This window comes from Impatiens glandulifera, chromosome 3, assembly GCF_907164915.1.
Source record: "Impatiens glandulifera chromosome 3, dImpGla2.1, whole genome shotgun sequence".
Lineage (NCBI taxonomy): Eukaryota > Viridiplantae > Streptophyta > Magnoliopsida > Ericales > Balsaminaceae > Impatiens > Impatiens glandulifera.
Window position 1 is genome coordinate 20737829 of NC_061864.1, and position 52285 is coordinate 20790113.

Sequence of the window (52285 nt, forward strand, 5' to 3'; positions counted from 1 at the left end):
TCGGTTTCTGCATGTCATCCTCAATTAATTGAATTCATATTTAATAAACGGAAATATAAAATCCATGTTATTTTCGTCTTCACATAAACGGGTAAGTGTCTTTACATGGTAGTCAAACGGTCTTTACATGTGTGGGTAGGGGGGATTTACATGGGGTTTTTATTAAAATTAATTGAAGCAAATATATCTTCGCTCCAGCGAGTCTCGAGGCAAAAAAAAATTAAATAAAAAAAGTAAATAAAAAATCCAAGAAAATAAAAGATTGAATTACTTGAAGCGAATATTATATCGCTGCCTGTGTTATTTAATAAATTAAATTAATATTTAATAAACGTAAATATAATATGACTGTCAATTCGGTCTTTACATGGACGTGTAAGTGTATTTTCATGAACGGCAGACGGTCTTCTCATGGGTGGGTATGGGGGGTTTACATGAGGGTCATTTCAATGGGCGTGTAGATCAGAGCGAAGATATCTTATCTGGGTATTATCTGAATATTATATTATTTCCTGGCGTTAACGGGCGCTTCCGTTAACGGCGTCTTGTGTGAACCCGGGCCTAAACCCGGATTCCGGATTCTCCCTCCCTCCGTCTCCTGCCCAGATTGATTTATTATTAAATTAATAATGCTGCAATCTGATTGGTGCGCCACAGGGGAACACGGCAATCGGTAGCAGAAGATCTGATCTGGTAGTTAAAAGGCCAGATTGTTAAGTTTCTCTTATATATTTGTAACCTTGTATTTAGTTTTAAGCTAATAGCAAGAAAATGCATGCAAACCGTCACCTAATATATTGTTTACTAGAACCAATAACTTCATTATTAGATTAGCAATCAAATATCATTTCTCGTCTCTATAAGTTATCGAGTTCACAAAAACAAACTGCAAAGGATAAGGGGATCTAAGCTTAATTTAACCAAAGCCCACTTAGAAGCACAGTGTAGTGATTGTTAAAACTTCAATTATTAGATGCACAACCAAGTATCGTTTCTCGTCGAGTTTACAAAAACAATACGCAAAGGATAAGGGAATCTAAGCTTAAATTAACCAAAGCCCACTCTTAGAAGCAGCGTGTAGTGATTGTGTTGGAAAGAATTGGCAGTTAGAACCGCAACTGAACTTATTTCCCAATTAGGATATTTCGTGAGGCATTCGAGAGGATATTGATGGTTCTGATATTATTTTTTTGCTAAGAAGTGATATTATAAAACTAATCGTCCCCAAAAGTTGTCCAATGAATGAACTATAACTTGGTTTGCATTTGCTGGGAAATGATCGCTGAAAGCCCACACTGTCTATTGATCCTCCACCTCTAAGAAATCTTCTTTATGGAATCATGGCAATTCAAAGGCTCGTTTTGGTTTCCCAACAGCAGATGAAGCAGTTTATGTTATTTCTTCAAGTACTTGTCTGTAAACACCTAAAAAGTAAAAAATGAAGCAAATGTTACCTTTAGTATAGATGATAGCACAAATGAACCAAAATTAAGCACTTTGGAGGGCTTAACATACATCAAAATGCATCTCTAACCGACAAGAAAGATACAACCATTTAGAAAATATCCAAAAGATCAACTCTATAGGACTTTTAAGAAGATCTTTTCCCTTGAACAAAATGATTCTTGCTTCAGTTAACGTATCATCGAAGTAATGGAACTTTTACCATTTTAAAAGATCCTGGTTTAATCAGAACCGCGAAAAACATAATAAAATAATGAGATTTCAAGCAGTAAAAAGCAACCCATAGCCTTAGATTCAGCTATTAAAGGAAAGAAAACCAAGGAACTACAAAAAATTATTTCATTTTTGTTAGAGTAACTGTAAGAGTTACTACTACAGTGAATGACATTACAATCTTAGCATATTAATTATGTTATTACTATCTAGACTGAAACAAATGATGACTCAAAGAAGTTAAATACTGTCAATTGCTAATAGAAAGCCTAACAAGTTAGGAGAAGGCAACTATTTGATTCTATAACTGAACTTGTCTTAGCAAATCCTTTGCCTTTTTTGGAATGGGCTTTAAAAATCCTTTATCAATCTCCATTGACTAATGACATTCTTCCTAACTACTAGAGATGTACTTAAATATGTTGTTCATTGTCGCATGTGAATTCATTGTACATTCAAGCTATTACTTCATCTCAATGCACCCGTTAGAGGCCTCCTTACAACGACTGAATTATATCAACCATGTTTCTCATTTTTTGATCATTAATGTTTACTACATATAGATGTTTGTTAGGTGAAAGGTACAGTTGTATGGTAATATACTCCTTATGGGGTTAAATTGTATAAAGTTCAAGAGAAAGATCATAGTGTACGACAAAAGCATTAATGTTTACTAAGTGCTTGTTTGGTGAAAGGTATAGTTGTATGGTTGATATCAACCCTACAGGGTTAAGTTGTATAAAGTTCAAGTGAAAGACCGTAGTGTACGACAAAATCATTAATGTTGACTACATATAGATGCTTGCTTGGTGAAAGGTATAGTAACTATAGTTGTATGGTTGATATTAACCCTATGGGGTTAAGTTGTATAATGTTCAAAGGAAAGACCGTAGTGTACGACAAAAGCATTAATGTTTACTAAGTATAGATGCGTGTTTGGTGAAAGGTATAGTTGTATGGTTGATAATAACCCTATGGGGTTAAGTTGTATAAAGTTCAAAGGAAAGACCATAATGTACGACAAAATCATTAATGTTTACTAAGTATAGATGCTTGTTTGGTGAAAGGTATAGTTGTATGATTGATATTAACCTTATGGGGTTAAGTTGTATAAAGTTCAAGGGAAAGACCGTAGTGCACGACAAAATCATTAATGTTTACTACATATAGATGCTTGTTTGGTGAAAGGTAGAGTTGTATGGTTGATATTAACCCTATGGGGTTAAGTTGTATAATGTTCAAAGGAAAGACCGTAGTGTACGACAAAATCATTAATGTTTACTAACTAATGTTTGTTTGGTGAAAGGTAGAGTTGTATGGTTGATATTAACCCTATGGAGTTAAGCTGTATAATGTTCAAGAGAAAGACAGTAGTGTACGACAAGCTAGTTTGATTGAAAGAGTAGCAAGGTATATATATTAGTTCTATTGTAAAAGTTGAAGCTCTATTTGCATGCACCCTAGCATGAGAATTTTTAATGAAAAATCCAAGGAACAAAGATGAATTTCTTCAAGTTCACATCCAAACTTAGTATGTGGATGGATTTCTGCAAATTTCAATTGTTCAAGGGTTCTTTTGGTTCCTCTTTTTTTAAGAGTTAAAAAATTGTATAAATAAGCAAGTATTATCATGATAACTTGTAAGTTTTCCTTTTGTTCTTTTGACTTATATAGTCTTTACCTCCCTCCATCCTAGGAAGTTTGCCTATTTAAGAGACACGTTTCAGTAGTTACTAGTACTTAGTGAAATTGCATCTTGCGATATTTCAAAATAACACAAACTTTTAAAAAAAATATATTTTATTAATATTATATTCATTAAGATTAGTAAGTAAAGTTTAATGAAATTAAAAGTGTTTCCAAATTGGACAAATATAACATTTATAATCTTGTACGTATGCACAAACTTATACCACATAAAGATCAATCTAACACCACTTATAAAATAATGTTGGAACAATATACAAGCGGTTAACATCTATGACTATATATGAACTATTTCTTCTTAACTCTTTTTCTTAAAATTCTTATTTCCACTACTCTAGGACTAGGTCAAATTATTAGAGAAGAGACTTCAAATTAGAACTAAGCATGCTTCAAATGTCTTCAGAGAATTAACTTCTAAAATGACAGTATTTGGTATAATATTGAACTTTTATATGTTTACGTACGTTAAGAGTTTTAATTTGAATTTGAATTTAGACTTGAGATAATATAGACCACAATGTTGATATATGTGAGAGCTTTACATCATATTTGGTTTAATAACAAGACAAATGAAGATATATTGTCTCTAGCTTCAAAACAAGGAAAGTTTAAATTTCGTAAACAATGATCAAATGATGTTGTTACCGATAGCTCTTTAAATGACTTGCTATTTAGGTTATGGTACAAGAGATTCAGTAGAGCAATAACAGTTCAGGAAAATAGATGTCTACCTTAGTAAGAGAAGCAAGATCACTTTTGAGCTTTAAGACCTTGGCTAATTTCCTTCGGATTGAGCTAACATCCATTACGGTCGCAATTCGAATCAAAGAAACTCCGTTCCAGAACCGTGCGTGAGGTTTTCATTTGATGATTTATTCAACTGACAAAGTAAGATAGCAAACAAAAATGGTGTTACTGATCCAAAATCAAGTCTTATACATGTAGAGGTCAGATTAAAAAAATGGAATTATGGAAGATTGACACACCCTATAAAATATACAACAGTCAATTCAACATAACATGAGGGTAGAGTTGTTCATTAAAAATTATTCAGATAGTGTGTTAAGACTTGGTATGGAAGTCGCCTTCGCGACAACTCTGTTAATATTTAATACAAACTTTAGCATTTCAAAAATAAAATAAAATATACAAAAGAAGATTGCCATGTGCAAATGATAAGAATGTAGAATCTGAATCGAAAAGAAAGAAAAAAAATAAGAATGTAGAAAAATGAAGAACACATTATAAATTAGGAAGAAGCATGGTCACTTACTTGAACAAAATGCTCATTCATTTGACAGGCAGCAGTCACTTGGCAGAACCCTTGAATCTCTGATCGAGTGAACATTCCAATCAATCAAAAGATTAACAAGCAGCATATTGAGTTCCTCAGGTATTACTGCAAAATGCAAACACATTGAATCAACTAAGTATGAAATATTTGAGATAACTACACTTCAATGCTTAATACATCAATAAACAGCATACACAATAGACTGGAAAAGACCTTAAGAATTTCTGGCTATAAATCATGGGAAAATATGCAACTAGTTGGCTCAAAACTATCAACAATCATTAAGTATGACCCCAAATAAGAAAGTGAAAAAATGATAAGAACAAATGAAAAGCCATATCGAGGGCCATCAACCAGCAGCACAAATCAGTATGAACCGAATTGGGATCAAACCAGTAGGCAGCAAGAATCTAGACTCCATATATCAAGAACTAGAAAGAAAACAAGTGCACCATGAAAGAACTGAAGTGAACATATAAAATACATGTAAAACAAGAGAAAGGAAGTGCAAAAATACTAGTAACACAGGAAGGAAGCAGGGACAAACAGAACAACCAAAGTAGAGAATATGATGCAGTAGGAGAATCAGAAAGGAAGGAAAACAGATATTAGGCTACGCACCAGTGATGAATGAAGATGGCAATCACCAGAGAAAATGGAAGAATACTATCTTCCATACCTAATAATACTTGATATCAGGTCCGAGTTTAAAGGGAAAATTGATGTGCATGTTAATCTAATCTATGTTGACCCTAACCTGAAATAAATTATAGACCATACATAAAAAGAAAAATTTAAGCATAAAGAGATCATGTTGGGCCAAAGCAGCTCCATATCTTCTAATTGATACCCCACATCATTTTACCAATAAAAGATCTCTATGACCCCCATTTGAGTGTTCTCCTATATGTTAAGATAGCACAAGCACTGATCTGACCAACTATTTTCTAAGAAATTAAGCAAAATAGTATTTATGGACAATAAATTCAATATCAAATTGGTTAGAAACCATATCAGGATAAATGATGCTTGGTTAAAACAAATACTTATCAACGTTTTCAAAAAAGAGATCCACATACAACCAACAATGTTAAATGTATCACACGTCACACCAGAGATTATCATTGCAAACACTTAAACAGAAAAGCATGCCTGAGCTTAAACAAAGGATTTGCTAAAATCCAGTTAGCTCCTTCTGCACTATAGTCTAAAACATATAAATCGCGTTCCTTTATGTTCTTTAGTAGAAAACCTCCTCAAAACTTCATTTGAGCATGAAAAACAATTTTATTTGTTCACTTTTGTATGTACCATTTTTTAACTGAAGAGTAAATACGAGATCTGTAAGAACTTAGAAATTGCAAAAATTAAGGCAATTCAGAACAAAAGAAAATGTTGATCATGCATGACTAAGAAACAGAAAACAGAATACCAGACACCTTACTATTGAACAGAGAGTTCTACTGACATTCAGGAGTCTTTATATGAGAAGCTTCTGAAAGTGGGGAGAATTTAGCTTTCTTATCAATACCACATCCGCAAGCCAGTGACGAGACACGTTTTTTTATGCAAGATATTACTAAGGTGTGAGATTTTAGAGGTTGGGGATTTTCCATATCCTATTTCACTGATAAAGATTTTATTTATTTTTAAATAAGTTCAATTTCAAAACAAAAAAGAAGGCGCAAATAAGGGAACAAAGGGACAATACAATCAAAGCAAAGTAAAGAAACAAAAAGACAGGAACAAAAACTCAAACCGTAAACCAAATCATTGTCTAAGGCTCTCAATCAAGTCAATAATATCCCAAACATATAAGATTGCATTAGAAAAAAGCAATGAGGAAGAATGAGCACAACATCTAAATGAAATACATAAACACACCAAGAATGTAAAATTGTAAAGAGTCACTAACCTTTTTCTCATAAAGAGCAAAGAGTCAATAAACTCTGCCCATAACTGGAACTCTTCACTGTTTATGGAGCTCATCACTATATGGGAATTCACATGATAATTAGCATGTTTGCCATATAGAATTCATCCCTTCCTGAAAATATCGCTTTACAGAAGAGAGTCAACATTTTACATTTGTGCCATTCATCCTAGAACCGTGCCCTAATGCAAAAGGAGCACTTCAGGATCTTAAATACTCCCAAGATTAAAACATCCAGTGACATGTCCCATCTCAAAATACAATCCCAAATCAGGGAGGATCCATGCATGAAGACACATGTGAGAAAGATCCAAGGAAGCTCATGTGAAACAGTTAAAGAATTCAACTCTGATACATATGAAAACTCATGTTTTTTTTTCTAAACTCTCAACCACCATTGAATATGTTTGAGGACTAAGCTGACAACCATTTTCCTCCATGATTTTCACCAATTCAAAGCATCTTTCATGAAGCCCCCTCTTTAGTAACCCATCAATCAGAAGCTTCCACACTACTTCATCATGATTGTACCCATAATTGAGGAGACAAACAAACGCCTCTTTAGCATTTTCAACATCCCCTTCTTCATATAATCCACAGATAATCCTAATTTGCAGGTCTAAATGCGGTAAAACCCCGTATTCAATCATATTATTCACAATTGTAAGAGCTTTCGAGTACATTTTTATTTTGCAACAACACTTGAGAAGTGAGTCATATACATCTTCACTAAGAGGTATTCCTCTTTCCTTCATGTGATCCACCAATCTCCAGCTTTCTTCAAACCGACCTTCTCTGCAAAGTCCCTTAATCAATGCGCCATAAGTATTCACATCAGGTGTGCAGTCATGTGCAAGCATTTTGTCGAACAGCTCCAATGCAGTATCAAATTCCATTATCTTCCACACATCAGCAATGTTGATCTGATTGACATTTGAAATTGACTTGCCTTTTGTGAGATGTTTGATTAACAAAGAGTATGTATAATCAGACGGCTCACAACCGGCAAGGACCATTGATCTTAATATATCAAATGCACGATCAATAAATCCAGCTCGAGCATACCCATCAATTAAAACAGTATAGGTTTTCACATCTGGCTGTAAACCCTCATCATTCATTTTAGCCATCATTGTCTCTGCATCTTTTAACTTTCCTTGGTTGCAATATGCTACAAGAAATGATGTGTAAGTACACACGTCGGGCTTGTGCCCCAAGGAAATCATTTGATCGAATATCTTGTTAGCGTGATCAAAGTCATACTCTTTCAAGGAATGGTCAATAAGTATTGAGTAAGTAACAACTGTGGGCGTGACACCCATATTTACCATCCTCTCTATTATCCTCGAAGCTTCATGTAATTCACCCTTTTTACACAACCCTTTTACCAAAACATTTAAAGTATGTGAATTAGGAAAGCAGTTCTCTGCAACCATCCTTTCGAATAAACAGAGAGCCGAATCAAATTTCTCTTCCAAGCAGCATCCATTTATTAAAGTAGTATATATCACTTCATTTGCCTTTATACCTTTCTCCTTGAGGGAATCGAGAAGGGAAAGAGCTTCAGTCATCCTTCCTTTTTTACATAGAGAATCTATAAGACTACCGTAAGTGCACTGATCTGGTACCACAAAATTGTCGTTCATCAAATTCAATAACCTAAAAGCGCTATCGAGATGACCCTCTATACACTGCCCATTTATTAACAGGTTATAAGTTATTAGACTAGGAGATAACTTATGCTCCATCATCTTATTAAGTAATATCATTGCCTTGTGAACCTTCTTCACCTTACAAAACCCACAAATCAACTCATTGAATGTTCGAACATCTGGGAAACAGTTTTTCGATTCCATCAGGCTAAATACCTCAAATGCAGCATCAACCATACCTTCCTGACAGTATCCGTTAATTAAAGCATTATACGTTACTACAGTAGGAATCAAACCCTTTTCAGACATCTTATTCAACATTATTCTGGCTTCACTAAATTTCTTGTCCTTGGACAAACTATCGATGAAAACTGTGTAAGTATGAACATTTGGTTCACAGTTTTTCTCCGCCATTTTGTGAAATAGATCCAATGCTTCAGTGTGCCTACGTGACTCACATAAAGCGTGAATCAGGACAGTAAATATCCGAACAGTCGGTTGACAACTATCCTCCTCCATTTTGGAGAATAGCTTGAGACCTTCATCAATCCTACCAGCTTCGCATAAACCATGAATAAGATTGGCATAGGAAACTGCATTACGTTTACAATCTTTCTGTGGCATAAAATCAAACACCTTGATTGCGCTATCAACTTCCTTCCTCCTACAGTTTCCAAGTATAAACGACGTGTAGGTATGAGTGTCAGGAGTCAACCCAGCTTGCAAAATTTTACTCAGGTATAACTCAGCCTCTTTCACATTACCCATCTTGCAATAAGCATTAATCATTGTATTGAATGTATATACATTAGGAGAAATCTTATCATCAAGAATATCTCTGTACACACGCTTCATTTCATCAATCATAAGAAACTTGGACAATGACATTAACAACCAATTATAACACTTAAGTGTGATCTTAAATGTGAATTCACCTTCATCATCGTTCATTTTTCTCAACAACCCAATAACAAATTGAGCATCTTCCACAGATTCGCAAGATTTAACCATGGAACTACGAATATTCTCGGCCACGCGAAGACGGTTGTTCAAGATTAGAATGGTGAGAAGGGATGAATAAGCTTGGACACTGGGTTTGAATGTGGGTCTGAGGGTAAGATAGTTGAAGAAAGCGATAGCAGTATCTGGGTTGAGATGAGGATTGTGGATGAAAAGAGAGGAGAGATGGGAAGACGATACAGATGGGACTAGTTTCTTGAGAGACGGGTCGTTTCTCCAAGTGGGTCGAGAAAGAATGGATATGATTTGAGATGTAAGATCGCATGGCGGCGCTAAATTGGCTGAGGAGAGATCAAAAGGGTGTTGTTGCTTGATGAAGGCTGTGGCGACGGATGATGAGAGAGATCTGAAAATGAATAGAGAAGATAGAGAGATGAAAGCAGACTGACCTGGCGATGATGAGTTGATAATTGAAGTGACGGAAAGGGTGGCCGTCGTGATCCGTATCATGTTTTTGTGGGGGCAATGGCGAAAGGGGAAGAGTGAGAGTTCTCCATTCATGAATTGATAATTGAAAAGTTGTACATGGAATGGAATGAGGGAGGAAAAGTTGGTGATTCAAAGGAGGGAGAGTATTTGTATGAAATGTATGTTCTTTCGTTCTTCTTCAGGCAAAGAAAGGGAAGCTGGCGGCCCTAGGAGGCAGTCAGTTCTCAACCCAGCCGAGGTTTTGATTTTGGAGGAGAAAGATAATACCTTCAATTTGTACCTAATTGTTTTTTTTTATTTATTCTAAAAAAAAAAAATTTGTGAGATTTTAATTATATTAGTTTATATGATTTATTTATTTTTTATTCAGAAAGTTAAAAGATGACACTCACAATTAGAGTGGTCAACGAGGTAAAGAATTCATTTATTGTTTTACTTTGAAAAATTATTTTATAACTATTTTAATTTTGTTTGGTTTCGAAAAATTCTCACATGATAGCATTTATATCAATATTTTTAAAAAAATAATAAAAAATTTAATGATCAAATTATGTAAAATGATGATTTTTTATATAATATATTATAAAATCATATTATTATAAAAAAAAATTTATGAAATAAGAATTAATATAATTATGATATTATATATTTAATTGTGTTTATTAGTGTTTAAGGATTTAGAATATAGACATAAATATCATTATAGTCGTATATACGGTCAACTACTTGTCAAACTGATTTTTTTTCCTAAACGGGATAATTCAGATTGTAAACCGTGATGCGGATTATAATTTGCTATCATTATCTAAAGTCATGACCTATGAATCGAATTGTGACTTTAATCTTTTTATTTTATTTTTCTATTTCAACTATACCAGTGAGTTAAATTTTATGAAACTATCAATTAATGATCTTCAATCGTTACACCGATCCAATATGAACTGAAAAATATTTGATTTGTTCGATTTATGGTCAAATATAAAGTCTTAATAAGGTTATATATGTGGTCTATTCAAATAACTGAACTATTAGTAATATTTCAATTAATGTAATGATTAACGAATAAAATATAAAAAATAGTGTTACAGAATGTGTTGCGAAAATGTGAAGATGACACCTCACTTTTTTTTTTCCATTATTAAGGAGTGATTATGATTTAGAGTTTATTTTGGAACATGACTAACATTGAGTGGGTGGTGATTGAGTCAATCGTCGGTTGTTTGAATGTTTGGATAGAAACTGTGAGCTTGGTTAGATTGAGTCGATGAATTCGAATCTCGATTATTTTATCGTGGACTATTTGGCTCGAAAGTAACTTTATGACGTTTAGTGATCGTGATTGAACAATGTGTTTACTGAAAAATGTTATTATTATGATGACAGGGGTATCTCTTCTGGAAAACCGATGGAAATGGTCGGTGAACTTATTGATCTTTTTAAGGATCTCCGATCTCGTTAATGTTAGATTTTATGTTATGTTTGTTCGTTGATGAACATTTTTTGTTGATGTTTTTATTGTTGCTCTCAAATGGTTAATCTTATTATGTTTTGTTCGTTTTTATCGTTATGTTTAAACGACTATTATTTATATTACATGATTTTTTATAAAAAAAATATTAACAATTTTTCTTTTATAAATATACCAACTTAATTTTAGAAAGAATATTTTTTATTTGATTTTGTTTAATTAGTTGTTTTAAATTACTTTAAAAAATAAAAAAATAAATAAAACATGCCAAATATGAATTACTAAATATATAAGATTTGATATCCAAGTAATATATAAGATTTGATATAAAGTCTTAATTGAGGATAAGTATAACCAAATTTACATTTATCCCCCAAAAAAAAACAATTACTCTCCACAATTCCACTTCAAAACATTCTTAATGGAAAATTTATTTACCATTTATCGGGTGTTTTCCTTTGAAAGTTTATTTAACACTGTTATATTTTGTTTGGTTTTCTCACATGATACCGTTTATATCATACATATTTTTCAAATTAAAAATATATGATAAAATAATTTTTTTATATAAAATATATTATACTATATTAAAAATTCATATTATTATAAAAAAAACTTAAAACTCTTATAAATATTATATATTTAATTGTGTTTATTAATATTCAAGAAGGTGAAGGTGGAGTGGAGACATAAATATCATTCTCGTCTTATCCGTAGTTAACTACTAATCAAATCGAATTTTTTTTTACCCCAAACGGGACAATTCAGATTATAATTGCTAGCATTAATTAAAGTTATTACTTCCGCTTCAACTTAAAACATTTTAAATATAAATATATGGTCAAATATAAGGTATAATTGAGTATAATTGACGTAATAATGTTATATATATATATATGGTCTATTCAAATAATAATGGTATAATTAACGAATAAAATATGAAAAAAATAGTGTATTATGGTTAGTTACTGCAAAATGTGTTGCGAAGACGTGAAGATGACACCTCACTTGATTTTGCATTGCAAAGAGTGACGACAATTTGAAGCATATTTTGAACGATGTTTAATATTTGAGTGAGTGATGTCTAAGTCAATTATCTAGTGTTGGAATGTTTAAATAGAAACTATGAACTCGATTGGATTAAGTCGATAAGTTCATATCTCGATTATTTTTTAGTGAACTATTTGACTAAAAAGGAATCGTATGAAATTTATTGATCGTTGTCAACCGATGCATTTACTCCAAACGCTATTATTATAACGATATTAGAGATCTCTTTTGAAAAACTGATGGAACTGGTCGGTGAACTCATTGATCTTCTTAAGTATCTTTGAACTTGCTATTGTTAGATTTTATATTATGTTTATTCGTTAATAAACATTTTTGGTTGATATTTTCATGTTGCTCTCAAATAGTTAATATTATTGTGTTTTAGTGTATTTGGTAACAAGATAAACACTATATTTTATATTATTTTTATCGTTATGCTTAAACCATTATCATTTATATCTTATTGCATCAACTTAAAAAAAAATTGTATAATAACAAATAAATTTTACAACTATAATATTTTTTAATTTAATTTTGTTTGTTTTAAATTACTGTGAAATATTTTTTTTTAAAACATTTCGAATATGAATTACTAAATATATAAGATTTGATATCCAACTAATATATCAAATGGAGTCTTAATTAGTATAAACATTTCTTGTAACTAAATTTAAATTTATCCAAAAAAAACAATTTTGAGTGGAAAAATATACATTTTATTTATTAGAATATATATATTTTTTAATTTTGAGCTAACATTAATTTATATTATTTATTTGTGTTTAAAAGGGACAAACATTAAAAAAAAAAAAACATTATTGTTATTTCTTTCATTATAATTTGAATTAAATAAACTATTATTAATAAGTTATATTCTAAATATTATCTCAAAAAACATAATTTCCAAACAAATTTATCAAAAAAAATTGGTATAAACACTGTCCAATCCCAGATATCCAAAATCTAAAACATCATTTCAAATAATCCATTTTGACCCGTAAAAGCGATCAAACCGGGTTACTGAATATGATATTCAAATACTAATTTCCAGACCCGATCATCTGATGTATCCACCATCATCATCTACTTGAAGGAAGAAGACCGAGAAAGATCCAAAAACCATCGTCTTCCTCCGGCTAATCACCACCGAAGAAAATGGCGCCGAAATCTGAAACCCTAGTCTCCGATCTATCCAATTCCGATTATTCAATCGATCCATTTCTCCAAATCCTCAACATTTTCCCTTACAGTTTCCTCCACCTTCCCCGTCTCCGCTTAAAGTTACCTTCTTTTACTCTCCCCTCCCCTATGACCGTCTTTTCTCTTCTCCTATTCACCTATTTCATGGTCGTCTCCGGTATCGTCTACGACGTCATAGTTGAGCCACCAGGTATCGGATCAACGCAGGATCGAGTTACCGGCACCGTCAAACCTGTTGTATTCCTTCCTGGCCGAGTCAACGGACAGTACATCATCGAAGGTCTCTCTTCTGGGTTTATGTTTGTTTTAGGTGGAGTTGGCATTATTCTTCTCGATCTTGCCCTAGATCGTAATCGAGCTAAGAGTATTAAGGTATCATTTGCTACTGCTGGTGTAGCATCCATTGTTGGCGCTTATATCATGAGTATGCTCTTCATCCGCATCAAGATTCCATCTTATCTTAGGTGAATTTCTCTGGGTTATTTTGTTTGATTGATGAATACGTTCTTTTTGGATTGAGTTTAGTGTTCTAGATTATTGAATTCAAGCTTCTTTATCAATTTTTACTGTTTTAATAGACTTCAATTTCGATGCATCAGACTCTTCTTCTTTGACTGAATCCTCTTAAGATATATATATTTATATGCTAATGCACCATTGTTTTGAGTCATGAATTTAGCTGCTGTGTGATTTATCTGATATTGTAGCTTGTTTTCTGTGTTTTTGCTTCATCCATTGAATCATATTTTCAGGTAAAGACACATAGCTTAGTTGCTTAATCTTCTTAAAATTCTAGGACCCAGGTTAAAATGTTCAAGATTTGGCTAAACTTACAAACCTAACTATGTAGTAGCTAAAGGTGGCTCATTTCAGAACATTATATGCATTATTGTAGTTATCTGCTATTTTCTGAGATCAATTTCTATATCAAAAGGTTGCTAATTTCTGAGATCAATTGCTCATTTTAGAGCATTCTATCTCAATATCTTGAACATGAATTCAAGACTTTTTGTATCTTGATCCAGATCTAGCTGAGAAACTGCTAGTGAATATGATATGAACTGTGTGGTTGGCTGAATACACCTGAAATCACACAACCTTAGATTATTAAATTGGCATTAATAAAAGTTTGTAAAACACTTTGAAATGAAACCTATTATGTCTAGTTACATCCACAATTACTTTGTATTTAACATTTTTTTCATCATTCTTGAAGCGTCAATTCACATTCTTGGATCGCTTTTACTATTTCTTTAATGACTTCTTGCTCCAAAACATTCTTGAGTTCTTATCATTCCAAACCTTACAAGTGCATGTTGCAAACTTATACTTTATGTTCTCGGGATCATCCACTCCTTAAAGTGGGGACCATGATTACGAGGGGTCGTGCTAATTCCTCCTTAATACGATTCTATTTCTTAGTGTCACCCTTAATCTGTAGAGTTTGTAGGATGCTCCAACACATTTTTTTAAAACCTAGGAAATTGTAGAGCAATTTTTTGTCTTTGTCTATTTTTAAGGTGTATCAGATTTGGACCCAATGTTTGAAAATATCAATTATGTATCTTTCTAACAAGATTTGCTTGAGTTCTTCCCTGTTTACAAATGTAAAGAGATGATGCTTATGTTACCCTTTGGAGTTGTTTGAAAGAGCTACTGAAACAAGAGAAATTAGAGGATTTCGTTTTTATGAGCGAGTGAAATTATGAGAATTAGGAAATAACACAAAAATCATATTTATTGTTGCACTTGTGGTGGTTTCAATTTAATTTAAAATGAGTTCTCATAAAGTATTTAGTATTATAATTATTTATTTTTTGTAATTGCATTTATTAGGATTTATATTGAACTAATTAATAAAATAATCGGTCAAAAACTGATCAAATTCACCCAAAAAGGGTCAAATTTAGTATTTTAAGTAATATTAACTCAAAAACTATTTCCAAACTCAAATGAAATAATTGTCTTATCAAATCTACCACTCAAAAATTTTCTTACAAAAAATTATTTTCAAACTATTATTTTTTACACTAGTTTTTCAATTTTTTCGATACTAACTAATTGTGATAAAATTAATTATAAATTAATAATTTATAAAAATAAATAAATTAAATATAAGTAAATTATTTTTTTTGTTTTTTTATTGATTTTGTTAATTATTATAAATTTATATATTTATGATATATAAAAAATATAAGATAAAAACAAAAAATTAAACATATAAAATTAATATATATCAATAGTTAGAGGAAACAATTTATAATTTAAAAAAAAATTGGATATGTAAACAAAATATGCAAAATTGAAAGGAGAAAATAATAAATTTAACTTATTTTGGGTTTTCGTTTTTAGGTTGAATTGGACCAGAGAAACCCATTTTGGTATCATTTTGAAAGTTGGGTAGGAGTTGATCTGAAATAAATGAAAATTTATGATCCTTACATAAAAAAGTTCTATTTATGTATTAATTTATACAAGTCTACTTGATTTTTTTTTTTTTATTTATATATCAAAATATTACATTTTTTTATACTTTAGGCTAAGACTAATTATTAATATATATGCACACAGATCAAATATAAACAAAATAAATTTAATAAAAAAATTTTAACATGCATTCAATGTTTAAAATTTCACGAAATTATATTAAAATAAAAAATAAAACATTCTAATTTAACATTTTATTCATTTCTATAAAATAACTTATCTTCTCAAATATCTTATCACATATTTTTTTCAATTAACTTCTCATGTCGTGACTTTATATTTTCACTTTGATAAATTAAATATTTGATTTATATTTTTTAACATTTAACATTATGACTTCACACTTTGGTCAATTAAATATTTGATTCATATTTTTTAACCACTTTTAATTGTTACCGGCTTATTAACCCTCGGCAAATTACATTTCAATCACACTTGGTTACTGTGCTTGTTTTTGTTAGGTTGAAAGTTTGAAATATATATATATATATATATATAATTTTTAATTTTATTTTTAACCGTTTTAAGTTTATGGGTGAATCAACCCACAATCCGACCAAAGTATCAATTTACTCATATATCCAAATTAACCACAACTTTTAATTCCGACAATCCAGACACTTTGAAATTAAACATAATTATATATATATATATATATTTAATTAAAAACTGATTAAAAATATCTCACGTTCATCAAATTTGGTGTTGAATTTAAAATATAAAGTCTTGTTAGCTTAGTTGATTAAGAGATTATACTTATTTTGTTAGGTTGTAAGTTCGAAATATACATATAACATTTTTAATTTTATTTTTAACCGTTTTAAGTTTATGGACATGTCAAACCACAATCTGACCCAAATATTCATTTACTCTCACATATATCCAAATTAACTATGGCTCTCGACCCGACAATCCAAACACTTTGAAATTAAACATATTTATATATATATATATATAGATAGATAAAACAGTTTAATTGGTTTCACCATAATGATTGTTCATTGAAATCTATATGATTAAGGTTTTGTCAAAAGCTACACTCATTGTTGATTTAGGTTTACTTTTTTTTAAATAAAGCTCACATTTAAAAAAACAAAATCTTTAGACTGAATCTTAAGTTAGTTAAATATAGGAGTGTGTTCGGTAATAATTGAATTGGAGTTGGACTCAATTTTAATTTTTAAGTTTGTTTAGATTATTAAAAATTGAAATTCTATTCTATAGAATTCAAACCAATGTTATTTTATCAATTTTAATTTAACTCTTGTTAGTTCATAATTGTAATTATATATATTTATATATTTTTCAAATTTTATTTATTTATTATTTTATCATTTAATGATTAATATTTTAAATAGATAATTTTTTTTTTTAATTTAGAAAGTTTAAATGTCAAATAATGTTTATTTATTTTTGTTTAGTAAGTTAAAATTTTGAATAATGATTATTTATTTTTGTTTAGTAAGTTAAAATTTTGAATATATATATTTTTAATTTAGGAAGTTAATAGGTTAAACTAATATATATATATATATATATTTAAAATTATTTTAAGAATTTAGTGTCAAACTATTTTTTTTTTACTTTATAAAATTAACACGTAGAATCAGATTTTTTTTTGCTTTATGAATCAAACCATATACAAGACACTTACCTATGCTAATAGGTTATATAATATTACGAATAATATACAAAATTGTTTTTATTATATTTATTTTTAAACATAAAAATTGAAAATAAATTATAATTTTATAGTTTTTTCAAACATAAAAAATCTATTTCAATTACAATTATTGTGAAACTAGAAATAGAATTCGAAATCAGTTTCAATTTCACTCGTACAAACATACTTTTAATAGATTTATATTTATTTGAATTTTTTTTCAGTTGATTTATTCTACAAGTTACTTTATAATTTTATGAAAAAAAATGCTTAGTATATACAAACATAAAATAAATGTATTCAACTGATCATGTCCCCTTTCAACTTCCAGCTCCACCTCCACATGCTCCGGCGCTCCCTCCACAAGCGGCGCTCCCTCCACCTCCTTCACCGCCAACGCTGCCTCGCCTTCCATCACCGTCTGAATTTTGACCACATGCAAATATGAACATTGATATAATAGAAATAGATACCACAACCATGCATATAAGCAAGAAACCATTGTTAGATCCTCCAACCGATGAAAAATCGCTGCCATGAACATCAATAAATTGTCGAACCATTATTATTAATTCTTCTATTTACCTAATTCCCCTCTATAACTATTGACTGCAAGCATGAATTTATATACAAAGTGATAGCCGAAATATGGCTAGAAATTTCTTTGTTATTTGACCTTCAATATATTAATTAATTAAAACATTTTGGATGCAACGTAGGTAGCAAACCTAGTCAAAGCATCTTAGCCTTGTTAAAAAATAATGTATTCAGAAAAAATAAGTTTAAAATATTAATATATAATGTAAAATTAATTATATACAAAAACAAAATATATTTTGATTAATAATTAGTTGAATGATAAAATTAATAAATATATGCAAATAACCCATCACTAGCTCAAGTTAAAATAATTTTATATTATTAAAAGGATTCATCTTAAATTCTAAATATATAATCATTTATATTAAGATAACAATGAGGCCAAAAAATAAATTACTTATAAATGGTAACTTTTATATTATCTTCTTAAGAAAGTAAATTTATTTTATGATAAAATTATCTCTTTATATAGTTTATATAATATATTAAAAATTTATATTGTTAATTTTTGTTTAACTTTTATATATATTGATAATATATTATATATTTTTATTACTGTTCGATAGGAACACAAACACACCAAAAAATCAACTCATATGGGTAATTCATAATTATTGTCCTTAATTTACACATACATACAAATCTAAATAATTGTAAACACGTTACCAATAAATTTTGGTTTAACTATTATAATATATAATTAAGAAAGATGCATTCTAAATTAGGTTAAAAAGAGTGGATTATTAAAACATAATTTGATATGATTTCATTATGAAAGATTGAGTTATCAAATTTTTTAAAGGTATATATAATAAATATTTTAATGGATAATTTAAATGATATAATTTGATAATGGGACTTAAAATGTAATGATATATTATTTTAAAATAATTTAAAATAATCAAATATAATATTATAAAATTATTAGCATTTAAAAAAGAAGATAAAAAAATATTATAAATTCATAATATTAATATATTTTTGGCATTGAGCCGTTGAGAAAGCTAATACACACCTAGAAATGGCCTTTAATTTTGAGTTATCCCAGTTCTATAGAATTTTGTCCTAAGTCTAATTTAAAAAAATTAATAAAAAAATTATTTGGGTGAAATTTGAACTTATAACCATATATTATAAAAGTTATAAATTTCTATATTGAATCATCAAGCTACAACATTTTAGGTTTAATATTACAAATAAATTTAACTAAATAGCTTAATACATTTTACAAATGGGCTGTCCAAAGGAGTGGACTGTCCTAGCCCCCGAGAGTTTTCTGGATTTATCCAAGCCAGCTCTGGACACATCTATGCTAAATAAATAAATAAAAATAAAAATAAAAACAAAAATAAAAAATTCATTCCAGGTAGGGTTGACAATTTTGGGTATGACACAAAAACATAACCCCAGACCGAATATGAAAAAATTAGGTTATAAGTCGACTCTTACCACTGAACTATCTTGGTGGGGTAAAATATGGCTACAAGGAGATTAAACACATAGTTTACAAACACACTTAACCATTTAAACAGACGCAGAATTTATCGCTGACTGGTTCAAATCCAATACCTCTCGTAAAGGCTTCACCTTTTATTGCCGTCAGGTATAAAGATCTACATAAATTTATGTATTTACTGATTTAATGAATATTCTTATTAACAAAAGATTCTTTATTAAGGATGTTTTAATTTTTCAATCATAAATGAGGAATAATGAAAAAAATCTGTTTAAAGTTAAAAAAATCTCATATGTTAGTTATATTTATATATGACACTTGTTGGGATGTATTTAATTTGAAATGGTTAATTTATTTAGTCTGACGTATTATAAGTAAGTTCTAAGAAATTAACACATAGAAATGGTGCACATGAATTGGTAAGCCTTACGTAGTATTAATTAATATACATTAAATTAATATTTAACAATTCTTTACTAAAACAAGCACGCTAAGAGGAAGAATGATTCAATAATTAAAAAATTAACTCTTGACTCGACTTGTAACAAATTAATTAAGGAAATTTTAGTAAAATTTTCCTAATATATCCACAAACTATGAACCTTTTTTAAAAAAAAAATTGTGAACACCAATTTTATCTCTACAAATTTATGAAATTTTCAAATAAATTATGATTCTTTAAAATAATTTTAAACTGATTAAGGGATAAAAATAAGTAATTATCTTCAAATAATGTTGTATCCATTAATGTCAAGATAATTAAAATTTAAATAAATAATATTTTGAGATAATATTGTATCAATTAATCCTAAAATAATTAAAATATATGAAAAAATAAATAATTCTTCAAGATAAATGGTGTTTCATAAATAATTAAAATTAAGGCCAAAATATAAATAATTATTTTAGATAAATTTTATATTCATAAGATTTAAAATAATTAAAATTAAAACAAATATTTATTTTGAAAAATATTATATTAATTTTTATCCCAAAATAATTAAATTTTAAACAGTTTGGTACAAACCAACAAGACTTAGCCTCGAAAAACTAGGTGTGCAATCATGTGACCAAACGGAAGGGCCAACGCCCATGTCAACACACAAGGCTACAATATCACCCGCTAACCGAGCATCCAAGTGACTCATCGCGCGTCCGCGACCAAAGCTTCATATTACTCCTCGCGACGTATGGATAACGACATCCACTTTTTTTGAGAATGAACTTCAACATCATCATTTCTTAACCAAAACAGATGAGTCAAGAAATGACATTTGTCCTAAATTACACTGAGTTAGCCACTTGCTTGGCTCATGCCTACTACAAATAGGTCCTCCAATTGAAGACGAAGAGAACAAGCCCCAAGTTTAAGCCTTCAATCCTATTCCACCCAATATCGTCATTAAGATTTACTCCAAACTTTTTTAGTTTTAGAAAATTTTAAAGAAACTTTAAAACTCGATTCTGGCTTAGCCAAAAGTTTCAAGAACTTTCTAGGAATGCACGTTATGTACAAAAATCGAATTTTATATATCTTAAGTTCACGTGTTCTTTAATACTATATGCTTCTTCAATTTTTTTTTATTTGAATTTGATCCCAAGATCATTTATAAGTTTATATCGAAACAAAAAGAATAATCAACCTAAATAAAATACATAATTCTAATGTTAAAATTTAAAAAAAATGAATCTCTTTTCTTGTGCTCTAGTCCAAGAATGGTGACTCAATGAACTTCTCAATCATAAATGATGTTGGGAATATTTTGAGACCAATTCCGAGTGATTTGATGTTTTGAGAACATTATTATATGTCTTATTGTAGTTATCTGCTATTTTCTGAGCTAATTTCTGATATCAATTGCTCATTTTAGAACATTCTATCTCAATAGCTTGAACATGAAAATACTTTTTGTATCTTGATCCAGATCTAGCTCCACATGTGTTTGGCTGAATACACCTGAAATCACAACCTTAGATTATTAAATTGGCATTAATAAAAGTTTGTTAAACACTTTGAAATGAAACCTATTACTTCTAGTTACATCCATAATCACTTATGTATTTAACATTTTTTTTCATCATTCTTGGATCACTTTTACTATTTCTTAATGGCTTTTATTCTTGCTCCAAAACATTCTGCAGTTCCTATCCTTCCAAATCTCATAACTACATGTTGCAAACTTATACTTGTAAAGATTTGAAAAGAAATTATTTCCCTTAGTTCTCAGGATCATTCACACCTTAATCGGGGACATGATTTTAAGAGTTCTGATATATAGCCTATATCCTCCTTAATATGATTCCATTTCTTAGTGTTAACCATTAATCTACATACACTTGATCCAAAATTTAAAATTGTAAGGACATTTAAAGAAATTGTGGAAGATCGAGCAATTCTATGTCTTTGTCTTGTTAAAGGTGTATCTGGATTTAGACCCAATGATTGAAAATACCAATGATGTATTTTTCTACCAAGATTTGCTTGAGTTCTTCCCTATCTGCAAATGCATAAGATTTTTTTTTTTTTATTATAAAATGCTGAGTTCTGTTTTTAAATTAAAGTGCGGTTAATCCCCGCAAGTTAATTATATAACCCGCAAACACACTTAACCATTTAATCAGGTGCATAACTTGTCGTATGATAGACTCGAATCCAGGACCTCAATGAGACTGTGAATATTCATCTATGATAGAAGAGGAGACGAATATGCATTTTTTTTAACGTGAGTGAAATTATGTTTTAGAATAGGAATTAGGAAATAACACAAAAAATCATATTTATGGTTGTATTTGAGGTGGTTTCAATTTAATTTAAAATGGATTCTCATTCAATATTTAATATTATAATTATTTATTTTTTGTAATGGAATTTATTAGGTTCTCCTATCCACTACCGAACAACCTTTAAATAGATTTATCTAGCTAAACGTGTTATTTTAATGATCAATTTGAGTCTTAGAAGTAATAAAAGTCTATGATTACATGAAAAAGTTCAATTAATGTATTAACTTATATAATTCTACTTGATTTTAAACTATTGTTTTTTACATATCTGTTTTTTATACTTTAATAAGTTCAATCTTATAACTTATTAAAAAAAGTATATAAATATTATCTTATTTATATTGGAATCAATGATCAATCTAAATATAAGATTTAGAAGGCTGATTATGATATTTTTTAGGGAAGAATACCCTATTTATAATAATTAGTTTAATATTATATTAAAATAACCTTAATAATCTACATATTTATAAACTTATTAGTTAAACTTGTGATAAATTAAAGTTGAAATTTAGAAAAAATAATGTCAAATGAGTGTTAGTTGTAAATTATTATTTCTACATATTGAAAGGTTGTTTAGTATTTATCATAAATATTTAATAATTACAAGACAGTTTGGCCGAGCGGTCTAAGGCGCCAGATTTAGGCTCTGGTCCGAAAGGGCGTGGGTTCAAATCCCACAGCTGTCAATTTTTTATTTTATTTTAATATACTCTTTTTTTTTCCAACAAAAATAAGCTATAGAGTGAATATTGAGTTAGCTAAACAAAAATATTTTTCTTTATTAGATTAATTTTGTATGTCAATTTTTATTTTTATTTTAATATACTAATTTTTTTCAACAAAAATAAGCTATAGAGTGAATATTGAGTTAGCTAAACATAAAAGATTTATCTTTATTTGATTAATTTTGTTTGCTCCAATCAGTTTATTATACAAGTTATTTTATACTTTCAAGAAGAAAAAAACTCATTCATTAGCATATATAAACATAAATGAATCTATTAAACTGATCATGTCCCCTTTCAACCTCCACCGCCACCTCCACAACCACCACCACCGCCTCCACAACCTCCGCCGCCTCCACAACCTCCGCCACCGCCAGTATAACCTGCACCATATCGTTTTTTGCGACCAGATTTTTGGCCACATGCAAATATAACCATTGATATAATCGAAAGAGATACCACAACCATGCATATAAGCATGAAGCCACTGCTAATGCTAGATCCCCCAACTGATGAAAAACCGCGACCACGAAAATCAATAAGTTGTCGAACCATTATTATTAATTCTTCAATCTACCTTCCTCGATCTCTATAGCTATTGATTGCAAGCATGAACTTATATACAAAATGATAGCCGAAATATGGCTAGAAATTTCATTGTTCTTGACCTTCCAATATTAATTAATTAATTATAAGAATGAAATGTACATTGGATGGAACCTACGTTATACCTTCGTGCCTTCCACATTGCTTAAAGAATGAAAAGTCAAATTAGATCGATCAGAAAATTTGTCAAACATCTACATTAAAAAAATGTAATAAAATAAAATAGTATCTAGTCAAAGCATCTTAGTCTTGTTAAAAAATAATGTATTTCAGAAAAATATAAAATTAATATATATTGAAAAATTAATTTGATAAATAAAATAAAATATATATTTGATTAATAATGAGTTGAATGTTAAAACTAATAAATATATACAAATAACCTAAATGAATCTCAATCCATTTTCATTAACTGTTATAATAGATAAGTAGGGATGAATTCTAGTCATCAAAATTAGGTTAAATAGAGTGAATTATTGAAAAATAATTTGATTTGATTTGATTTCATTATAGGAAAGATTGAGTTATCAATATGTGTAAATGTATATATATATAATAAATTTGTATTATAAAAAGTTTAATTGATAATTTTAAATTATATAATTTGATAATGTGACCTAAAATGTAATGATAAATAATTTTAAATAACCAATATAATATCATAATTAATAATATTAACATAACAAAAATATATTATAAATTCATAATAATATATTTTTTTTTTTTGACAATGATACATGTGATTTGGGTTGCAAGCAAATGATTCAAGTGGAGGCTATATCTAGTCCTGGTTACTAAAGCAATCAAATTTGATTCGGTCTTGTTTTGAGTTAATTATCAATAAACCAATTATATTATTTAATTAATAAATGATTGTTTAATTTTTAATTAATTGTTTATCGTATCTCTCTTGTATTTATTTTCTTTAATATATTTGTCCAAACTTGTGTGTCTAAAATATTTTATTGAATTGTTTTTGCTATGTATCAATATTTTTTATCACAATCTTGCAACACACAAGACTATTATATATATTAAACTTAAATAATATTTGTTTGTTTTGTCAATTGTATATTTTTTATTATTTAAAAAGTGATCAATGTATTATGAAATAATATATATATATATATATATATTAAAATAATATGTATTATATAAAAGATAAGCCATCTAAATACAAAGAAATTAAGAATTACATAAAAAAAAATGAGAAAACAAATATCAAAATAGACCAAATAAACCGATAGATTAAAAAATAGAAAATTCTAAAAACAAAGAAGAAGTTATGAACTCCCAAAACCAACTTAATAAAATTTGGAAAAGGAATCTTAGAATAACAATTGTGTTATGATAATATACATAACTCAAATTATATTAATAAATATTATATATATATATATATATATATATATATATATATATATGAACTCCCAAAACCAACTTAATAAAATTTGGAGAAGGAATCTTAGAATAACAATTGTGTTATGATAATATACATAACTCAAATTATATTAATAAATATTATATATATATATATATATATGATATATTTTTAACATATTTTTATATAGAGAAATATAAATAAAAGACTCACATGACTAGACTTAACAGTTTAAATTTTTTATATGAGTCATGAAATTATTTCATAACTTTTAAGAGAGCAATATCATGAATGACTCAGCAATCCAAATTGAATAAACAAACTACTAATTATTCCTTACAAACTTTATTTATTTAAGGTTATAAAAGATTATTTAGTTAAAAAAACAGTAACGGAGTAATAAATTTAGACTATTTTAACTTTAATTTTAAAAATTAATTTTATCATTTTATTAAGTTGAAATGATTTCTCCTAAAATCAAGTAAGTATTATCGGAGCTAGCTGGAAAGAACGAATCATTTGTTTTTTTTTATAAAATTAGTGGTCTAGTTGAAAGAATTAAGATATTAAGAATAACCTATTTTATGTCACATTAATCTTCTAATCTTTCTTAATTCATCAACTAACTATGTAAAGTCAACTAAAAAATTAACTAGTATCTTGCGACGACTTAGGTAGACATAGTTCGTTAATACAATGTACTTCACATTTTCTACCGTGAAAATGAACTAAGTTATTAACTTTCTATCTCAAAACATTCTTTCAAGTGCCTATAATATAGGTGAAGATGCTGGAATAAAGGGGCAAGAGCTTGAAATATCTTAAATCGCCACGCCAAATAATTGTATTCGATGTATTAGGTTTAAGCAAGATTTCACTGAAAAATTGTGAAGAGGTTAACTTATTTTAATGAATCCAATGATTCTGGACAATTTCCGAACTCTAATAAGGAATGGAGAATCTAATAGTCTTGGCAAACACACTTCTGTATCCATGTAAGGATGGCTATTGGAGGGAAACTAAGGTCCTACGAATCCGAACTCTCAAACCGGAGTGAAAGAACCAAATCACTTAAAAGGAGTATTCACCTTCATCAGTGCGGCTAAGCTTTGAACAAGACTAACGAGAAAGAAGATTCTTAGCTACTTAGACTTGTAAGACAAGAGCGATTATCGAGACTAAAAAAAGAACAAAAAGAACATCTATATGTCTCCGCGCGTAGAATAAAGAAGACAAAGTATAAAAATAAGGGATTAAGTTAGATACGTAAATAGTAACTAGACTTCGTGGTTAATCACGATTAAGTCAACCTTCGCTTCTTTGTAAATAAATTTCATTCCAACATCTTTAAGTTCAAATAAGCTTATAATATGTGGAAATTAACGTTCAAACCATTAATTATTAACTTAATTATAATCATAACATAATTCACACTTTATAATATCTTATTATAAAACATGTAGAGATTATTGTTACAAACATACCTATGTTTAGTGTTTTGTGATTAAAGGGCTATCACACATTCATATATACAAGTTTTCCACATCTAACATCAACACACATAGTATATATTGACATATTTAAAATATGCAAATTTATATAATCACAAAGGATTAATATAATCCAACTCGATCTTTCAACCTCCACAACCTCCGCAACCTCCACAACCACCGCCACCACCGTCACCACCGTCACCATCACCACCGTCACCGCAACCATCACATCCAGGGAAACACCCACAACCACCATCATCACCACCACCACCTCCACCTCCACCTGCATCTGCACCGCCAACTCCTCCGCTCCTAGTAATGTTGCCACCGCCGACTCCACCTCCAACAGGTTGATTATTATTGCCTTCTTTTTCGTCAAAAGGATAGTTAGCTTCAACACATACAAATATGACCATTGATATAATAGAAACAGATACCACAATCATCACTAAAAAGAATAACCCATTTTCAGATGATCCTATTGATGAAAGATCACTATTAATGTTACCAACATGATCAATTATAATTTGTCGCACCATTTTTATTATTATTAATGTTGATAGAACTTTTGACAAAAAACCCTAATGAATACAAGGATTTATAGACAAAGATATATGATCAGTCTTATAAAGAGTTTTAATATATATGATAGCCCGAAATATGTCTGGAAATTTCTTTGGTCTCATCCAGCAAACCATAGATTAATTATGCATTCCACAAAGAATAACATAAAATAATATGTAAATTCAGTAATTAATTATAAAAATATTGTTATAACTTGATTTATATTAGCTAATTTTTCCACTTTACAATGTGATTAATTTCATAGGGGTCAATATAAAAATAATAGTCTCATTTTTCTTAAATTTCTTATATGTAGAATGATATAATATTGGTCTACATAAAATTTTGTATTTATTGTATTTTAATGATTTAATGAATATTCTTATGGCAAAAGATTCTTTATTAAGTATGTTTTAAATATTTTTCAAACAAAAACGAGGAATGATGAAAAAATCTTTTTTTAAAAAATCTCTTATGTTTGATTATCATTTTATATGACACTTGTTGGGATATATTTAATTTGAAATGGCTAATTTATTTAGTTTGACATATTATTATAAGTAAGCTCTAGGAAATTAACATAGAGAAATGGTGCACATGAATTGGTAAGCCATTAGTATTAATTAATATACCATGAAATTAACATTTAACAAATCTTTACTAAACCAAGCACGCTAAGAGGAAGAATGATTCAATAATTAAAATAATTAATTCTTGACTTGACTTGACTTGTAACAAATTAATAAGAGTAAAAAAAAATCAAATTAAGTTATCATACAAACTATGAACCTTTTTTTAAATAGTTTACAAAGACTTGAATTCGACATTAAACTTGTGGTGAATTTTACGCTTTAAAATTAAGAACCATAAAATTGAATAAATTTTCACATTTCATGACTTAAATTGAATCATTTTAAGAACTCCAATCAAATTAATTAAACAATCACATATATATAAGATGATACACAAAATTTAGCATGCCTTACCATAGGGTTAACAATTATATAAATGAATTAAATACAAAAGGATGGTTTAAAAAAAATACTTATTTAGAAAAGAAAATTAATATATTCACGTCCTTCTTTCTCATCAGAAAATAAAATGCTTATAAAATATTTATCAAGTTAAAATTAAGAAAAATGAGTTTGTAAAGTTCAACAATAACAATTTAAATTTGTGTACCATATTATATATTTATTAAAACTTCAATTTATTTTACACCTTAATTACCATAAAGTGTATCTTAATTTGTTTGATCCTTTTACATTTTTTTTTTTAAAAACAAACTTGCATTAATAAAAATAAGAGTCAAACATTGAGAATTTGTTTTTTGGGTTGGAATATTAGTTGAAAGAGAATTATATTTAATATCTAGTAATACAAAAATATAATTAGCAGTTGATGTATAAAACCATCTCCAATTGAAAAATTCATTTTCAAACTCATTTTGTGTAAATGCCACATCAAACAGTAATTCTACTCCAACTGAAAAATACATTTTCAAACCCAAAAGAATATTCTTATAATATTCTTTCTTACATCAATTTTTATAACTTTTTAATATCACCTATATCTTTTACAAACTTATAAATTACACCACAATATTATAATATCATCCAAATATTTTAAACTTAAATATAAATTAATTATAAAAATTTATTAAAAATTCAAAAATTACAATACATGAACAAAAAAAATACATATGAGATTGAAATAAAAAAGAGCGCAACAAGTCCAATCAAATGCATTTCAAACTGATACATTTGGTCAATATTTCAATGATATTGGAGGAAACAATGCGGATTTGCCATATTATTAAATATTAGTTGTTTGTTTCATAATTTGTATGTGTATTTTTATTTTGTTGTATTGATGTATTATTTTAATTTATGAAGAACTTTGTATTTTGTGTATTATTGTAATGTATTTGGTAATTTTTATAATTATATATAATATATATATATATATAAGTAATTTTTTTTAATATTATTATAATTTTTTTAAATTATATTATAAATTTATGTTATATAAAAAATATTATATAAATTAAATTAATAATTATATAAATAAACTTAATATAAAATATAAGATAAAAATAAAATATAAATAAATAAAACATATAAATAAATAAAACATATAAACAAATTAAAATATAAATAAATTAAAATATAAATAAAATATATAAATTAATTATATAAATAAGTTTAATATATAAAATTGATGAAATAAAAGTTCAAGGGTTAAAAAGTAAAAAAAAATTATATATATGCGATCTACTACAGGAACAACGCATATATGCAGTATTTGGAGAGGGAGTATGGGATATCCCATTTCTGGTTTCCGTTTTGCGTACTATTGGAGCTGCTGATCCCATTTTGGGTTTCATTTTGCAGCTCCATTGGAGATGCTCTAAGCATATATGCATTAATTACACAATAGAGGGCTTCGAAAAGAATAAGATCGGGAGCATTTATTATTCTTGTTCCGTTTTACTTCGGAGATTTTTTTTACTATTACTCTTATCTTGCCTCATGACATTGTTTATATCATATTTTTTAAAATAATATATTTTTTCTACGTAAAATTATTTAAAAATGTTTTTATAATATATTAAAAATCCATATTAATATAAAATAATAAACTTAAATCTTTTATAAAATATGAATAATAGATAAGGATATATATACGATTTATATATTTAATTGTATTTATTATTTTTCTTGGAGAATCAGGGTAGAAGACACGAATATCATCTTTGCCCCCATCTCTGGTTATTTATATGTCAAACCACCTCGAATAAGAAAATTTAGATCGAAAATCGCGGAACAAATCATAATTCTCATCCCCTAATGGTATCTTTTAATTTCAAAATTGTGTTTTGGGTTGGACACGAAACACAATCTTAAGACCACGCCTAACGGGATAGAACCCATCGTTCTAAACTTAAAATAATAAATAATAATAATTTAACCTTGTCAATAATTCTGAACGGCTTTTAATGAAAATTTTCGGATAATTGAATAAAAAAGAAAAAAAATGCACAATGAAGGGAATGGATAAAAGAAAACAATAAAAAAAAAATGGTTCGTGATCAAATTACGTGACAATAAGCAAGGTGTTGATATTGCTTCGGATACTTCAATAAATATTAATCAAAATTATTTGACCTAAGCTTAAAGGTACCATGTAACACTGATTTGTTTAATAGAAAACTAAATAAAAAGTTATTTATTACATATTAACTCACCAATTTTATATTTATTTTTTATTCTACGTATATTTAAAATTGAGATTTTATTTAAAATCGTTGGATAATTGTAAACTCGTAAAACAGATAGTTTACTTAAATTCGTAAAATTTAATTTTAAAAAAACATTAATTATATATAATACATTAACAATTTACAAAATTATATATATTTAAATTTAAAATTAATTAAAAATAATAATAAATAATTATACTACAAAATTAATTAAAATAATAATAAATAAATGAAATTATAAAAAAAAGTTATACTACAAAATTAATTATATTAGTTTATTTATTTTTAATAAATAATAACTTTATTTTAATTCATAAATATAAATTAATGGTTAATATAAAATAAAATAAAATTTAAAACTGAAACTATTTATAAAATCGTTTAATCTTAATATTCTCAATTTAAAAGATTAAGAGTTTAATTTAAATAGACTATTATTTAACCTTTCTTTAAAATTTTAAAATTGTAAAATATTAATCAAAATTTTAATATATATTTTTCTAAAAAAACTGGGCCACTCCTTGTTTCCAAGTTGGACTAAAATGTCATGCCTAACTTTGGCAATCCTTTGCGAGGCCGTGCTTAGTCCAATTGGATGATTTTCGGCCCGCCAAATAAAAGATTTTTTTGTTTTTTATTTATTTAATTATTTAAATTTATTTATCCCCACAAAAGTAGTTCGGTAAAAAGAGTCTACCTAAGATATCAAAATATTACGGGGTGATTCTCAGAATCTCAGCGGAAGTGGAGGATCATGAATGTGGTATGTCATTCTACAATTTATTGTTATATTTATTTTTATGTTTTGATCATATTTTTGTTTCTATTTGAGTCTTATTCTTATTCTTAAAAAAAAAAATAAAAGACATAAAAATACAAATATTTATGAGTTATTCAGAAAATATTAAATATGATGTCAAATTAAATAGTTGTAATGGATGTCACAAGATGTTAATCAACACAAATGTTTTTTTTACAAGTAACCTATCAATATCATATTTATTCATCAATAACGAATTTTGGTATTTTTTTATTTGGTTAAATTACTATCTCTAAAGATTAACATTGATAGTAGTTAAACTTGTCGCTATTTTTTTAATTTTTCTATTGATAATCCTTTCCAATCATCACTATTGCTTCCAAGACTATAAGAAATATTTAGTAAAATATTTTAGTAAACTGAACAAATCAACTGAAGAATCAATTCCTATTAGTCAAATTTTTCTATTTTTATTTTAAATCACTTTAAGCGTTCTCCACCACTTTGTATGGTTTAATAATATGACAATTTAGGGTTTAAAACACTTTAAGTGGTTCTCCACCACTTTGTATTATTTAATCATAACAATTTTAGGTTTGTTTACTCTATTTCAAATTATGTATTATTTAAATTAGTCTAATATTAACATTTTTGTAACCTATATCTTATTAGTTTGTATAAAATGACATTAAAAATACAATATTTAATGTTTGCAGAGGTCTTGTGGCTATCATTTGGTTAATTTACTCAGGGACATCGGAATTAATAATGAAAAAACGTTTCAATTTAAAAAAAAAAAATATTAACTAATTCCCAGTAAACTCTAAATAATAATTAAGATAAGGAAATGAGACACGGTCAAGGGAATAATTGATTCGGTAAAATAACCTTTATTCTTGTTTGATTGGTTTATTTTATAATTAAAATTAATATTATTAAATGTTATCTTATATATTCTCTTCAACTCTAACATTCAACTTATTAACTTAAATATTACAATACATTTTAAGTATTTTAAAAATAAAAAAAATATTTTTTAAAATTAACACCAATCAATTTTTAAAAGATATTGTTCACATGTGGAACCAAATGTGCCCAAATCAACCGCCGCCGCCACCACCACAACCGCCTCCACCACCACAACCGCCACCTCCTCCGTCACCGCCTCCGCCGTCACCCCCGCCACCACTGCAAATGTCACCGCAACAACCGCAATCAACGCCACCAGCATCATCACGTTTTTTGCGACGACCAGAAGATGAATCGTCGTCGCTGCCACATGCAAATATAACCATTGATATAATAGAAAGAGATATCACAATCATGCACAATAAGAGGAACCCGCTTCCAAATGTACCAACAGATGAAAGACTATTATCAACACTATCACCAATGATAAACTTTCGCACCATTTTTAATCTTCAACCTCTATAAAATGAACTTTTATTGATAGTTTGGAAAACCTCAAATGGATGCATCAATATTTATATACCCAGCCCACAAGAGTACTTTGAATATTCATTCTTTGTTGTTTTTTTCAACTAATTTCTAATATATATTTTATTTAAGTGTGAAATCATTTTATGAATAGGTGTCACAAAGAATTTGACTCCATAAAAAAAATCTTCATTGTAATGGTCACATCATAGAAGTCAACATAAATCCCGTCTATCTTCTTAGAAACTTCACTATTTTAGTGATTTTTTATAAATAGTATATATTAATAAATAAATGTTCTTAAAAAGAATATATTTTTTCTTCTTGATCCTTCCTATAGCATATTTTTTCTTCTTGATCCTTCCTATAGCGGTTTAGTATACGAGAGTTTTATTTTATCACTTAGATTTGAGTTGATGTTGTATTTTTTGGGGTCGACACCATTTTTAGTCAAATCGGATTTGTCGTCTCAGAAATTTGTAATCTGAACCATACTCTCAACTCTTGGTGAGTCGTTTGCTGTTTATACTTTCCGATTGTTTTTAGTGATATTGAGGTTGTGTCGTCATTCTTCTACAGCAAATAAAATGAAATTGTCAAAATTTAAAGTTAATTCTCAATTGTTCAATAATGACTTATTTGAAATTTCATGTGTAGACTGTGTTACATGTAAACTAACTTAATTTATATAAGTTCCTCATTGTTTTATCATATATGGTCATATTATCATTTATCATAATTTGTTTCCACATTGTTTACTAACCCAAGATAACGTGATAGGGATAATTTGGGATAATTTAGTCTGATGGCAGGTTCTATTATTTTAAAAAAAATAATTAAATTTTTGGATTTTTTATTTGTTCATAGTTTGGTTAAGCTTCTCTAGTTAGGTTTTGGCTAGCTATAAAGAATTAGTACAGGTTTAATAAGAGTTTTGGTTAAAAGAAAGAGTTTTGGTCTCATTTTCACGCCTTACAGTTTTTGGTCTAATATTGCATTTTTCGGACCAGACTCGTTAGGGCCTCTATCGTTTGAATGATGCCTTCGAATTGATGTCAAAGTACTCCTCATGTCACGATGAATATTTTCATCTGTTCAAATATTTCGAAGGTGGATGCCGAATACAGGGATTCCCAAAAGCCCTTGTTTGACGTTACTGTTCTGGTTAGGGGTGGAAGATGAAGCTGTGCACCGCACCTGTGACCGAGGCCCGCTCCCGCACCGCGTCCAATGCCGTGAACCACCCTGTGACCCGACCTAATGACTTTAAGACCTATTACTTTTCAATTTAATTTAATTGTATTATTTTGTTGTTTAATGCGTCTTAATAATTTTTATAAAATCCAGAAAAGTAAAAATATTGTTAAAATAATATATTTAACAAAATATAAAAAATTGCATTTTGCTTAGTGTCTTTTTGGCTCTTTATTGAACATTTGATTTTATTTATCTATAATTTGACGACTTTAAAAATTCCAAAAAATAAATCACAATTGATTATTTATAATTATAAAATTAATTTGTATGTATAATTAATTTTAATTCCTTTTTTTAATTTATTTTTTCAATTTTCCATAATCAATGCACTATTTTTATTTGTTATAAATAGTTTTTGTTATCCTCATATTTAAGTTAGGGCATAAATTAATTATTTTAGATGGATTAGAACTTAACAAAATAATGGATTAAAAAGTGTATAAGTATTTAAAAAAAATAATTGACAAAGTATTTAGAGTATAAAACAGTATAATTTTTATGGGAACTTAGATTATTTTTCCAAAGGCATTAGTGTTTTACACGTTAAATTATTTATTTTCATAATTTTGTGAAAAAAAAATATGTGCAGACCAATAACATCTAAAGAATTTGTCAAAGCTTTGATTGATTTAATATATTATTTTAAAATTTGAATGAGTTTATTTATTTATTTAAATATGATATCTTAATAAAACATATTAAAAATTTATAAACGTATACAATTAGTCAATGCTCAAATGTTTTATTTATAATCCTCCTTAAACAACTTTGAACTACCTTGTTAAACAAACCTTTTAATGGGTTACGTTTGGAGAGCGGTCATTATTTGTATCTGTATTGTTTGTGCCTCTTCAAACTGACCACAAATAAAGCATATAGAATACTGTTTTTTACAAATAAATAATTGTTTTATTTTATATATATATATATATATATATATATATATATATATATATATATATATATATATATATATATATAGAAAAGTGAATTATAGTATTTTCTTCCAAAATTGTTCCACACCAATAAAGAATTTGACTACAGAGGGATTTAAAGTTATACAAACTTACAAGAAGGCAAGGGCACGCCGTGGTTTTGCCCAGTCGTGTCGTGTCTGAACACGCCTTATGCCTAACTAGCCGTGCTTGTAGTGTTCCTATTTTTCGTATAACTCCTTCAAGCACAATATAACACATAAATGTATAGTTTGACAAGTTAAAACAATTGTTTGACCGAAACTCAACTGTAAAATTATTATAAAACTAATGAGGGTGAGAGATTTTAAAGTACGGATCATCACGTGGTTTGAGTTTTTTTTTATATATACATTCTTCTTTTTCAGAAAAATCTCAAATTTAAACATTATTAAAATGATTTGTATTATATTAATAATTTATTTATCTTATCTCACAAATAGGACAAAGAAATACAATTCCACGAGTCTTATCCATTAACATAGAAATTTCTTCAAACAAAACCAATTAATTTTCTTACTCAAAAAAATACTTCTCAAGAATGGTATCCGTACAAAATATTTGTAATTTATAATCCTCCCAAATTCTCTGGTTTTATCCGTCCATTGTATTTTGGGTCCATTGTATTTTGGGTAAATCAATTTCTCAAGTTTCATTAAACAACTAAATATAAATGCATGGTATTATTAATAGAAACAAAATAATTAGAATATTTTATGATAATTATACTTCAGACCTTTCATAATTTACATATAATTTTTACCACTAAAGGTATTATAAATTTATAATAAGTAATAATATTTATAATAGAATATAATATTATCTTTTAATAAGTAATTAGTTCTAATTAATTCAAATAAAGAGTTATATATATAAAATTAATTTATGAATAATACAAAATAACATCTATATAAATTAAAATAACTAAATTAGAACCTAGATATTAAATAGTGACAAATTTATAAATATTAAAATTCAAATGAATAAGAATCAACCATTTTAATTTTTTTTAGTACTCGAAATGAGAACTCGTTTGAGTTCTATAACGATGAGTGAAAAAATAGAGTAAACGAAACAAACGAATCATTCGATACTGGAAGAATCTCTACCAAATATTCTGAATGATAATAAAATTTATCTTTATCCGTGAGTTGGTAAACAATGCCGAAAAATATTTTGTCAAATGATAACTAACCATCTACGTATACGGTAAACAAAAAAGAAAAACTTAAAATTTAGAAAATTCATCTCATTTGCGGCTAATAAAATGATTTACAAAGACTTGAAAAATCATTAATAAGACAATTATTTGGTATAAATAGTAAACGACTCACTAAAAACTGGGAATATTATTTGAATTGTAAAAGTTTGGGACGAAAATTTTGATTCAAATAATTAAGAGGTTAGAATTAACAAAAATATAAATCAACTCAAATCTGAATGTTGAAAAATAATAAATAAATAATACAATTTTGTTTTACTTAATGTGAATTCTTTAGTGATATATTTAATTATTTTTAATATTATAATAATTGGGCAATATATCAGTTTTTTTAATAGACTATAATTAATTAAGATAGAGTAATGATACTATCAAATAACAAATCCTTACAAATTTAATTTTATTTCATTTCAATCATAGAAAACTAACACTATTCATTATAAATATGTCTCTTAGGAGAGACTTATTTCATTCAAATAATTTATAAAAGTCTTAGATATATAATTCTGCCTTAATTTCTTAATATTAACCATATTCACTAATATGATATATTAATTAAGACAAAGGAACAATGTCCCATATGTGCAATCAAATGTCCCCTTTTAACAACCTCCGCCACCTCCCCCACCACAACCGCCTCCCCCGCCACCACAACCTCCACCGTCGGTGCCACAGCCGCCGCCACCGCCGCCATATTTTTTTCGACCAGATGATGAATTATCGTCACCACATACAAATATGACCATTGATATAATAGAAATAGATGCCACAATCATACACAATAACAAGATCCCGGTTCCAAAGGCACCAACTGATGAAACACCAACACTATCACCAATTATAAGATGTCTTGCCATTTTTAATCTTTAACTTCTCTCTAATATAATATTTGAAAAAAAAAACAAATGGACGCTAGAATATTTATATACAAAGATATGCACACCCAACCCACAAGAGTATACTTTGAATATTCATACCTAGAAATGTGGCTGCAATTTCTCTTTGTCTTTGTGATTTTTTTCAACTAATTTATAATATATATTTTATTTAAATCTTAAATCATTTAATTAATCATGTGGTCACAACTCTACAAAAAAAAAAAATATCTACAAATCAAAACCATTAATTTTCTTAGTCAAAAAAATACTTCTCAAGAATGGTATCCGTACAAAATATTTGTAATTTAGAATCCTCCCAAATTCTCTGGTTTTATCCGTCCATTGTATTTTGGGTATATCAATTTCTCAAGTTTCATTAAACAACTAAATATATATGCATGGTATTATTAATAGAAACAAAATAATTAGAATATTTTATAATAATTATACTCCAGACCTTCATAATTTACATATAATTTTTACCACTAAAGGTATTATAAATTTATAATAAGTTATAATATTTATAATAGAAAATAATATTATCTTTTAATAAGTAATTAGTTCTAATTAATTCAAATAAAGAGTTATATATATAATATTAATTTGTGAATAATACAAAATAACATATATATATATATATATATATATATATATATAAATTAAAATAACTAAATTAGAACCTAGATATTAAATAGTGACAAATTTATAAATATTAAAATTCAAATGAATAAGAATCAACAATCTTAATTTTTTTTAAGGTACTCGAAATGAGAACTCGTTTGAGTTCTATAACGATGAGTGAATAAATAGAGTAAACGAAACAAACGAATCATTCGGTATTGGAAGAATCTCTATCAAGTATTCTGAATGACAATAAAATTTATCTTTATCCGTGAGTTGATAAACAACGCCAAAAAATATTTTGTCAAATGATAACTAACCACCTACGTATATGATAAAAAAAAAAGAAAAACTTAAAATTATAGTAAATATCAAAGAATACAAAGTCAACATAAAGCTCATCTATCTTCTCTTCTTAGAAACTTCACTAGATTGGTAATTGTATTTTTATAAATAGTCCTTGTAATACTAATTATACTATGGACCGATAGTGACAGGGATTGTATTTGTATCATTGACTATACTCCACCCTAAATTCGTACTGAAAAATTAATACACACAATAAAATATATAAAATTATTAATATATTTATTTATTTTCATATTTTATAAAAGGTTTAAGTTTATTTATAATAATATGAATTTTTAATATATTATAATAAATAAAAAATATTATTGCATCAAGTTTAATATCATAGTTCTTAATTTTAAGTAAAACCTACATTTTCTGTTTCTTGATTAAGATATCTATTATAGTTATTAATTTTTTTATGACCCTTTTAAATTAGATCATTAATTAAGGAGAAACAAGTTTAAATGTGTTTTAAGTAAGTAAAACCTTAACTTTTGAGATGCCATAGTTTTGATTTTAGTTTTAAAAGACTACATTAACTAAATGAATGAATTTATAAAGCATCATTCCTATTAATAGAGTCTGTATTTTGTAAAATGTATACATTATTGTGAAAATGAGTTTTGAGATTTTTGATGATATCCGAGGAGTGTCCGTTATTCATTAATATCTTGCGAGATGAGAGAAAGAAAAATAAATAGCCATAAAAAATATTATTTTTAAGTCTAAAATTAAAAATGACTTTCACATGTATTAAACATGCGACCTTCGCGTTATTAGCACGGTGCTGAAAAATAGAAAAAATTGGCCTATGCAGGTCTCGAACCTGCGACCTTCGCGTTATTAGCACGACGCTCTAACCAACTGAGCTAATAGGCCTTTATATTAAATTTTACCGAAACTCATTTTCAAAAGTGACAAATATTCAACCTTACCTTCATATATTTTTTATAATGTCGTGTAATCTTTTTTATTATTATTTTAAAACTAGAACTTATATTTTATGAAATATATTAACAAATATTTATAACATCCCACTTTTAATTTGATTTTGTAATAAAAGGTTAAATATTCACATTAAATTTGGTCGACTTGAGCCGAGTCAATTTTTATCGAGGTTAATGTGAGTATCGAGGCTAACACATCGAGAATGATATCGGTAGACAATTGGATTTAGTCATTAATAAACTCTTTAACCGCCCTTTATTTGAGACCGTGTTGTTAAAAAGAAACTTAACAATAACTTGAAACTCATCTTAGTAATGATGTAGGTTACAAAATGTAAGGTTGAATTTTATTTTTATTTATAGGTTTAATGTTTATTTGAAGAAAACTACCGTAATATTAATGTCAATTACAAACTTACTAAGAAAACTTGTAGATTTACAAAATGTTTATTGAGGACTTTGCCTTGTTTAATTTTGCAGTCATCTTAAGTAGCCAAACATTGGGTCATAATAACCCTATTTGACAATCTTTATTTTTATTTTTTATTTTATTTTATTACTCACAGTATAGCACTCACTAAGGTAAGTCAGCGGTAAGAGTCGGCTTAAGAGAAAAAAAATGTTTTAAGTTCGATTCAATTTAGAAATGTTTTGAGTTTAAGCGGAGACCAGGACGGTGTGATGTCATACTTACAAGATAGCAAGATTAAAAATGTTAATAAAAATATATAGTCGACAATATAATTTATTTTCAATTCTTGACCCAACAGATCAAACTGGAGAATTAACTAGAATCTTATTTAGTAAATTAATTATTGAGTTTTAAAAATTGCGAAATATTCTCCTATTCAAGTCATATCTATCAATTACTTGGGAACCCCAGAAAAATGGTTGGATTATTCAATTGATACATTTGTATAAAGGATATTATCTTTGATAAATGTCCTTAATAATTATCATCTTTGTTTTTATGACTTGTATTATATATCTTAGCTAACTTAACTTATATATAATCATAATTCAAAAAAAAAAACTTAGATTTAATCACAGTGTTATACTTTCTTTTATCTTTCCTATACAAATACAATTACCTCTCAAAACAGAAAACAGAAAATAAAAAATAATTTCGTAACATTTTTTTTTTCACGGTTATACTTGAACATTACGAAACATAAACACTTTCTTGATCAACTTGAAACTTGAAACTCTCAATTTGAACAAGTTTATATTCCGGAAAATATGATAAATATGAATAGATTTGAGATATTTTTTTAGCCACCTCCATATAATTAATTCTCACATTCCAAAAAAACTTTGTTTGCTAAATTTAAATGATGTAATGGTCTTCTAAACCTTCCAGCCATGCTTTATTTGTTTTTATAAAATCAGATCAAAATCAACATAAATATTTAATCTATTGAAACGCGGTTTCAAAATGATGAACATTACTCGCCAATAATTGAGGTTAGCGGTATAATTACGATACCATAAATTTGAGAAAAAAAAAATCAATTCTCCAAAATATGCAGATATTTATAAACTTCAATTTAGAGTCAAGATAAGAGGAAAGGCCAACTTCAGTAATCAAAACAATAATAATAAATGCATACAAATTAGGAGCAATTTGTGACTCAACTCTGTCTTGTACAAATTAGTCATCACAATAAATGAAACCCTAAAATTCCATGTGCAAGTTGTGGGCCCTCTTACCCAAAAAAAATTGCTTAGTTCCCTGAATTCCCTCTAGCTGTTGGGTTTAGGTTAGACTAATTTATGGTAAATTTTAAATTTGATCAAATATTAAAATGTCAATTTTGGGTCACAATCTTCAAGCTTATTTATATGCATTTAAAATTTCGAATTATTTTTTAAAAAAATTATAATTTTATAAGTTTAAAATAAATTAATAAATCTAATTTGAATTAATTTTTATTATTTTAAATTTATTATTATAATATTTTATTTTAAAAAAAATGATAAATACAAAATAATATAAAGAATAGTTCTCTACCCTAGTGATAAAAAAAATATTAAAAAAACGGTTAAAAAAACTGTTAGAAAATAGCACGATACAAAAATATTCATTAATGGCCAACAAATAAATTAAAAAAAAATTAATGAACAAGAATGTCTTTGAGAAGATTAATTATTAGTTTCCGCACACTTCAACCGATTTAACAAATAAAATATCATATATTGTCATAATAATATAATTATGGGTTAAACTTAGACAATGATAAGTTAACATCATAGTCCATATTTTACACATTTATAAATTAATTTTATTATATACCATTTTAAAATTTTTTAAAAGAATTTATATTTATAAAAATAAATTATTACTTATTCAAATAAATAAATTCATATAACATTTTATAATTATTATTTTTTAATATAATATATTTCAATTATCTTATACTTAATTATATATACAATTTATACAAATAATAATAATTTTTAAAATAAAATATTTTATTTTATAATAAATTCTCTATTTTAAAAGTTTACAAATGATTAAAATTTTGAAGTAAAATCTTATTTACAAAAAAAAATATCATTATGAATGTCACAATTTTTTCATATGCATCAATGCTAAAAAAACTACAGCATTTGAAGTCTAAATTTGATTTCTAAGATATATCATGCAACTTTTTACATAAAAATCAAACATTTTAAAACAAGAAAAGAAATTTTATTTATTATTTTGCTATTTTTTTTTAAACTACAAAAGCATCTTATAAAGCAAAGGGTATTGGATTGGCTTATGTTTATATAATATATTATAACATGACCAGTGGAAATTGGAAAATCTCTTTTTTTTTTGGTTACAAATATTAATTCATCACCACAATACATATAATACTATTCTTTCTCTCATACTAAGATTAAAAAGTGGAAGTATTTATTAGGAACCTAGACCACGTATGCTTTCAATGAAGGAGAATGAGATAAACCAAAAGGAGCAACGGTTGTGTTCTGATTATTTCCAACCATAATATTTGTGTTTTTGTTCTTCATTCTTCTTCGAGCAATATAACCTCTTATCCATGGCGTTACGTCCTCACTCACCTTTATTACGATGAAGAATATTATGCGATAAACGAATATCATGCTGAATATTACGCTTAAGTCCACCCATTTTGATCGTGTCAAGTCTATTTGAAACACGTATTCTAGAATGTACTCTCCTGGGATCTTTGGAAGATCAGGTGACTGGTTGTCGAAAACTAATCCCTTTAGATCGTTTTGGTATTGACCCTGCAGCACGACGATTCTTGGTTAGTTTCAAATTGGTGTTATTGATACAAATTGACCAAATGAAGAGAAAAAAATTTGTAGCAAATAAATGCAAGTTATGCAAAAGAAGAAAAAAAACATTACCTGAATAGCCCAGAAATGGAAACTTAAGTAAGACATTGGGTAACGCCAGACGGGCTTTGGGATGTCATGTGGAAGTCTGAAGTAGCCAGAGACTAACATGAATATTCCCTGATCAAATGCATTAATTGACAAGTTCAGGATCAAAGAATTGCAATTACCATAGTTGGGAGGATGAAATTTGGCCAAATTAAGTTAAGAAAGATCAATGTTTTGTACCTAATAAGATTATAGAAATGGATTTGTATTATGTTTGTATGTTTCAAAACGTTTAATGTTCTCTTCCTATTGTCGACTGAATCTTTCCCAACATGGGCGAATGAATGAGACAGGACTTACAAGCAACTCGGAATTGAACTCTAAAAAGTAATTTCATGTAAAACTGTCTTGTGGAACAATGAAAAGTTTTTTTTTTCAAATAAATTAATCTTAAGTAACTTAATCCAAATGGATATCTCAAATTCGATTCTCACTAAAAACACTATAAGTTAATCTATAAAATGTCGACATTGAGCCTCAAGCAACTTCAATTTATTTGTTATACAATCTAAAATTCATCTTCGAACCAACTCATAATAAAACTGAGACATCACCCCCACCTAAATGTAGTGATTTCTATTTGGCATCATGACTCAACTTCAAATGAATTCATTTAAATAATGCATCATGAAAGAAACAAGACAACCATTATTTTCATTGAAAAGAAAATTTACCTGAATACCAGCACCAATGATGATGCCCATAAGGAAGTTAGGGACGACACTAGCAATAGCCATCATCAAGCTCTCAACAACGGTCACACTTGCATAAAGACATAGAACAAAGAATATGTAGTGTTCAAATCCAGGATGAAGTTTCACCATGAAGTAACATATCGTCCCAGATAAGAACGTTATCAATATCAGAAATGGCATTGCTGATATTGTATTGCTTATCACAAAAGCAGTCACCCCATAATGTCCATTTAACCTCTCCCTTTGAAACACCTGCAATGTTAATTTTTCTTAATTTACAACTTCCAAACAACCATAGAAAATAAAATCAAATGATTCGCCAATTAACCTTCATATCCTCCACAAATGAAGGAAATCCACCTATCGACATGAATGTTACAAAACCAAAGACGAATGAAGCACAAGCTCCCCTTGCCTGTTCAAGAAACAAGGTAAGATTAATAAATAATAAAGACAGATTAAAGAATTGATCATTGGAAATTTTATGTACCAAAATGGAATCATAACCAGTGCCGACATCCAAGTAGATCGTGCCGATGCAAACAGTTACGACGAGATAAATAACGAGCCTCAGCCAGTAATACCCAAAGTCTCTTGACATGTTGATAAATGAACGACGAGTTAAGGTGAATGCCTGCATCAGGAAACTTGCCTGACTCCCACCTGGATCAAGAACAGTTCCTTTCTGCAAATGCAAATTACAGAGTTTGAAAATAATCCCTTAGTTATTCAAATTACCCAAAAGAAAATTTAATATGGGAACTTATAAAAGAACTTACAACTCTGGACATCTCCTCCACCCTCATTTTTGCAGTGTAAAAATGCTGAGAAGAGCGATAGACATCAATGAGAGTTCGAGTTGCTTCGGTCGTGCTTATCTTCTCCATGGGATCATCTGTTGCCTCAAACTATATATGTGGACAAATTTACATATTAGTATTTATGATTTCATAACATTTTCTTAAGTATTTGGATTATATGGTTTTGTATATGTACCCTTAGCTTCATTGATCCTTTAAGGGTGGCCTTAACTTTGTCGAAATCAGAATTAATACATCTAAGAAAATGATCAGACGGGTTCCTCAGAGCAGGACAGGGGAAACCAGCTTGTGCAAAGAACTGCAAAATTACACAACATAATGAAAATCTATTAATATTTCATAACACAACTTATCACTTAATCTAAACTTACCTCATAGGCTTCAGAGGCCTGTCCAAAGTAAACGGTCTTGCCACCAGATAGCAAATAGAGGCGATCAAAGAGCTCAAAAACTTCACTGCTGGGCTGATGAATGGAAGCAATCACAGTTCTACCGTCTCTTGATAGACCTCTCAGAGTCTGAGTAACGAAGAACGCAGACGCACTGCAAATCGATAAAAAAAGAAACCATCAAGATCATTTTCCATTACTTTTTGTATATACATGTACTTAATGATTTGAGGAATCAAATTATGGGTATTTTACCTGTCTAGACCGCTGGTGGGTTCATCGAGAAAGAGAAGTCTGGGTCGCATGATGATCTCAATGGCAATACTCACACGCCGCTTCTCACCCCCACTAATACCACGTAAATGCCAGTTTCCAATGACAGTGTTTGCACAATCTTGAAGACCCATTTCTACTATCGTGCTTTCAACTAATGCATTCTTTTCTGACCGAGCCATTTTGTCAGGCAGCCTCAGTCTAGCTGAATATGCTATAGTCTCTCTTACAGTCAGAGTACCAATCAAGTTGTCATCTTGTGTTACATATGCCTAAATACATAATAATCACTCAGATTAAATGAATCAAAGTATATATGCAATCAAGTTTTCAACTTTTTTTTATTTGAAACATAAAGCTATTTGAATGAAGAGCATTCATCCATACTTTAATGAATGAAAACTAAAAAAAATCTCATTTTCACATAAACCCATAATATCTTCTACATGTTTAAGATATTTTAAATATAAAAAAAACAAAACAATATATTTGTATTTGATTGATGATCAAATAAAATAGCATTTATGATCTAAATCAAAATTCTGAGGGAATAGAAACCCAAAAATGAGAAATAACTCAGCATATGTAATGACAAACAGTTGAGAGTGACAAAACGTGTATAGTTAATAATTGTATTACCAACTTTCAAAGGGGATATAAATGTTCTCTTTTATAGTTGGTTGGAAAGAGCCAATAATCAAACCAACCAAAGCCTAGTGATTTGGACTTTTTGTGAGTCCAGATTACAGCTGTTTGATTGAAATTGTGATTAAATCTGATATAGTTCATTTATAGTAAGAAATTAAAAAATAAAAAATAAAAAAACAAATTAAAGAATTTATGATATTTATGCAGTATCAGCTTGTTGGTGCTATAGTAGAAAAAAGAGAAGTTAAATGAGACAGAATTTTTACTGCAAAAAAAAAAGGAGAGATTTTTACTGCAAACACGTACAGTTATTGTTCTTGAATCTGAGGCCTTGTTCCAAATTGGGTTGATCAAGTAATTTGTTTTTATTGGACTGGTTAAAAATTATATATTTTAACATTTTAGTTGATTTAATAGATGAAACAAGGCTTAAATAGGAAAAAACTTTAAATTATAAAATAATTGTGGGTAACCTAAAATTATACATTTGTTATATTAAAACATCATAAAAATTGAAAAGATTAAAATTACTTAAAATTTTAACTTTTACAATTTACATTAAAATTGTAATTTGTTAGGTTTTAAAATATCATAAAAATGAACAAAAATAAAATTACTTATAATTTAGTAAAATAAATATGTTTAACTCAATTATTGTGAAATTAATTACTTATCTGATTTATAAATAACTGAGGTTATTTGAAAACTGTATTTTGGTATCACTGTTAATATCAAATTTATTTATTTTTTATCATAAAAAAAATGATATAAAATAAGCTCAAAATATTAATATTCAAAATTTTACATCTAGATTTGTAATTAATAATATAAAAAATGATTTAAAATATAATAAAAAATAGAATCGAGAATATATATATACTTACAGCAGCGCCAAAAGAAAGCTTAGTTTTCCGGCCATTAAGAAGAATGGTGCCGGAGAGGAAAGCATTAGCAGCTAAACGACCGGAAAGTGCATCAAGTAGCGTCGATTTACCGGAGCCAGACGGTCCCATAAGCGCGGTAAAACTTCCAGGTTCTGCATATCCAGTCAGACCTTCCAGAACATTCTGCGTTTCTCCATTACTCAAAGACACAGTAACCGTCAGATCTTGCCAAGTAAGTCGAGCGGATACATCGCCGATGAAATCCGTATTCGTCATCTCCTTCCATAGCGTCTCGCTTAAAGGAGATAAACCTCCGGCAACTAAACCATTCCCTGTCGGTTTGTTCGATTCTATCTCCATCACTACCTCGCTTGTCTGCATCGATTATTATAATTTCTGCAGGAATAAGTAGAGAAATAATTGCATTAAGTGATTGAATTGAAGATTTGAAATCGGAAATGAACTAACTAACCAGATCGATGGAAGCGATGATGATGATGATGAGTTGAAGAGAAGATTTGGATACGAAGTAAAAGAGAGGAGGAGATTGAATTTAAGAGAATGGTGAAGTGTGAATAAGGGCGTTGAGAATGTGTGTGTTTTGAGTGTGTGAGAGAGAAAGGGAAGAGAAATGAAAATGGGTTTCGTGTGTGTGTGTGTGTGTGTGAGAGAGAGAGTGAAGGTAGTTGTGATCATGAATTTGACCGGTTTGGTTTAGCAGACCTTTCTGCCATGCATATTAATGCTTTCTTCATACATGCTTTTCAGTTACTGTTTTATTTTTTTTAATAATATTAATAATAATTAATTAATTAATTAATAAAATTAATTACAATTCTATGGGTATATATTGAATAAGATAATAATTTATTAATACAAATGCTAATAATATATATATATATATATATATATATATATATATATATATATATATATATGATGAATGCTTGTATATTAGGTTCAAGTTTTAAAATTAATTATCAAAACTAAAATGATGAGAAAACAAGAATGGTGTGTTTTCTTGATGTTTGAACGAGGGATTATATTGTTTTGTAAATGTTTTTAATTGAAATATATTTATTGTTGGGAGCTTGACATATTTAACATTTTAGGGTAGGTTTTACTTCGGTTTAATTGATTTTTCGATTAACCGTATTAAACCTAAAAATGATGATGAATGTAATTATTACCTATCATATATTGACAAAATAATGTATATTTATATAAATTGCATGAAAATATAGATAAAGAGAAATTTATTTAATAATTCTAATTACAACTTGTTTTTGTATTAAATGTTTGTTAATCCATGAAATATGTGATTTTATTGATCGGGATCAGTGAAAAAGTATTTAGAATGAAAATGATTGTGTCACAGGTTTAAACTTGGTTCGTGACACATGATTCATTTATATGAGTATTTATTTTATAAAATATAACTTTAAAAAATAAAGTCACAAAAATGAAAAAAAAAAAGAATTAATAAATATTACAAAAAAAATGAAAATTTAATAGGGAAAAAATAAAGAGAGAAAAACAAATTTGAACCTCCAAGATAAAAGGGAAGAAATGGCGTTTCAGACTTCATGTTTATGGCAATGGAGTCAATCTCGGTTTAGATTATTTATTTGGGTTGAAATGATTTATTTAGTATTTTACTATTTAATTTAGCATTTAAGAAATATAAAAATGGTATATTTTTTCATTAAAGAGTGAATAGTTTTGTCCAAGTTAAATATTTTTATTTTAATATTTAATAAACATACAAATAATGTATTTGAATGTAGGACGGTAAATGAGTCAAGCCGAGTTTAAACCAATTTGAGCTCGAATTCGACTTGATTAAGTATTTATTAGCTCGACTCGAACTCGAACGAGTTTATAAATTCGAGCTCGATTTCAACTTGACTATTTATCGATAAGCTCGGGTCGACTCGAAAAACTTGAACTAAAATTAAATTTTCAAATATTTGTAAATAAAAAATATTACTTTTAAATATTACTTTTAAATTTTAGATTTTAATATTAAAATAAATAAAATATATATTATTTATTATCGGACTCAAAAAAGTTTGACTCGAAAATTAAACAAGTCGGCTCAAACTCGAACTATGTCAAAATCAAACTCAAGTCGAGTTTTAACCGAACGGCTCACGAGGAGCTTTTGACCGAAGGACATGTAACAGTTATATTATTTGAGGATTTTTTCAAACAAATATTATTTGATAGAAAAGTAAGTTGTTTGAGTTTTTTATTTGTTAAAGTATTATAATGTCTTTTTATATTTAAAAGTAGATTTTTTTTAAAGATAAAATAAGAATATTTTAGTTGATGAAAAGAGTGAGTTAATTGTTAGAATATACTGATATGATATATATAGAATTTGTAAAAATTGAATTTTTTTTGTTTACAAAAAATCAGATTAAACTATCTTTAAGCTAGAAATAGAAGGAAACAGTTAATAGAATTAGTAAATAATGAGTGAAAATGGAATATACAACAAAAAGAACATTTTATGTTAATATGAAATATAAGAAAAGTACCAAATAGAAAACATTGAAACAAATTAATATGAAACCAAATAAATGTGAAAAAAATCCCTCCAACATATTATTCCAGACCATTCAAAATACAATAAACCCACAACTTATTTATTGGAAAGAAGTACTTATGAATAAAGCTTGTCTACACTTGTTAACTTTTATGTTAGATAACTATTACTTAATTAATTCATACATTTTGTAGTGAATAAGTGACTAAAAATATGAGTTTATAATATCCATAAGCTTATAAAAGAAAATGACATCTCTTTTTTATGGCTTAAATAATAAGTTTCAAATGTCAAAGAATTAATACAAAAATCAAAACAAAAAATAACAAAGCAATAAATCACAAAAACACATTCACATTGGCTTCTTTACTTCTTTTGTTATCAATTTGTACTCTCATTTAGGATGGTACAAAAATATCACTTTAATCTAAATATATATGTTCCAATAATTCAAAAAATAATATTATCATAAATGTGAAAGAAGTAAAATATTTGTATAACAAATAAATTATACATGATTTAAATCATTCTCTCAAAAACAATTTATATATCAAATGTAGCAATAAAATCACACTATAATCATTACATAATTGTGATTCTAAACAAATTATACCATATAAAAAATAAATCATTTTCAATTATAATTTTAATGGTTTTTAATCAAACCTAATTGTGTGATTTTAGGTTTTTAATCAAACCTAATCAAATAACAAATTTCTAACTATGGTAGGCATGTTTGCTTTGCAATTAAAATTCCTATATTTGTTCTATATTATCCAAACAATTATCTAAATTAAATAAGTTTTTTTAAAAAAAAAAAAAGTGACACAATATTCTTTTTACAATATGATGAGAGGTTATTACTTCCCACCAATTTTCATGCCTAGTAAAACTTTTCTAGTTAGTCCATAAGGATAAAATCTTCATATTTGAAGACCATCTAAATTTGTTACAACACCAAAACTAAAATCAAATCAAGATTTTATGATTCTAAAAATATGAAACCAACCCATATATCATCATGACAATGTTAATCATAAATTACAAGCAAAAACATTATATCAAAACCAATATAAAATAAGATTGTTTCTTACTTTATAATATTATGAATATATTAATATCATGTGAAGTTATAAATTTAAGAATTAGAGTCAAGGTGGGTTTGATTTTGAGATCTACTTACAGAAAATACAAGCAAAATTATTAATGAAATGAACAAATAATTATAATTTTAAAAAAAAAATATATATATATATAGACAGTCAAATCACCTCCTTATCCTATAAACAATTTGAAGTGGACTTAACTTCAACTCTAACCTAAATTCTTTGCATGTTATTGTTTTCTTATATTTTTGAATTTATTAATGTTATATTGGTAGCTTTTTTAAAAAGAATAATAAAAAAATAGATACATTTTATTTGAATAAAATAAAAAAATAAATATAAAGATAAGGTAGAATAATTATGAATTAATTGTGAGTTTATTACAAGAAGTAGGCAACAACCATCTGTCACTCTTCCAACTTGTCATTAACTAGCTAGTTAGTATATACTGTTGGTAGTTGTTACATAACTCTCTTTCTCTCTCACCTTTTCTATGTGTGAGAGAGAAAATTTCATATAAAAAACAAGATGATTATGAAATTTTAAATATATTTATGCCAGTTTAATTAGATAATTACTACCAAGTAAGTTTTAATTTCAATAAACTGTTAAATTCTCTATTTTTTTAATATTTAAAATGTAATTTTAGTGTAGTTAATGAATAAATAAGTTAAATCTTATTAAGGAATAAGTAGGTATTTACTAAATCAAACTAACCCATTAATATTGTACTTCAGATTCATTCATTCATCTATTGGGTGGGTTTCATTAAATTGGTTTTGATAGATAGATGTTGGTAGGTGTTATTTATTACAGGACCGACCCCATTTCTCATTTATAAATTTTATTTTTTATATTTTTCTTATCATATTAATTAATGCTGGATGGCTGGCTATCTTTATTTCAGATATAATATATATATATAAACTATAATTAAATTTTCTTTTTTTAAAACAATGTTTGTTATTTGGAGAAGGAAGCCCAACAGTCATTTGTAAAAAAAAATATTATATTATTTATTTAATATTTAATTAAATTATATATTTTAATTAATAAAAACTCAAAAATAAGTCAAATAATGGTTATAAATAACTAATATAAATGAATCCAATACTTATTTAGAAAGTTATTGGTTAATTTTTAAATATATATATATATAATAAAAAGTCAAATAATGGTTTGTATTTCTTCATTTTAAATGGCTATATTCATAAACTTTATTGTTGGTCTCTTTTTTTATTCTAAATTTAAACTTTAAATTATGTGATCATGTAACTATTATAATTTTAATTATTTTATAGGTTTGTCCAAAACAGATGAATACAACTTCTTGCTTTTTATGATATTTAAAAAACAAAATTAATTTGTCAAAGTTTAAATGAAATCATATTTAAATTTAAAAAAAGTTTTTTTCCAAATTAGATTACCTATTTTGTGACTTTCAACCCTATGGAGCAGACTTAGACAACTTCAAGCATACCCAAAGTTAATTTGTCCTTATATAAATAAAATAATATTTAAATTAAAACATAAGTGTTTCGTGTAACAAAAGGATTTTTTTTGGATTTTGTTTAGATATCTTTGTTTGATTAAAAAATAGGTTATTTAAATTTTGTATTTGTTAAATTATTATAATGTCTTCTTAAATTTATAATTTTTTTTAAAGATAAAGTAAATATATTTTAGTATTTTAATAAATAAAATGAGTGATTTGATTGTTATAATGATCGATAGTGATTATAAAAAGAAAATTTGTAAAAAATTGAATAAAATCTAAAAATAATCTAGAAAAACCCCGATCAAACAAGCTCTTAGTGTCAAATTATTATTATTATTAATGTTTTTTTTTTATATATAAAGGCATTTCAAACTAAGAAGAAAAAGTTTAGTCGTTAATTTGGACAACCAAATGATTAAAATTTTGTGAAAATTTGAGAATCATATTATACAATTTAAGGATTAACCTCTTCAACTTCAATTCTCAAAATTTGAATTTACAAGTAATAACTGATTATCTACTAATATGATTAAAATGACGAAAAATTTATAAATATTATTACAAAAATTAAATATAGGAGTGCTTAGATTAAAGATAAATTCCGAAATATTTTTATTAAAAAAAAGTTCAGATTTGACGTAATCATCTAATTTGATGCAAAATATGTGATGAACATGAACTCAAACTGTTACCAATATGATTAGAAAGTATGAGTAACAAACTGTCTCCAACCTCCAAATATTAAAATTATTATTTAGATTAAAAGAAATTGAGATGACAAATCTGATCCACTAAATGAATGTTGCACTACACAGAAATATAACATTAACTAAAATCTAAATTGAAGAAAAAAAAACACTATTTGATAAAAAAAATTAATTGAAGAGCCATAAATGAGACGAACCCTTCTACAAATTTTTATTTTTAGAAAGAGAAATTGAGTTTCTTTTTTATGATTCATTTGTTTTATATTTTTCATATGAATCTTTGGATCTTATATATTTGGAAAATGAATTTAATCATGCATAATAATAATAATAAAAATCCCCCCAAAAAAATTTAATAATAATAACACATGGGTTCTGAAATTGGCACCCACTAT

The 52285-nt window shown here is 27.5% G+C and overlaps 5 protein-coding genes and 2 non-coding genes across 10 annotated transcripts; 2 read left to right on the plus strand and 5 right to left on the minus strand.

Moving 5' to 3' along the window:
• Positions 1-1025: 1025 nt before the first annotated feature.
• LOC124930770 (pentatricopeptide repeat-containing protein At5g65560) lies at positions 1026-9945 on the minus strand. Of its 3 annotated transcripts, XM_047471124.1 has the most exons (5): positions 6594-9945; positions 5300-5357; positions 4658-4783; positions 4116-4264; positions 1026-1424 (listed from the first exon to the last, which is right to left on the minus strand). In XM_047471124.1, exon 1 carries the CDS (start codon positions 9782-9784, stop codon positions 6977-6979), a length of 2808 nt encoding a protein of 935 aa, XP_047327080.1. In that variant the 5' UTR covers positions 9785-9945; the 3' UTR covers positions 1026-1424; positions 4116-4264; positions 4658-4783; positions 5300-5357; positions 6594-6976. The 3 variants fall into 3 exon arrangements, with proteins under 3 accessions (XP_047327080.1, XP_047327079.1, XP_047327081.1); XM_047471123.1 differs by lacking the exon at positions 5300-5357; XM_047471125.1 differs by lacking the exons at positions 1026-1424; positions 4116-4264; positions 4658-4783; positions 5300-5357 and adding an exon at positions 5361-5435.
• A 3346-nt stretch (positions 9946-13291) lies between these two features.
• On the plus strand, positions 13292-14096 carry LOC124930958 (putative oligosaccharyltransferase complex subunit CG9662). Its single transcript, XM_047471337.1, has one exon. The coding sequence runs from the start codon at positions 13386-13388 to the stop codon at positions 13896-13898; it is 513 nt and encodes a 170-aa protein (XP_047327293.1). The 5' UTR covers positions 13292-13385; the 3' UTR covers positions 13899-14096.
• Positions 14097-23029: 8933 nt separating this feature from the next.
• TRNAL-UAG lies at positions 23030-23109 on the plus strand. Its single transcript has one exon. It is a non-coding gene; the product is annotated as a tRNA-Leu (tRNA).
• Positions 23110-26771: 3662 nt separating this feature from the next.
• Positions 26772-27167, minus strand: LOC124929970 (glycine-rich cell wall structural protein 1.0-like). The gene has a single exon (XM_047470345.1). The coding sequence runs from the start codon at positions 27165-27167 to the stop codon at positions 26772-26774; it is 396 nt and encodes a 131-aa protein (XP_047326301.1).
• Positions 27168-32314: 5147 nt separating this feature from the next.
• On the minus strand, positions 32315-32647 carry LOC124928804 (glycine-rich cell wall structural protein 1-like). The gene has a single exon (XM_047469051.1). The coding sequence runs from the start codon at positions 32624-32626 to the stop codon at positions 32315-32317; it is 312 nt and encodes a 103-aa protein (XP_047325007.1). The 5' UTR covers positions 32627-32647.
• A 6112-nt stretch (positions 32648-38759) lies between these two features.
• On the minus strand, positions 38760-38833 carry TRNAI-AAU. Its single transcript has one exon. It is a non-coding gene; the product is annotated as a tRNA-Ile (tRNA).
• A 2803-nt stretch (positions 38834-41636) lies between these two features.
• On the minus strand, positions 41637-46662 carry LOC124929359 (ABC transporter G family member 11). 2 transcript variants are annotated; one of them, XM_047469702.1, is made up of 11 exons: positions 46501-46662; positions 46029-46424; positions 44479-44768; positions 44206-44377; positions 44010-44132; positions 43793-43921; positions 43504-43698; positions 43342-43428; positions 42993-43265; positions 42283-42390; positions 41637-42159 (listed from the first exon to the last, which is right to left on the minus strand). In XM_047469702.1, the coding sequence occupies exons 2-11, from the start codon at positions 46407-46409 to the stop codon at positions 41815-41817; spliced, it is 2103 nt and encodes a 700-aa protein (XP_047325658.1). In that variant the 5' UTR covers positions 46410-46424; positions 46501-46662; the 3' UTR covers positions 41637-41814. The 2 variants fall into 2 exon arrangements, with proteins under 2 accessions (XP_047325658.1, XP_047325659.1); XM_047469703.1 differs by having other exon boundaries at positions 46029-46403; positions 46501-46642.
• Between the last annotated feature and the right edge of the window lie 5623 nt (positions 46663-52285).

What these genes read in the sequence shown, in the direction of transcription:
- LOC124930958 (XM_047471337.1), top strand. Translation starts at nt 13,386, where the DNA reads ATGGCGCCGAAATCTGAAACCCTAGTCTCCGATCTATCCAATTCCGAT.
- LOC124929359 (XM_047469702.1), bottom strand. Translation starts at nt 46,409, where the DNA reads ATGCAGACAAGCGAGGTAGTGATGGAGATAGAATCGAACAAACCGACA. An exon ending in AGGCCTCTGAAGCCTATGAG is followed by an intron (nt 44,133 to 44,205) that starts GTAAGTTTAGAT and finishes GTAATTTTGCAG; the next exon opens with TTCTTTGCACAAGCTGGTTT. An exon ending in TCATTGGTGCTGGTATTCAG is followed by an intron (nt 42,391 to 42,992) that starts GTAAATTTTCTT and finishes GCATTTGATCAG; the next exon opens with GGAATATTCATGTTAGTCTC.
- LOC124929970 (XM_047470345.1), bottom strand. Translation starts at nt 27,167, where the DNA reads ATGGTGCGACAAATTATAATTGATCATGTTGGTAACATTAATAGTGAT.
- LOC124930770 (XM_047471123.1), bottom strand. Translation starts at nt 9,784, where the DNA reads ATGAATGGAGAACTCTCACTCTTCCCCTTTCGCCATTGCCCCCACAAA.
- LOC124928804 (XM_047469051.1), bottom strand. Translation starts at nt 32,626, where the DNA reads ATGGTGCGAAAGTTTATCATTGGTGATAGTGTTGATAATAGTCTTTCA.